At 37.3% G+C, this 60,948-nt stretch overlaps 4 protein-coding genes and 1 pseudogene across 4 annotated transcripts; 4 read left to right on the top strand and 1 right to left on the bottom strand.

Moving 5' to 3' along the window:
- Window positions 1–1,377: 1,377 nt before the first annotated feature.
- LOC122743874 (olfactory receptor 4S2-like) lies at window positions 1,378–2,313 on the top strand. Its single transcript, XM_043989083.1, has one exon. The coding sequence runs from the start codon at window positions 1,378–1,380 to the stop codon at window positions 2,311–2,313; it is 936 nt and encodes a 311-aa protein (XP_043845018.1).
- A 22,496-nt stretch (window positions 2,314–24,809) lies between these two features.
- On the top strand, window positions 24,810–25,751 carry LOC122743429 (olfactory receptor 4M1). The gene has a single exon (XM_043988375.1). It carries the CDS (start codon window positions 24,810–24,812, stop codon window positions 25,749–25,751), a length of 942 nt encoding a protein of 313 aa, XP_043844310.1.
- Window positions 25,752–35,665: 9,914 nt separating this feature from the next.
- LOC122743293 (olfactory receptor 4N5-like) lies at window positions 35,666–36,598 on the top strand. Its single transcript, XM_043988147.1, has one exon. It carries the CDS (start codon window positions 35,666–35,668, stop codon window positions 36,596–36,598), a length of 933 nt encoding a protein of 310 aa, XP_043844082.1.
- A 15,454-nt stretch (window positions 36,599–52,052) lies between these two features.
- LOC122738516 lies at window positions 52,053–52,475 on the bottom strand (annotated as a pseudogene).
- Window positions 52,476–56,087: 3,612 nt separating this feature from the next.
- LOC122743152 (olfactory receptor 4N5-like) lies at window positions 56,088–57,020 on the top strand. The gene has a single exon (XM_043987915.1). It carries the CDS (start codon window positions 56,088–56,090, stop codon window positions 57,018–57,020), a length of 933 nt encoding a protein of 310 aa, XP_043843850.1.
- Window positions 57,021–60,948: the final 3,928 nt, after the last annotated feature.

Here is a 60,948-nt window from a genome sequence, read left to right on the forward strand (position 1 = left end):
CTGACAGTATATCCTGCTTGGCACCTCATCAACTCTTTGTTGTGATATTTAAAAATATTATTCTTAACTATACATATGCAAAAAGGTTTAATTTATCTTTTTTCTTTTTGTATGGGCTACATTCATACTTTTAAATTTATTTTCATTCTCAACCTGGTACAGTGGAAAGAACACTGCCCCTGTATTTGAAGGACAGGGGTTCAAATCCTGTCTCTCGTGTAGACAACCTGTGTGACCTTGGACAACTTTCTTAACCTCTCTGGGTCTCAGTTTCCTCAATTGTAAAATGAAGTGGTTGGACTGGATGGCCTCTGTGCATCTTCTTGCTCTAGCTCTAGAATCTTCTTATCTTGCTCAAAAGTAGGGAAGCTGGGTTGTTCTCACTTGGTGAGTATCTCCAACAGATAGAGAGTTGGGCTAGGAGTTAGGAAGACCTGAGTTTGAATTCAGCCTCAGACACTTGCTAACTGTGTGACCCTAGGTAAGTCATTCAAGTTTTGTCTCTCTCAGTTTCTTCAACTATAAAATGGGGATAACAATAACACCTAACTTATAGGGTCATTGTGAGGATTAAATGAGATAGTATCTGTAAATTACTTAATGCCCACTATGTGTCAGACAGAGTGCCTGGCACATAGTAGGTACCTAATTAGTACTTTTTCCCTTACTTTTTTCCTCTCCTTGATTCCGCTAACCACCAAAACTAGAATCTTTAAATTGAACATTGCTGACTCTTAGTTTTCAGTATTTCTCTGAAACTCTCAGAACAACCCTATGATTATCCCTATTTCACATAGAAAGAAACTTAGGCTGACAAAGGTACCTAGCATCTGAGACAGGATTTGAATTCAGATCTTTCTGACTCCAAGCCCAGCACTTCATCCACTATTCATTCCAGTATGTTATCAAGATGGAATATAACAGACAAGCTCCAGGGAGGAAGATCTCCATTGAAGAGGGACCCACTGCCTCCCAAAGCAGCCCCTTTTACGTTTTTGTTTTTGTTTTGTTTTGTTTTTTTGGTGGGGCAATGGGGTTTAAGTGACTTGGCCAGGGTCACACAGCTAGTAATTGTCAAGTGTCTGAAGCGGATTTGAACTCGGTCCTCCTGAATCCAGGGCTGGTGCTTTATCCACTGCACCACCTAGCTGCTCCCTCTTTTACTTTTAGATAGCTTTAATAGTTAAGTGGTTAATAAGAATGATTTTTATACTGCTCTTAGTCTATGATTTCCCCAACTTCCCTGCAATTTTCAACATTGCTTAGGCATTTATATCAGATTTGTTATCTAGTTTGTTATTTACAACAATGCTTATTGTTGTCTGTGACATTTATGAATCTCTGCAGGGAGCTGGAGTTTTCCCACGTGGGTCCCCTATGGAAGTAGCCAACAATATTACTGAGTTTGTGTTCCTGGGGCTGTCTCAGGATCCTAAGATGCAGCTGATGTTTTTCGCCCTGTTCCTCCTATTCTATACTGTGATTTTAGTGGGAAACCTGCTTATCCTACTCACAGTATGCTTTGAGTCTAAGCTCCATACCCCTATGTATTTTTTCTTAAGTAACCTCTCCTTTGTGGACATTGCCTATTCATCAGCCACAGCCCCCAAAATGATCGCAGACTTTATCTCAGAGCACAAGACCATCTCGTACTGGGGCTGTGTTACACAAATGTTTACCTTCCATTTCTTTGGCTGTGCTGAGATTTTTGTCCTGACAGTAATGGCATTTGATCGCTACGCTGCCATCTGCCAGCCGCTACGCTACACAACTATCATGAGTGCTAATACCTGTGCTGTGCTGGCCTTATTGTCCTGGGCAGGCGCCCTGGGGCACTCCTTTGTGCAGACCCTTCTGACTTTCCAGCTTCCCTTCTGTAGTGCTCAAGTCATTGATCATTATTTCTGTGATGTTCATCCTGTCTTGAAACTTGCCTGTGCAGATACCTCCTTGGTGAACTTGCTGGTAGTGGCCAATAGTGGCCTCATCTCCCTGGGCTGTTTCCTCATTTTATTAGCCTCATACACAGTAATTCTACTTAGCCTCCGGAAGCGCTCTGAAGAGAGCCGACGGAAAGCTCTTTCCACCTGTGGCTCTCACTTGATGGTAGTGACCTTCTTTTTTGTCCCATGCATTTTTATCTACCTTCGCCCATCTACTACCTTCCCACTGGACAAGGCAGTCTCTGTATTCTACACCACCATTACTCCAATGCTGAATCCCCTCATTTATACCCTGAGGAATGAGGATGTGAAGAATGCCATGAAGCATTTATGGACCCACAACATTTTGGGAGAAGAAAAGAAAGGATGAAATATATCAGAATTACAGAAACATACAGAGACCCTTGGAGGCCAAATCATTCCACAGTGAAGTGAATCTATTGGGTTCAAAATTTCTAAATTATTTTATTTACACTCATAACAAATTTCATTGTCCAAGAGCCTTCTTTTTTGATCTACCATGGATGGTTGTATTTTGAGGTAGGGTAAGACCTTTGAGAAGAAAGGAATAAGGCAGCAAACCCCAAGAATTCTCATTTCCTTGGGGACTATATTTTTATCTAATTTCATTGATAATGATACATTTTTATGAATAATTGATTCAGAAATAGAGAGCTTAAGGGAATGATATATTCTTTTTTCCACAGCATATTAAAAATAAAAATATTAAAAGTGACAGTACAATGATTGTAATGATCAAGAAATGGAACTTGAATTACCTTTATTATGTAATTCTGTGTGATCATGTGGAGTTTTTATTTCTGTTTAAAATTTTAAACACTGAAACTAAAGTGTGAATTACAAGGTATTTTTTATTTAGTAAATGAAAATTTTAGTTCTTACATAAAATATTTTACTGAACTTGAATATCTTTGAAATTGAAATTTATTTTTAAAAATTGTTAATTGTTTTAAAACTAAAAAATAAATCAAGAAAACAAAACATTAGATCACTGGCACTACTTAGTAGTTACCTAAATTGCACCTCTTATAGATGTTTCAGTTTTATTAAAATTCACTTGAGAAATGTGGTTTTTTTACAAATCTCTGCTAAGCTTATTCTTATGTTTAAAACTTTTTCTAATTACTTGTATATCTGTTGCTTCATGTTAAAGAAACTATTTGAAGTTGAAATTAATATGGCATATGCTTTGACCAAAGATAAACCAATGGACAAATATGTCTACTGAACAGAAATATGTAAAGATAAATTATGATGAAGTTATTGACAAATTTGTAGAAGTTAAGGCTTGAAAACAGAAATTATAACATAATTATTCACTAAGGTGACAGACTAATGTGTATTTATAAATTTTCTCCTATTCTAAAAAATAGAGTAATACAATTTGCAATTACTTTTTTCTTTTCATAAGGTAATATTTATTTTAGTTTTTATTATGATTTTTACTTACATTATTACATTTACAAAGTTTGCTAGGAAAAAATTCTGTGTTTCTTTTCTAGTTATTATTTTTAATTCCATTATTATTATGAAAAAATAACTTTCTTATATAGAGAAAGGTATTAAAAAATGATTCACTGTGGGTGTCAGACACAATAAGTATACCAATGGACCCAGTTGACTTGAATTCATCAAGGGCATTTACTCTTTTACTATCTTTACTTATCTGGTATATCAACTTGCTATTAATAATTTTTGTGTAGGGCAGCTAGGTGGCACAGTGGCCCTGGATTCAGGGGGACCTGAGTTCAAATCCGGCCTCAGGCACTTGACACTAGTGTGACTCTGGGCAAGTCACTTAACACCCATTACCCCACCAAAAAAATTGTTCTTCCATTTTTATTGTGAAGGTCATTCTCCTTTGCAAAGAAAACAGAAGCAAAATATGAATTCAAAAACTTTTCCTTTTTGTTGGTTTTCATCATCCCATCCATCCCAAGTAAAGTTTCTATTACTTCTTTGATCCTCATTTCCTCTCAATATAGCTGAAAACATACCCCATAAGTCAAACAATGCCCCTTTTGGTTGTCTTTAGCTTTTTCCACCATCTTTAGATCATTCTGAACTCTAACAATCTTGACATTACTTTTATGGGACTATGCTATTCCTTTAAAATTCATTGCTAGGTATCTTCAGCATATTTGTTTTTAATATCTAAAGTTATTGATGAGTTCCCTGTTCATCTACATTGATCTTTTTAGATAAATCTTATCCCTACAAATTGGAATTGTCTCACTTGTATTCTCAGAATTTCATCCTTGAGCATATCCCATACCTCCTTGACCGGCTTCTCCTGTAGAATTTTAATACATGGGATCTCACTTATATTCTCTCTGCGCTCCTTGAAAACAACTTTACCAAAAACCTAGGGCTCACATTAAACCATGTCCATATTTCCTCTGTTCTATTATAAACTCTAGGAGGGAGTGATCACTTCTCCTCACCTATCCCCAGGGTTTCTAGCATTTTCACTATAGCAACAATTTCTTTCCCATTAGTGAGAGATAGATGCAGAATAGACTATCCCATTGTGTGTTCCTCTATCTTCTAAAGGATGAAAATACCACTAAAGCAAGTTGGGAGCTCCAGAAGATGCCTAGATAATTGAAATCTTCCATCACTACTGTATCATGTATTTGTGACAATCTTGAAATCTGTTTCTCAAATCCATTTCTTTCCTCTTTTTGGCTGGGTGGTCTGTAGTATACTTCAGTGATAAAATCAATTGTTTTCCCCTCTGTTATCCTTTACTCAAATATTTCTCTCTGTTCCATGGTTATCCTTTACTCAAATGCTCTCTACAATGCTTTGCCATTCTGGTTTCTCAATTTTCTCACATTAATATTCCATCTTAATATGCACTACTCCCCACCTCCACCTCCTTGAACATTCCACTCTCCTGCATCTCTCAATCTCTGCCTGGACTCATTCTTCAGTGCTTACTGTATTACTATCCTATCAGGCTCTCCTGCTACAGTGACTCTGAATCCATGACTATTACTATGCATACACCATTCCCTATCTCTTATTCTTATTCCCTTCAATTTTACCCTCTCAATATTGCACTACAGATCTACCCATCCCTTGTATTCTGGACTCTGGAGTGCTTTCTTCACAACTAACAAACTTGCTTTCATCTTAAATGGTTTATTTTTTCTTTTGTTTTCCCTCTATTTTATGTCTCTAAAACTTGGCTCCCTCCTATTGACACTCAATTCCTGTCCATACTTTCTAGTACTAGTTGCACTTTCACTCGTATATTCCAATTCCCTGGAGAGTTGAATACTCCTTATTTCTCTTTGCTATTTTCAGATTCTCCACTGTTCCTCTACCACCTTTACTCAGTAACTTCTTATTTTTGAGGTCCATTCATTCCAAAATTATAATCAAATCAAGATTCTGGTAGCTAATATCTACTGACCCACAGGATATTCTCTTTCTTTCCTCAATTAATTAGTTCAGTGCCTGCCCCACAGTCTTCCTTTTATGCCCAACTGTTTCTTTTATATTCACATAATTCAATATACACATTGATATGTCCTCCAATACTCTAACTTCCCATTTCCTCAATGTCCTTAATTCAATTAATCCACCCCAGGCATATAGGTATCTCATACTCTTGCCATCACATAGATGCATCGCATTTCTTTGTCAATGAATGCTAAAATTCCTTTATGTTATCATAATATTGCATTATTCCATTTTTCTCTGCCTTACAACCCCCAATCCTATAATTTAAAAGTTTTTTAAAAAATATTTTATTTTTAACTTAAGGAATAAAAGAAGCATTTTCATAATATAGTATAATAAAAATGCTTACACATGAAACTGCAAATCTATTAATGCAACCTGCTATTCCTTTTAAATATATAATAAAGTTATGTAAAATTCTTTTTTCTTTTTTCCCCCTTTTTACTTTTCCTCCTTGTGCCCTAGAGATGGCTACCATTAGATACACACAGATATACATACATACCTATATATATATATACATATAAATAAATATATATTCATGTTTGAAATCATTCTATACATACTTCTGTTTTTCAATTCTTTCTCTGGATATAGCTAGCATCTTCCTTCATATGTTCTTTGTAGTTCATTTGGGTATTTATAATAGTCATGATGATTTAGTCTCTCAAAGTTGTTCTTCAAACAATATCAATGTTACTCTATGAAACATTCTCTTGGTTCTACTCATTTCATTCATTATTTTGTGCAAGTTTATCTGTGTTTTTCTAAAATCATTGAGCTCATAATTTCTTATAGCAAAATAATATACCACAATTTGTTTATCCATTCCTCAATTGATGGACATCCCCAGGATTTCCAGTTTTTGTTACCACAAAGAAAGCTGCTATAAATATTTTAGAAATATAGGTTCTTTTCCTTTTTCCCTAATAATTTTGGGAAACAGACCTAATAGAGGTATTGTTGGGTCAAAGAGTATAGACAATTTAATAGCTTTTGGGGTCTACTTCCAGATTATTTTTTTGTTGTTAGTGTTGTTGTTGTTGTTGGTTTTTTGTTGGTTTTTTGTTTTGCTTTGGGTTTTTTTTTGGTGGGGCAATGGGGGTTAAGTGACTTGCCCAGGGTCACACAGCTAGTAAGTGCCAAGTGTCCAAGGCCAGATTTGAACTCAGGTACTCCTGAATCCAGGGCTAGTGCTTTATCCACTGTGCCATCTAGCTGCCCCTACTTCCAGATTATTCTCCAAAATGATTGGAGTGAATTAGTTTCCAAATTTTTTCACTTCCCTTCAACATTTGTTGCTTTCCTCTTCTATCATTTTAGCCAATATGATAGGCATAAAATAATATCTTAAGGTTCTTTTATTTTACATTTCTCTAATCAATAATGATTTACAGCATTTTAATATGACTTAAAATTGTCAGTTTCTTTATCTGAAAAGAGGAATGCCCTGGGAAAAGGTGGAAAGGAGAACAGGGGAAATTATCTCACATAAAGGAAGAGCTTTTACAGTGGAAGGGAAAATGTTGGGGGTAGACTTGAATCTCACTCACATCTTAATTGGTTAAAAAAGAATATACACGTATGTGTGCATGTGTGTGCATGTGTGTGTGTATTATACACACATACATACTCAATTGGTAATAGAAATCTATCTTTCCCAATGGGGAGGTAAAAGAATAAGGGGATAAGAGAAAGGGAAGGGATGGTAAAAGACAATAATAAAAACAAAACAGAATTGAGAGGAGGGACAGCTTCTGAATTTCCCCATCATTTTTATCAAACCAATCTTCATGATTGTAAGTCTTCTGGCCCAGCTGAGTAAATGCAGTGCTGTACAGCAAATCTCTGAAAGCTTTCCACTTTCTTTTCCACACCATTTTGCTGTGTGCTGACTCAGTTTCCTTCCAGGTCAGTAATGAACTGTTTACTCAAGGAGGAGGGCTCTAATCTCTTGACATTGAGTCTTTTGACAGTTGTCTTGCTTTGGGGATGATGATTTTGTAAATATGAACATGTAGTTTAGAAAGGATAAGTCTATTATTGGTTCAACATTCTGTGCCACACATTGCTTTTGTTACTCTTACATCCTGCCTATCTCTTCCTCTTACAATGACATAGTCTATTAAATACCAGTGTTTGCAGCAAGTGTACATCCACAGTTTTATTGCACTTAGGTAAATGGAAGACAGTGTTGGTGATGAGAAAGTCATAAAATGCAGAAGTCTTCAGTAGCAAGTCACTGTTGCTGTTTCTGACTCAGTGACAGTATGTGCCTACTCTGGCATTAAAGTCACCCATAATTACAAGGTTGTTCTCTTTTGGAACATTGATGAGGGTCTTTAGGTCTTCATAGAATTATTCTGTGATTTCATCAGAGTTTGTTATATGCACATTCCATGCACCTATGGTGAGTAGAGTCATCTTTGCAAAAATTTTTTTCATATTTTTGTGTTTTGACCACAGGGTAGGATCCTTTCTTGCCATGGTAAGCACGCCAGGGTTTGGTGAAACAGACAGTTTTTAGGGTATCTTTTCTAGCCCCTTCCTCATGCCAGAAGATGAGTCATGCAGCATTTACAAAAAATTTCTCAGACACACAGGAGGGTGTCAAGTCCTACTGCTGCTTCAGTCCAGTGAGAAGACAACACTATGCTGCCTGTGTGCAGTATTGTGACTACAATTCCCAGTGTATCCACACACCTGCTGCTTCGTCACTCACCCATTACCACAGGACTTCAAGTTAAGTAAAATAGTAAAATTATAGCATAGTAAAATAATAAGATAGTAAAATAATGGATGATATGTGATTTCTTGACTTGAGCGTGAACTGGATTTAAATGAGGCAGAGTGTCATAAAGTCATCAGTCTCCCTCTCTCTGAGTCATCATAGTCCAGTGGAAAGATAAAAGTCAAGGTGATTGGCAGTGGCTTTGGATACAGTGATCACCTTGGCTTCTTCAATCTTTGACCAAGCTCTGAGCACTCCACAGTGATTGCTTTAGTTTCCTTCATGGCTTTTGGAACAAATTGTTCTCATCTACTCATTCTCCTGGGAAAAGTCTTTACATGCTTAGGGTAGACATCCCCCTAATTCACCAATATGTTTGAAGTCTGTTTGTTACTCTCAACCTGGTTTAGCCTGTCTGCTAAGACAATTTTACTAGGGAATGGCCATTGCACATGCTATAACTACTTGGAGCCAGAGGTAAGAGTTGGGTGACAGGCGGTTATCAAAGGTGGATAGACAGCCCTTAAAAGGGCTCAGGAAGCCCTCATACCAGAGGCACCATTTCTCCTTGAATACCCCAAAGCTCCATTATCAGCATAATTTATCATATCCATAACAATAGAAAAAACATGTGATTAAATCAATAGATGTAGAAAAATCCTTTGACAAAATATAACATCCATTCCTATGAAAAACACTGAAAAACAGGAATCAATGGAAACTTTCTTAAATTGATAAGTAACATCTAAAACAAAGTACAAGCATTATCTAGAATGGGGATAAACTTGAAGTTTTCTCAATAGGATCAGGAGTAAAGTAAGATGTTCATTATAACAATTATCATTCAATATTGTATTATAAATGCTAGTTATAGCAATATGACAAATAGAAGGAATTTAAGGAATAAAAATAGGCAGTGAGGAAACAAAACTATCACTCTTTGTAGTTAGTGGTATATTTAGAAAACCCTAGAGAATCAACTAAAAAGCTATTTGAAACAATCAACTTGAAACAATTAGCAAAGTTGTAGGATATAAAATAAGCCCACATAAATAGTAAGCATTCCTATACACTACTGACAAAACCTAGCATCAAGAGATATAAGAAGAAATTCCAGTTAAAATAATTGTAGACAATATAAAATTTGGAGGTGTCTGCCTGCCAAGATAAATCCAGGTATTTTATGAACACAATTACTAAACACTTTTCACGCAAATAAAGACAGATCTAAACAATTGGAGAAACATTACTTGCTCATGGACAGGCTGAGCCAATATATTAAAAATGGCTATTCTACCTAAATTAATTTACTTATTCAGTGCCATACCAAACTACCAAATTATAGAGGAAGAAAAAAATGGCAACAAAATTCATCTGGAAGAACAAAAGGTTAAGGATGCCAATGGAATCAATGAAAAAACTCTTTTAAGAAGGTAGCCTAGCAGTTTGAGATTTCAAACTATACTATGAAGTAGTAATCATCAAAGCAATCTGTTACTGCCTAAGAAATAGAGTAGTGGATCAATGGAATAGCTTGAATACACAACAAACTGTAGTAAATGATGATAATAATTTAGTGTTTGATAGACCTAAAGATCAAAGCTTTGAGGGTAGGAACTCAACATTTTACAAAAATTACTGGGAAACCTAAAAAAACATAGATGAAATCTTACACTATATACAAAGATAAGGTCAAAATGGGTGCATGATTTACAAATAAAGGGTGTTAGCATAAGCATATTAGGGGAGCATGGAATACTTTACCTGTCAGATCTATATAAAAAGGAAGAACATATGAAGAAACAAAAGTTAGAGAGCATTACAGGATGTAAAATGGATAATTTTGACTACATGAAATTAAAAAGTTTATTCATAAACAAAATCAGTGCAACCAGGATTAGAAGGAAAACAAGAAACTCAGGAAATATTTTAGCAATGAGTGGGAGGAAGACAGTTTGGAACTCAATTTTTTTTAATTGTCAAAAAAAGTTACATGTAATTTGGAAATATTTAATAAAATAAAAAATAACTTTTAAAATGTATCATGTTATTTCACAGAATAGTGTAGACATTTACACAAAGGCAGACACCAGACCTTAGATAGGGTTCAGCCAAAAGTAGAGGAGGAAGGAGGGCATTTCAGGTGAGGGCATTATTCTGTACAAATAAATAGAGAACAAAACTGATCAACCAACCTTTGAGTGCCTACTATGTTTAAGACACTGTGCAAAGTACTGACAATGCACTAGATGTGTTCAGTGTGTATAGTGGAGAGACAAGTCTGACCAGAGCAAAGTATTTGAGTTGTAGGGAAAATATTGGGTGGATATCTTTTAAAACCACTTGGTCCAGATAAACATGATTAGCAATTCTGCTGTCCTGGATAGGCAGTACAAAAGGTATACTCGAATCAATTTTTTAATCTAGGACTCCTTCAGAATACTGCTGAAAGGCTAGTGAAAGGAGCAGGACAGGGCCAAACTGAGATGAACATCTCCTGAATTATGGAAAGTGGGCAGGAAGCTGGTATTACATTAATATCTAAAGTAACTCTCCCATCACAAGACCAGGAAGCACCCAATTGCTCTACCCACCTCCTTTTTTTTGGTGGTGGTGGGGGGTGATTGTCATGGTATTTCTGTATTCAAGGGCTATGAAGCTAGGTTTCTGAACTTGCTCTGGGAAGCACACATCAACTTGTTAAATTATTCCTTGGGGTAACTTGTTCCTCCCTGACTGGCTCCAGGTCCCTGAAGAATAAACTTTCTTGGTAACAACCAATGGCACTAGTTAGTTCATTGTTACACAAGAGAAGTTTCTATATATTAAGTGGTAGGGGACAGCAATCCTCTGCTGCAGATGGGGAAGGCTGGGTGTCTACTGTCTGCCTTCCCCACAGCCCACAGCTTCTCCAGGACCTGCACAGCAATCAATAGGTGGGAGAAATGATATTCCTTTATCAACATAGAGGGGCTACTGGATATGTGAAGCAAAGGGTTGATTATGCTTTTAATAATAGTTATATAAAATGCCTAGATGATAGCAAGGGAAACCTTGATCCAGGAATTTCTTGGAGAAGGAGACAAGAAGGAAGAGTCAGAGAGAAGGATTATTTTGCATGTGTGTGTGTGTGTGTGTGTGTGTGTGTGTGTGTGTGTGTGTATTTTGAGACAGAGACAGAAAGACAAAGGAAGAAAAAAGAGAGAGAAGAAGCCTGCAGAATTGGATAGAGAGTTGGCCTTGAAGTCTAGAGGATTTGGAGTCAAGCCCCTTCTCTGACAGATCCTGGATGTGTAAAACTGGGCAAATAAGTTAATGTCTTAGTGCTCCTAGGCAATTCTTTAAGATTGTAACTTTCAGATCAATTGATGACTGTATTAGTAGAGGGAATTTCCTTACCAGGGGCTCCTTAAACCACGGAAATAATAAAAAAAAATATGTACACACATATCCTATACATGCTTATGTACACATACATGCACACATATTATATTTATTTACATACATATGCATCTAAATCAACAAATTATTTCATACCTAGAAGGAATTCTGCACATGTGTGTGTATATATATATATATACATACATAGATATGTACAGGTACACATATATGCAAACATGTACATACATATGTCTATAAGTTATATATGAAACTGCTAGGTAGGTAGATACATGGATACGAATCTAATTTAATGTTCCCAGACCCTTAGGTGAGTCAAATCAATTTCAATGGCTCTCTGAAAATTTGAATTTCCATTAATTCTGATGTAGGATCTGGAGACACTCAAATTTCTCAGGATGCTAAATTTGGCCTAAGGAAATGAGATACACCATTTTGAAGGAATAGGAGGAAGCACTAGCAATTATTTGAAATATGAAGGGGGGAAAAGTCATAGGCAGATAAGGGAACTATGTCTAGAATGTAAGAGGTTGTAGAAGTAGACAGAGGTGAGGGGATGTGGATAGGCATGAGAGATAAAAGGAGGCCCAGGGAAACTCATCCACCTGAAGGAATGGATTTTGAGATGCAGTGACTCAGTGACTTGAGGAATTTGTAGTGACTGAGGAATTAAATTTGGAGCGATTTGATAAATATTCCCTCTGAGCCATTCTTAGGGATGTCCCAAGAACTACTTGAAGTCTTTGGAGAAGGCAGATTGCCAGAGTTCCTGATGAGTTGATTCAAAACCAGAACTGGGATAGAAAACTACATGAGAATGATGAGAATGAGATCAAAAGGGACAGGTGTTAATGCTTGATGACCCTCAACTCACCAGCCTAACTGTTGCCTTTGACAGCTAATCTGTTCTCCCTCCCTAAATTTCAGGCAGAATGATCACTGATAAAAGGCTCTGTGTAGTTAGGTATTAAGGGGGTCTAAAAGTCCATATTATGATGATATCTCTCCCTTTCCATGTGATAATTCCATTTATAAGGGGAATATTGATCTTGTCTAGGTCTAACTCAGCCCAGTTCTTATGACTGAGTCTGGGTACTATTGAAGCACCTATTCATTTTACAACAATCCCTGAGAATTGGATGAGACTATCGAGGTAGGCTTCCCAGCCCTTTTCAATGTTAACAGTTTTTTGTGTCATTGCCCTGCTGTAAAGAGTCCTTATTGGGAGGCAGGAATAGAGAAGCAATGCAGCCACATTGAAACATATAGAGTCCAAATAATTGTAGGCTGGCATATCCATCACTGAGTCACTGTCCCTAACATTCCCAGGGGTCTCAATATCCCCATCTATAAACCAGGGACAATTTTGTAATCTCATGGGATCTTAAAACTAAGAAGAACCTGTGTTCAAATACCACCTCAGACATTTAATAGTTCTGTGACACTGGTCCAGTTTACCCTTTCTGGACCTCAGTTTCTTCAAATGAAAATGAAAGTGTTGATGACCTCAAAGGTCATTAGATCTTCCAACTTTAAAGCTGTTTGATCTTGTGCTCATTATTTTACTGGTGAGGAAACTGAGCTATGGAGAAGTGAAAAGATTTACCCAAGTAATAAGCAGCAGAGAAGGTATTCAAATCTAGGTTTTCTGATATAAAATTTAGCGCCTCTTTAATGGCACCTCAGAGATTTCACAGGATGATATTAATTAAATTATCATAGGGAAATGCTTTATTTCCTAGAAATAAGAAAAAATCAGTTCAAGTCACTTCTCAAGCCCTATTATTTTTTCTTTGTTTGAATTATGGACCCATGGGTATATATCTATTGTTTTCTCCTGTTCTCTTTTTTCCACATCTCTTGATTCTTCTCAGTGATTGTGCCTTGCCATCACTTCTATTTTCACAGATTAGAATTGTTGAATTGGAAAGTATCTTGTTCCTTCAATTCAATTCAGTTCAATTCAAATAAAATTTATTCAATAAACATTTATTCATTTTATAGTTGTCAAATAAGGCCCAAGAGGTTGTGTCTTGCCTAAAGTCACATAGCTAATTAGTGGTAGAAGCAAGAGTAGAACCCAGATCTCTTGGGTCATTATCTAATAGTATCATAGAGTTAGTGCTAGAAGAAACTTTGAAAGCTATCTAGTATATTCCACCTACCTTATTTTACAGGTGAGGAAACTGAGGAACAAAGAGTCTAAGTGATGATCTCAAAGCCACACCACTAGTAGATGACAGAGTAAGAATTTTAACTCAGGTTCTCTTTCCTTTTTTCATGACACCAAATTGTCTCTTTTATCTATTTTTTCTTCTGTTCTTTTGATCTACTTGACACCAAATTTATTTATTTTAATGTGTGTCTCCTCCTTTTTAAACCTCCTTTTCTCATTTTGAAGAGGGATACGAGGTTAGAGCTGAATGGAATAAGGAGCTGGAAAGAATACTGAACATACAATCAGGAATTGCATTCAGTTTTGTCACTAACTGTGTGACATTGGCCAAATTTCTTAATCTCTCTGCACCTCGGTTTCTGAATCTGCAAAATATCTTAGTCATAGGATTGTTGTGAGGATCAAATGTGATAGAGAATGCAATGTTCTTTGTGTACTATACTTTTTTTGTTGTTGTTTTTGTTTTTTTGTTTGCAAGGCAATGAGGGTTAAGTGACTTGCCCAGAGTCACACAGCTAGTAAGTGTCAAGTGTCTGAGGTGAGATTAGAACTCAGGTCCTCCTGAATCCAGGGCTAGTGCTTTATCCACTGTGCCACCTAGCTGCCCCCATACTATACATTTTTTATGTAAATGTAACCTACACTTAACTGAATCAAAATTAGTAATCGTGTCTATTAGCTGATATTCTTAGGTAGCACAATCCTGGTGTGATCTAACTCAAAGACTCACAGCCTGCTAGAGCTGGAAGGACTATTGGAAATCATTTGGGTGAATCTCTTAATTTTACAGATGAGGAAATCTTTCTTCTGCTCGTATTTTCTTTTTCCATGTGTCATGGCTTAAAATCCCCCAAATATGGTAATTTCCTTCAACCTTATTCTCTGAAAAATATTTAGTCCCATCTTCCTCAATATTAGACACTTGATAAAATCTTACACTGAAAGAAAGCTGGAGGATACGACAATGTATCTTTTGAGACCACTTGGTAGGAATAGAAACTGACAAGCAAGGAAGTGCCAAGTTTTCATTTCATTTCAGTAGGAGTAAAAATAATCTTTTAGATCAAATCTTTTCAGAACAATTTGAGTAAGTGTTTTTTTCCCCTTAAATGAACTGAAAGTCTCATTGCCAACACCATGGCCCCTAGAGACCAACTATTTTTTGTTCATTCCCAGAAGAGGTACAGGGTTGATGCCTCCTTCCTTCTTTGGTAGTCACCTTTCTCTCTGCTAACAAAGCATATTTTCCCCTTTCTTCTATTTTTCCTAGAGACCAAATCACATGGTTCATCCAACAATCTCACCTTCCCTATATTATTCCCAAAGAAGATGCTCTTAGAATTTCCTTCAATGGGACCCTACAGTCTTGGCCATGGAGAGGGGCCAGATTGAATGCTACTTCTATGACTTCCATAGACTGTCTGAGGGCTTCTGGCCTCTTCATTAATGTCTTCATCTGGGAGAGGGGAAAGTGGAAATTTCTTAGGTATATGACTACTAATTAAAAAACAACCATTATTAGCATAAAGTACAATGTCTTAGTTTATTTGGTCTAACATAGGTATCCAGAGGCAGACTGTGATTGACTTTCTGGGCTGTTGAGACTGCTAGCATAACCTTTGTCTAGGCAAACACCAAAAGCCCAGCCAGTTCCACTGTTGCACAGCTGGAATGTAGGTAAGGATACATCTCAACATGCTATTTGCAGGTTTCCCCCAGTGCAATGATTCCCTAAGAGTATGGAGGTGGGGAGTTCACAATTATCACACTTACAAGCTTGGCATGGTCTCAGAGCTTGAAGTGCTCTCCACTATTGACTTCCAAATGCCATATTTGGGAAGCTTAAATAGAATTTGAACTATCTTGTTGCTCACATTGCTTCCCATGCAGAAATTGGAGTTTGATTTTGTAATGAAGCAAAAATTCATTTCCTTATTGCATCATTTACTTCCAAGATCAAAATAAGTGGTTGGTTTTTGTTTTTGTTCCCTAACAGCATGTGTTGGTTTGTTTGGTTTTTTTTGAAGCCTCAGGGGAGGCATGGAGACCTCAATAAAGTCATCTTCTATGAATGGTTTACTAGCCTGTTCTCCTCCAAGAAGGAGGAAAACATTCCACAAGGAATACGAGTGAAGCTAGGATTGTCCATTTCGTCTTTCTTGTTTATCCTAGCCCCTTTAGATGGAAGTGGTTACTAAAATTGACCAAATGCCAAAGGAACCCTTGTACCTAAGTTAGATTCTTTGAAAGCAAATGAGGCTTTCAGTGAAATGTTTTTGTTTTTTTTTAACAACAAAATTCTAGACTCAGGTTTAACACTAAAGACCAAGTGCTGTCCAAGATAGAAGAAAGTGTCAATGGAGCTGAAACTTCATGTTTTAATCTGGAGCTCATTTTTCCTTTAATACTCTAAACGATCTGTAATCTTATCAGGGTGAGATCTCCCTTGACTAAAGCATGAAATGTCTCTTTGTATTTTAATAGCTGTTCTTCATGAGTTGCTATAGACAAAGAAAAAAATCATTACTCAATGACCAAGTTTCTGTTGTGTATGGGGAAGAGGAGCTTTGAATTAAGATTAGACATATTGAAGTTTTTTTTCTCCTTTCTTGGGACCAAGTTACCTGCTATTTGCTTGTGTGTTGCCTGAAAGAGAATAAGCTCTTTTGGGTCAGGTAGAGCCTGTTGGGAGGCAGAGGGAATATTATTGGGAGTGGAAGTTGGAAGGTGCTAGGGACTAAGGCCTAGACCAAGGTTTAACATGTCAGAAAAAAAAGTAAGGCTATTTTCAGCTTAAGAGGAAAATATCTATTTTATTTATAATTTATTTATTTATGTACTGTATTCCTTCAAAGGGGAGTTGGGTTTTAAGACTGTGTCCTTAGAATGGTGAAATACCATTGAAATTAAAATAAAAAAGTTAAAATGACATTACATTGGTATCTGCATACCATTAGCAAATGAAAACGTTGTAGGGTGTTAGAGTTAGAAGGATGTTCAGAGATCGAGTCCAAACTCTTCATTTTATAGATGAAGATACCTGATACCCAGAGAAGTGAAGAGAATTGTCTGAATTCATGTTTGGAACCCTCACTAAGATTCTTTCACTCATTTATCACTTGTTAAGTGTCTGTTAGATTGTTGTTGTTGTTGTTGTTTGTCCATCGTGTTCAAAGAGAACCATGACATCAATTGACGTCATGACTTGTACTGAATTGGACTTAAGGGAAGGAGGGCTGTGCAAGATCACTAGCCTCACTCTTTCCTCCAGAGCTATATGGATCCAGTGGCAAGATAGATATCAGGACAACTGGAGATGGCACTGGATTTTTTTTTTAAAGCAATTGGAGTTAAGTGACTTGCCCAGGGTCACATAGCTAGTAAGTGCCTGAGGTGAGATTTGAAGTCAGGTCCTTCTGACTTTAGGGTCAGTGCTCCACTCACTGTGCCACCTAGCTGCCATTTAGTTGCACCCTACTATATTAAAGAACAAGAACAACAACAGCACTGTTTTGTTGTTGCCTTTTGAAGGGGGTAAAGGGAAAGAGAAGAAAAAATATAAAATTATTACATGGTCCCTTTCCTCATGGAGTTGATAATCTAGCAGGAAAGGCATGCCACATATACAAATATGTAGTGAAATAATTTTATCATAATACATAATATTATATATTTGCATTATAATAATTATAATGCTGAATATAAGAACATCAGGCAGACAAGTTCTGTGTGTAGTCAGAGGAAAAAAAGAACATTCCTGATGATGGAAATCAGGAAAAGCTCATGGAGGAAGTAGCACTTGATATGCATCTGGAAGGAGGAAAAATACTTTAAAAGGAAGAGTTAAAGGAGGACAGAATTCCAGACATTGGGAAGAGCATGAACAGAGAGATGGAGGTGAGAAGTACTGAATTTGTAGAAGAGACCCTAAATAGGGCAACTTAGCTAGAGCAGAACACAAGGGGAGTATTGTAAAAGAAGCCCAGAAAGGTGCAAGCCTATAGTGCTTCTTTTAAATCCTATAGGCCAGTGGCCTTCAAAGTGTGGGCTGTAGCCTCCTAGTGTGCCATGGCATGATCCCAAAGGGTCTGTAATGAACTAATTAGAAGATAGAAAAATTCCCTATGATTATAAATCTTAGCACTTGTTTCTCAAACAATTTCCTCTACCCTATCCTATAGTATTTCCCCTACTTTGCCTTTTTCTCTTAAGCTCTCAGACTTCCCATTTCTGAGCCCACTTAGTCCCTTAGGTCAGTTATAAACCTAACTGCTACCCAGGCACTCAGAGCAGCAGCTACTCGGGTGCCATTGGCACTCTACTTACACAACAAACCACTCTAGTTTATAACTTCACCATCTCTTCTTGGATTTTTGTAATGACCTCCTGGTTGGTCTCCTGTACTTGAGTCTCTTCAATCTGTCCTCCAATTTCATGCCAAAGTGATTTTCCTAAAATTTAAGTCTGATCATGTCATTCTCCTATTTGGTATACTCCAGTGGCTCTCCATTGACTCTACCATCAGACATTATTATCTCTTCATTTTAAAGCTTATTTTTGGTAAAGTTTATAATGTATATAATTACCAGTACAATAGTATGCACATATAACTTATAAACGAATAAATATAAACATGTTGGAAATATGCTCAAAAATTCTTAGTGATGGAATGAATGGATTTGGAGACCATCACTGGATCATTCTGAATGAAGGACTGACTTAGGTAGACCTATGCTTCAGGATTAAAGGAGGGAAGGAAAGGGGACAGGAAGGAAGGAGGGGAAAAGGAGTGGAGAAAGTAGGAAGGGGAGATCAAAGGTAGGAGTAGAGGAAAGGGGTAGAGAAAGAGATGAAAGTGGAGAGGAATGAAAGGGAATGGGAATAGAGGGAGAGGAGAGAAGGGAAGGAAAGAAGGGAGAGAGACAAAGAAAGAGGTCCAAGGAAGGGTCTATGAAGAAAACTTTGAGGAGCATCCATCCTAAGGAGTCAGGAAGAGACTAACAAATCAGCAAAGGACACAGAAAAAAGAAAGCACGGTAAAAGAGGTAGGTGCAGAATTGTAGTAATAATGGATTTATATGTCATACTTTAAAGTTTGCAAAGCACATATGTTTATATATATTTAAATATATAAATAATATATATTTATAATATAACACATTGATTTATATATTATAAAACATAAAAGTAAACATATAAATATATAATATATGAAATATGTTTAAAATATAGATTGTATACATATGTATACATATGTATACATATGTATACATATGCATACCTATATACATACATACAATCCATATTTCTGATGAGCTTGATTCAAACGGGGAAGACAAAAAGTCCATATAGAAGTATTCTCAGAAAGGACTTGCCAGCTATGGAAATCCTTCTCTTCTTTTAAGGCCCAGCATAGGTACAATCTCTTTCATGAAGTCTTCTTTAAACCCCTCTTCCCCAACCCACAGCTAAAAGTCTTCTCTTCCTGTTCACAATTTTTATAGCACTTTGAACTTCTTCAACCTTTTATGAAAAGAAAAGTATGTAGGGACTATAGGATCAAAGATGTTGAACTGAAAGGGACCTTATAGTCCATCTGGTACAAAGCTCTCATTTTACAGATGGGAAAACAGGTCCAAGATGGTTAAGGGTTTTGGGGTTTTTTTTTTGGTAGGGTTTCGCAAGTAGAGACCTTTGCTTGCAGGGCAATTCAATCCAGGTCCTCCTATTCCAGGGTCTGTCATCTTTGTTCTGTATAGCAAACAACTGGATTCTGAGGGAAAGCAAAGGATATCAACTTCTCTAGCTTCAGTTGGTCCTTTTCAGTCTTTATCTGGAGTGCATTTGTACAGACAAGGGGACCTGATATCATCAAAAGGGATCTTCTCACCACAGTGTCATCCAGATATTTTGCAGTTTTATTAAGCGGAATTATTTGTCAGTGCCATAGTCTAGGAACTAATCAGTGTGTTAAGTACTAGGAATATTTTTCTCAAAGAAGTAGAAGCAGTGGAGCATATTGGATAAAAGACTGTTTTTGGAGCCAGGAAGATCTTGGGCTCAAGCCTTGACTCTGATATACTCACTGTGTGACCATGATCAGTTACCTCTCCATGCCCCCAGGCAATTTTCTAAGTTTATAATGAATGCATGGAAAAGCCCATATTAAGCACCTCTTGTTGGTCAGGAACTGAACTAGGGGGTGGGTAAACAAATACAAAACTGAGATAGTCCCTGTTCTCAAGGAACCTACCTTCTCCTTGGGAAAGACAACATATGTAGGTGAACAGTAGAGAAAGAAGGCAGTTTTGGTCCAGGAAGGTAGAAGCATTGTGAAAGGAACCATAGGATAAGTGACATGACATGTCTTTCCAGTACCAATGGTAGTATTTATATGTTGGCAGGGCAAATGCCTAGATGCCTCCAGTAGGCTCTGGTCTCCTGGTGGATTGGTGCAGATAGATGTAAAGTCAACCTTGTGGCTGGCTGGATACTGTGGGTAAAATAACTTTGCACTCATTCATGCACTAAACAGGACAGCTCAGTTCTAGAGTGAAAAGTTACAAAGCTGAGTAGATTAATTGACCCAGAAAGTTGGGTTGAGGTAGGTTTGAAGGGATGATGGTGTTTAGTGGTCAAGTCCTGAGGCTGGCTATTGCAGGTGGGGAGAAGAAAGCTAGCATCAAGGCTAATGGCAAGTTGCCCCAGTAGGCCCTAATTTCCCGAACTATTGCTGTATGGGATGTGAATCATGACATAGATCCTAGTTACACAAGAGTTGCTGATCTACAAATTTATGCCAGTGGAAAGACATTGGACATTCTTCACTTTACCTCATTATTGAAATCACAGACAAAACAAAACAAACCCCTGAAAAACAAGTCAATTAACTATTTAGGCTGGGTTGAGTACAGCTGATTAGGGTTTTAAATCCTAAAAGAACTAAAGAGTTCCCGGGGCTATATTTTAAAAGATGTGAACCACTCAGAAAGTGAAGACCAGCAGATGGCAGCAAAGAGAAACTCAGCAGATATGTACATTGGAAGGGATCTTCAAGGGAGCCCTACCTGTTGTTATCTAGGAAGGCTCTCCCACGAGAAAGGTTCATTCAATTTAAAATAAATGGCCTGTGTGCCACCTGTTTAGGCTTTTCAGATGCCTTATTTGAATAATCTTTTTTGGTTCTTATATCTTTTTGTTTGAGAACTTAGTTAAGGATAGACAAATAAAAAAGTTTCATTAATAGAATGGAAAGGACCTTCTGATCTTTCTGTTCTGGTCATTGAAACTAAGGTTACAAAAACATTAACTTTTATAAAAGAGATAATTTTATGCTCTGATCCTTCTCATATAGCATGACTAATACAGAAATGTGTTTGATGTTATTATGTATATTTAACCTATATCAGATTGCCTGCTGTCTAGGGAAGAGGGGGAGAGAGGGGAGGGAGGGAGAAAAATTTGAAATTTGAAATCTTATATAAGCAAATCTTGAAAACTATTTCTACATGTAACTGGAAAATAATAAAATACTTTTATTTAAATTTTTTTAAAAGAGATGATTTTATATTATACGAAAATAAGTTGTTTTGAGTGACCATTACAAAAGCATTTTTTTTTAATAAAATTTGAGAAAATGTTTATTTAGGTGCTGGCAGAAGGGAGCCCTGGCTTTTAAAATTTTGATTTATCAAAATCAGTTAATCAAGTATTTTTAAAGTGCCTAGTATTCCCTAGATTGAAGCCAGATTGTAAAGGGCTTTATATGCAAAACAGAAAAGTTTGCATTGATCCTAGAAGCATCAGGAAACTCATGGCATTTATTAAATGGCTGGGGTGGGAGCAGGGGGGGCGGGCACCACAGCATAGTCAGAGGTGCACTTTTGGAGAATCGCTTTAGCAACTATGTGAAATTAATTGGAGAGGAGGGAGAGTTATGGTGGGAAAAACAATTAGGAAGCTACTGCAATAGACCCAACAAGCAGTCATGAGGATTTCAACTTGGGCAGTAGCAACATAAATGTAGAGAAGGGATTCATTCAAGAGATACCATAGAAGCAAAATAAAAAAGACTTGGAAATTGATTCTAAATTCAGGGTGAAGGAGAATGAGGAGCTGAGGACAACTCTTAGGTTATAAACTTGGGCAACTGGGTGAATGTTGTCCTCAATGGAAATAGGGATGTTTGGAAGAGGCATCAGTTTGGGAAACAAGAGAATGTGAGTTCATTTTTTGGATACAGGATTGACATGCTCTTCAAATATCCAGTTTGGGATAACCCATTAGGCACATGTGAAATTAGAGCTTAGGAAATTAGGAGAGGAAGGAATAGTTTACCCCTTAGATCTATGGAGAGAAGAATTTATGACCAAACAAGAGATAGAGTATATCTGAAATACAAAAAGGATCATTTTGATTACATTAAATTAAAAAGGTTTTGTACAAACAAAAGCAATGCAGCCGTGATTAGAAGGAAAGCAGGAAGCTGGGAAATAATTTTTGCAGCCAATGTTACTGACAAAGGCCTCATTTCTAAAATTCTAAAACTTATAAGAATGCAAGTCATTCCCCAATTGAGAAATGGTCAAAGGATATGAACAGAGTTTTCATATAAAGCAATCAAATCTATTGCCATATGAAAAAATGTTCTAAATCACTATTGATTAGAGAAATGCAAATTAAAACAACTCTGAGATACCACTTCACCTATCAGATTGGCTAATATGACAAAAAAGGAAAATAATAAATGTTGGAGAAGATATGGAAAAATTGGAACACTAATGCATTGTTGGTGGAGTTCTGAACTGATCCAACCACTCTGGAGAATAATTTGGAACTATGCTCAAAGGGCTAAAGGGCTATGCATATACTTTGATCCAGTAAAACCACTGCTAGATCTGTATCCCAAAGAGATCATAAAAAAGGGAAAAGGACCCACATGTACAAAAATATTTTGGCAGCTCTCTTTGTGGCAAAGAATTGGAAATTAAGGAAATGCCCATCAACTGGAAAATGGCTGAACAAGTTGTGATATATGGATGTAATGGAATACTACTGTGCTATAAGAAATGATTAGCAGGCAAATTTCAGAAAAATCTGGAAAGACTTGAGTAGACTGATGCTGAGTGAAGTGAGCAGAACCAGGAGAACATTGTACACAGTAACAGCAATATTGTGTGATGATCAACTGTGATATACTTAGTTCTTCTTAGCAATACAATGATTCAAGACAATTCTAAAGTAATCATGGTAGAAAATGCTTTCCACATGCAGAAAAAGAACTGTGGAATTTGAATGCGGATTGAACCATACTATTTTTACTTTTTTATTTTTGTTTTTGTTTTTCTTCTTGAGGGTTTTCCCTTTTGTTCTAACTCATCTTTCACATGACTAAAATAGAAATATGGGGGAGGGAAGAAATTAGATCTTAGGAGAGAGATGGGGCTGGACAAATCTGGGTCATCTGTGTAGAAACTGGAAAGAGAAAGATATTTTCCCTTAATATAGTGCCTCCTACTCTACTAAGTGTTTTGTTTCATTTTGTTTTTTGCAGGGCAATGAGGGTTAAGTGACTTTCCCACAGTCACACAGCTAGTAAGTGTCAAGTGTCTGAGATGAGATTTGAATTCAGGTCCTCCTGAATCCAGGGCTGGTGCTTTATCTACTGCGCTACCTATCTGCCTCCCTATGCTAAGTGTTTTTACAAGTATTATCTCACCTGAATCTCAAAGCAACCCTATGAAGTAGGTGCTAATATTACCTATTTTATAGTTAAAGAAACTGAGGCAAAGAAAAGTTAAGTAACTTACCCAAGGAGTCATATAGCTAGTAAATATCTGAATCTGGACTTGAACTCAGGACTTATAAATGATAACTGAAGCAATTGGAACTGATGAAACCACCTAGAGGATATATAGAGAGAAGGGGACCCAGGACATTCATAGTTAGGGGCACAAGATATAGAATGGATTAGAAAAAAACCCAAACATTTATTTAGCTCTTACTACATGCCAAACACTGAGCTAAGTAACAGGGATAGAAATAAGAAAGTGAGATGGTGTTTGCTCTCAGAGTTTTCACATGCTAATTAGCAGAGTAGCATGCAGTGCAGTTCAGCTTGAGAAATGCCATATGAGAGGTTCAGTCAAAATACTGTAGGAGTTTTATGACATAAAAGATTGTTTCCTACTGGGGAGGATGAGGTCAACATAGTGCGAATTATGAGCTGGAATTTACAGGCATACATGCCTCCTTAATAGTCTTTGGTAACTAATAGTTAGCTTTTGCATTTTTCTGTTGTGCTTATACATGAGTGACTATATTTTTCCTGATGATGATAATTGCAATTTCCTTGAGTACAGGTGAACCTAATATATAATTGGCCAGTCAGTGTGTGAAGGAGTTTATATCATTTGTTAGCATATTAACATAAATTAGTTTTCTGCCATGGCTTGGGGTAGAGAAAAAGTCACAAGAAGTCCCAATAGTAAAATTGTTCTACATAAAATCATATATAAATTAGAAAAACAATTTTCCAAGCAACTTCAGTTTAGGGCCAAACTAACTCTGTGGAACAGACTAGGCCAAGGCAATTCCTATTACATTATAAATGGCAAAATAGAAATATAAATAAGATATGAAAAAGCAAGTTACTCCATAGGCTACTGGGCAAATGTCAAACTTCCTTTTGAAGTTGTTTATCTCTGACATTTATCTAAGCTTCCTAAAATGGAGATGGGAGGGAGACATATGTAAATTCACTGGTTAGTTTGGTAGAAAGGGGTATATTAAATTAAAAAAATGAGTGCTCATCTGTGACTGGCAATATTACTAATTCCATTATTAGGATGGCTCTCAGATTGACCATTTGCCCTCTTCCTGCCTTAACTTATCTTTCTATAAAATGGGGCCAGTCAAAACCGTTTTCCTGTAATCTTATAATGGTAGTATAGATTTGGTATTTCTGGGGAAAGAAGTAAGAAAGCAACAAGCTGCTCCAATTTGATATTATAAGTCATTTTGATTTCTTTGTTTTCCTTAGTTGTGCTATGAAAACTAAAGTGAAGAAATGGAGCCTGAGAATTATACCAGAGTGACGGAATTTGTCCTTACAGGGCTGTCCCAGACCCGGGAGGTGCAACTGATTTTATTTGTTGTATTTCTCTCTTTCTATTTGATAATCCTACCAGGAAATGTTCTTATTATTTTCACCATCAGGTTTGATGTCCACCTGACTTCACCTATGTACTTCCTATTGGCAAATCTGGCCTTCCTTGACATCTGGTATTCCTCTATCACAGCCCCTAAAATGCTTGTGGACTTCTTTGCTGAAAGGAAGATCATCTCTTTTGGGGGCTGCATCGCTCAACTCTTCTTCCTGCACTTTGTTGGGGCTTCTGAGATGTTCCTGCTCACAGTGATGGCTTTTGATCGTTATGCTGCCATCTGCCGACCCTTGCATTATGCTACCATCATGAACCGGCGCCTCTGTTGTGTGCTGGTGGCCTGCTCTTGGTTGGGTGGTTTTGTCCACTCCATAATCCAGGTGGCGCTCATCATCCGCCTGCCATTCTGTGGACCCAACGAGTTGGACAGCTACTTCTGTGACATCACACAGGTGGTCCGTATTGCCTGTGCCAACACTTTCCCAGAGGAGTTGGTGATGATCTTCAGTAGCGGGTTGATCTCTGTAGTGTGTTTCATTGCGTTACTCATGTCCTATGCCTTCCTCCTGGTCATGCTCAAGAAACATTCAGGCTCAGGTGAAAGTACCAGCCGGGCTGTGTCCACCTGTTATTCCCACATAACCATTGTAGTCTTAATGTTTGGTCCATCCATCTATATTTATGCACGTCCTTTTGATTCTTTTTCCTTAGATAAGATAGTATCCGTATTTCACACTGTGATCTTCCCCTTACTAAATCCCATCATCTACACATTACGTAACAAGGAAGTAAAAACTGCCATGAGGAAGATGACCAACAAATACATCTTATGTAAAGAGAAGTGAACAGTCATGCACATCCTGCCACTCAGTCCCAGTGAGATTCCTATTCCCAGTCTAGACAGCCCTTGTTGTGCTGGTACCTCTTTTTGCCTTTTAACTAGTTTCCTTGATTTAAGGCATGAAACTTATACTTTTTTCTTCAGTTTCTAAAAGAAAAGCAGAGGCATAGAGATAGAAAGGGTCTTACCACTCAAAATGACCAGGGAGGTTGTTTACAAAATCTGTCACAGGATAAGACACCCACAAAATGAGATCCTGTGGTACATACAAAGAATGAAACTAATTGCTAGAGTTTTTCTTGAAAACTTTCACTCTTCCCAGGGTGGGATAGAAACTGAAAGCATACCTGTTGTGAGCCAACTCAAAATAAAGTCATTTAGAAAAAATTGAGTAACTTCTTTTAGATATGGTCTCCACATTCTATCATATTGGAAACAGGACTTGAAATTCTGTTGCTTTTTAGTCATGTGTGACTCTTTGTAAGCCTATTTAGGGTTTTCTTGGTAAAGATACTAGAGTGGTTTGACATTTCCTTTTCCAGCTCATTTTATGGATAAGGAAACTGAGGTAAACAGGGTTAAGTGATTTTCCTAGGGTTACACAACTAGCAAGTGTCTGAGGTCAAATTGAAACTCAGGTCTTCTTGACTTCATGCCTGACACTCTATCTACTGTGCCACATAGTTACCCCCAAAACTGTCTACATAACTATATAATAATGAGAATGATACCATTACTTCTCATCCTCCTTTCCTTTTCCATCTCCTTCACTAACTAAATGCCACAACCAATATTATTTACAAGAAAGTCGAAATAGACCTGGAGAAAGGACCCTGAGAGTAGATTCCTGTCTTACAGACCTTCAGCATTCTTCAAGAGATTTTGCACTAGATCGCACTAATTTTCCCCCATACCTTGCAATGTAAAAATGATGAAAACATATTTTGTATTTTCTACTCCTTGCTTCCAAGTGAAAAGAGCTGAATGCTGATGTTGAAGCCATTAGGATACTTTTCCATACAGTTAATTTTTCAGTGGATATGCGAAAGACCTTAAAGTATGGATTCCCATGTCCCAGTGAATCACCCCACTTCCCAAGACAGTTATGCTAAGCAAGACTCAGAATATGAAATGTAGGTTAGAAGTCTTGGGTCTTTGGATGTGTCTGTTCACAAAAGCTGACTGGTCAGTTAAATGGAACAAATAGACTGCAACTAATCAGTTACTCAAGATGACTGGACTAGCCTATGTACATAGATATAGCCTTAGTATTCTGGAAAGAAGTTGTTGGGGCCAAATTTGATATAGGGAGAGTTAACTGAGTGGCTTGCCATAATATTGGGGTCCCAGAAATAATGAGGGACCTCTAGGCCCAAAGCTCCCTCCCCTTTTTAGATCTTTCTCCCAGGCCAATAAGAAAGGAGCCTAACAGCCTCTTTTCCACAAACGAATCAGGTTTTATTAATAGGAATAAAATAAACAGTAAAGGTGAAATTGTTGTTGTTGTTGTTTTGTGAGGCAATTGGGGTTAAGTGACTTGCCTAGGGTCACACAGCTAGTAAGTGTTAAGTGACCAAGGCTGGATTTGAACTGAGGTCCTCCTGAATCCAGGGCTGCTGCTCTATCCAATGTGCCACCTAGCTGCCCCAGCAAAGGTGAAATTAATAAAATCAAAGACAAGGGAGTAGGGAAAAAGAAAAATGGATAATCCCCCTAACTCTAACCCAAATCTATACAATCCCTAAACTCCCTTCCAGCTCAGCTAATTCAAAAGAGCAGGGCTCGTATTTTAACTCACCACCTGGGGTCCGTAGTTTCAATGGCAAACAGCTTTGTAGTCAGGGCCCACAGGACAAACTGACAGGAAAAAATCTCTTTCTGCCCACTCCTGCAGCTCACACCACTGGAAGGAAAGTGACTCTGGAAAGAGTGTTTACTCTTCCTCCCCCAAAAGGGGAGGTCCTTCAAGCTGCCTGTGGAGAGTGGAGAGTTTTGTCCCACAGCTAGTCTGTTGCTCTGTCATGAATACAGTGCAATAGAAATTATCAGGATCTCTGGGACTTCATTTTGTTGACCATAGGTTTTATGTTACCTCGGGGACCCATAAATGAGTCAGATTGAAATGATGATGAATACTGTCTCATCTTTGTTATGGGAATTGTCTACTATAAAGATCTGCTACCTTCCTAAGGTCCAAGTAGGTTAGTACAATGATGCAATTCCAAGGAGACTTTTCTCCTAGGAACTGAGTGGCATAATTTGAAGCTTTATGACCAAATCTAAACTTCTCCTAATCTGAAAATGAAGCAATTTTCCCCCTTTTTAAACAGAATGGATTTTTAAAAGATGTGCTTACTGAAGACAGAAATGATAACCTATGTCTTTGAATTTTAATTCCTACTATATTGTTAGAAAAGCTCTAGTTCAGAAATAATAATGCCTATACTTGGATAGCTAGGTGACACAGTAGATAGAGGGCCAGGCCTAGAGTCAGAAAGACTCATCTTCCTGAGTTCAAATCTGGCCTCAGACATAGTAGCTATGTGACCCTGGGTAAGTCATTTAACCCTGTTTGCCTCAGTTTCCTCATCTATAAAAATGAGCTGGAGAAAAAAAAAGGCAAACCACTTTAGTATCTTTGCCAAGAAAACCCCAACTGGGGGAACACTAGGTGGTGCAATGGATAGAGCACCAGTACTGGAGTCAGAACCTGAGTTCAAATCTGGCCTCAAACATTACATGTGTGATCCTGGGCAAGTCACTTAACCCTGATTGTCTCAAAAAAAAAAAAAAAGAAAAGAAAAGAAAGAAAGAAAGAAAGAAAGAAAGAAAGAAAGAAAGAAAGAAAGAAAGAAAGAAAGAAAGAAAGAAACCCCCAAATGGGGTCACAAAGAGTTGGACATAACTGAAACAACTGAACAACTTTTTTTTTTTTAGTGAGGCAATTGGGGTTAAGTGACTTGCCCAGGGTCACACAGCTAGTAAGTGGTAAGTGTCTGAGGCCGGATTTGAACTCAGGTACTCCTGACTCCAGGGCCGGTGCTCTATCCACTGCACCACCTAGCTGCCCCAACTGAACAACTTCTTGACTTCAGATCCAACACTCTATCCAATGTTCCAGTTAGCTTTTGTCTTTTGTTTTCCTTTTGTCACCCATATTTTATCTAATTTTGGTAAAAACTGCTGAGATACCATTGATTATGTAGATTCTTTGAACCTTTGTATCACTGTAAACTGATAGATGATATTTTGCTTAATTTCTCTCAGATAAGGACTAAACACAGTGGTATGATGAGCTTTGGTTCAAGGGAAAAAACACAAATTCAAGGAACTGAAATAGGCAGAGGAAAAAGTACACATGTGGTTTAGTGGTTAGAGACAATTTTTAAAAGAATACAAGTAGGTACAGACAGATGATACCAGTACTGTCACTTCAATATCAACACTGTCAATTCAAAGTTTTCATGTTGATTCTCAGTTTGCTGTTACTGCTGATAATGCTATTTCCATTTTCCCCTAGATTAGTATTAGACTAAGATTCACTGACTAACCTTGGCATTAGCTACAGTTTATACTTTGGAAACATGTGCTTTAGAAGGCAAATCATTTTTGTATTCATATAGGTATATATTTTTGTATTTTGTATACATAATTAGTATACATATTTTGTATACATATATGCATAGGTATAGTCTCTGTCATTGAATTAGCTAAAATAGTAATCATAATAACTACAACAATCCCATAAAATTCTCATAGGAGGTCTTTACAAGGAGAAGGCATTTGTTGTTCAATGATGTCTAACTCTTCATGACCCCATGGACCATCATAGCAGGCCAATATTGTCCCTGGGGTTTTCTTAGCAAAAATACTGGAATGGTTTGCCATTTCCTTCTCCAATGGATTAAGGCAAATGGAAGTTAAGCGACTTGCCTAGGGTCACACAGCTAGTAAGTGTCTGAGGCTGAAATTTGAACTTTGGTCCTCTTGACTCCAGGCCCAGTGCTCTATCCACTGAGCCACCTAGCTGATGAGAGAAGACAAAAAAGTAAAAATGAGTATTACTACTGCTACATATTCTTCTTACTCATGTTTGGGAAAATGTCCTATTGAACCTAGAAGGAAACTCTACCTTGACAAGGCTCCTCCTGTCTCAGATACTGTTTGTCTTTGCCTCTATCTGGGGTGCATATGTTGCTCACTACCACTCCAACCAAATGGCTCTATATTACCCATAATTCACTGTCACTTTGTTTTGTTTCTGATGATAAAGGACTGCCTTTTCAGGATAATGATGGTAGCTCATATTTATGTAGCATTGAATGGTGGCAAACCATTTAATATATTATTTAATTTTCTTAAATTTATCACCTTCATTTGCAGTGACTTACTTATCTTTGAAGAATTCAAGAACTTAACTAATTGTCTTCTCAAAGTTGAGTAAGTATCCTTGCCATACAATTATTCTAGTCACTGATGAAATATCAAACCAGAAAAGATGAGCTGGCCTTGTAGGATACCACCAGGCATTTCAATAAATATGTATTCCCTACAAAGGTCTGGCCTGGGTCTTTGTCTAATGGAGTTCCAATTATCATTCTAATAACTCCCAATGCAAGCATTCTTCAGGGTTGAATTATTCCCAGATGACCACAGCACTTTTTCCATCACGTCACAAGAAAGCATGGGGGAGGCACTAAAGGAGAATGGATATTTGAAAGCAAACTTGTAGGAAATCAATTAAGTGTGAGAACACAACAATATCTTCAGAGCAGAGCTGATTACTTTTATAAGAGGGCAAGAGGGGACAAATGGAGGGGTGATATTGCTGGTCATCTATTATATTTACTAGAAATACAGTTGCAGGAAAAAGATAGTAAGTAGCAGAAATGGTTGAAATAGGAAGGGTTCTATGTGTGAGGGTATGTCTTCTGATTTAGGATGCTTTGGGATGGAGGTCAGAGTTACTGTAGAGAATGTCATATGTGGGGACATAGGCTAAGTAAGTGATTGAGGTATGATTTCTGAGGTCTTTTCTAGATGCTGTTATTACTGTCAACTGTTATCCTAATATCTCCTGGTGCTCAGAATTTCTTTTATAGAATTTTCTATCACAATCAGAGATAAGACATCGCATATAAAAACTGAAAACACTGAGGCTTAGAGAAATGGGACTTGCCCATGCTAACATAGTTAAGAAATATTTGATTTAAGACTTTTAGACCTAGGTCTTTTGGCTCCAACTCCACTGTTTCTTCCATTACATAAAGTGTACTTAACATTTTTTGTGTTGTGTACCACTTTGGCTGTGTGAAACTCTTGGACCCCATTTCAGAACAATATTTTAAAATGCACCAAATTTAAAAAAACACACACAACACCTGGAATCAGGAGAATCTGAGTTCTAATCCTGCCTCAGATACTTACTAGCTTGTGACCCTGGGTAAGTCACTTAACCCCAATTGCCTCCTCCCCCACAAAATAAAATGTACCAAATAAAATAAATTGAACCAATTATTGAAGTACAGTTATCAAAATAATAATAATAAATAAGTTCACAGTGCCCAGGTTAAGAACCTCTGCAATACAGCAAAAAAAAAATACAGGTAGCAAAAGTGGTACCAGTTGTAGCAGCAGCAGCAGCAACAGATTTGTAAGTTTTCTCCTGTAACTACTGAAACCCCCACCTCCCCAACTGAGCCAGGGCAGAAGGGCAGCCTTCACATGGGAAGCAGACCTGGGGATAGGGGAGTTTGAGCTTGTCTCATCACCCTTGGGAACACATTGCAAGGACCAGTTCCAGTTAATAACTAAGTGTTTGCATGTTTGTCTATGTGTGTAACATAACTGTCTATAAACATACTTATTCTTGCTTTTGGAATGGATGGAGAGCTCTGTTGGCCATTCTGTAAGACCTACAGTCACAGAATAAGGTAAAGATATATGAATGGAAGAAGACAAGCAAGTAGAGTGAATCGAAATTAAGAGTGGACAGGAAAATAGGGGTGGATAGAGTGGCAAGATAGAGTGGCAAGATAGAGTGGCAGGAATTACAGTATTCATTCCCATAATACTTTGGTTTCCACCCCTTTTTTGTTTTTTGTTTGTTTGTTTTCATCCTCTTCAGAGACATTCAATTTCAGTTTCTTTATAAGTAAAATAGTAGAGTTAACCAGATATATTCAGGGTCTGATATTCTGTAGTTCAATAACATATCATGAAGTTGAAATGTTCTGGTTTTCCTCCCTCCCTTTTTCTTTTTTTCCTTTCTCTCTTTTTTCTTTCTTCCTTCCTCCCTCCCTCCACCCCTCTCTCTTTTTCTCATGGACTTGGCCATTTCAATTACACTCCTTCCTCATCAGTAAAACAAAGGGGTTGTAATAATTCTAGAGGCAATGTGGTGAAGTGGAAAGCATGTCAGTTGTGTCAGTAGAGGACCTGGTTTCAAATCTCAGTTCTGATACTTCATGCCTATGAAATCATGGCAACATCATCTGACCTCTCTGGATCTTATTTTTTGGTCCTACAAAATGAGGCTATTATAAGAGAGAACATAAAGTTCTTTTCCAACTCTAAATCTTATGATCCCTTTCAGTTTTAGGTCTATGATGCTTATAGCGGGAGAACTCCCAATGTGGAAACTCCTTCCACCAATGTATATCATCAACTTCTTTTTGGCTTATAGTCTAAAAAAGTTCCCTGGGGCAATGAAAGGCTTAGTAACTTGGTCACACAGTTAGTTTGTGTCAGAAACAGGACTTGAAAATGTCTTTTTAGTTTATAGTCTTTAAAAATTCTCCAGGACAATGAAAGGTTTAGTAACTTGGTCATATAATTATTATGTGTCAGAAATGGGACTTCAAAATGTCTACCTCCAAAGCCAGTATTAATTCACTGTGTCATGCTGCCTCACAAAAGTAGGTTATCTTTATTATTTTTAAAGATTTCACAACTATTATGTTCTGGAATTCAAGTGTTTTCTGAAGATTTCCCAGGAATTGTTTTTAATTTCTCTCTCGTTTTTCCATACTCCATTGCCATTTTCCAACTTTGACCTTTGGGGGTTCTAATCCTTTTTTTTTTCTTTTCCATGCTCTATAGTACATTTAAAGCTACAACTATGTCATGGAATAGAATAGTATGAGTAGTACTTTTGTCTGTTAAAGACTTGTTGGAACATATGTCAAGACCATAACCAAAGTCTGGCTGTTCCCACAATGACATGGGTTCTTTTTGTTTTGGAAAAGTTATTTTCTAAACCATGAATAGAAACTTTATGAACAACAACACTATTTCTACTTCATCTATATGAAAGATTAACCATTAATTAGAACAGTAGCTAAGGTTATTGTGATCAATTTAAACTGAGACATCTGTCTCCATAGTCTTAGCCTCTGACCATCTCCACCCCACTAAAACTAGGATTACATTTCTGTGTCCTCTGGTTCTCAAAGGCGACCTTTCACCTTAACTTGAGGTATCCAGGTCTCCAAGATACTTAGAGACCCTTTCTTCACCATGGTCCTAAGCAGGTTTTCTCCTTCCTCATTGTTCCTCAATCTTTCCTTAAAGAACTCCTTTATGTGTTATTTTCCTCCATAAGAATGTAAACTCCTTCACATCAAGAATTGTAATGTTTGTTTGTGTTTTTATCTTTAGCACTTTGATTAGTGCCTGGCACATAGCCAGTGCTTAATAAGTGCTCTCTTCATCTATCTTTCTATTGTCAGTCTGTCTGTCTTTTGTTTTATGAAGCCACTTGTTTTATGAAACTGAAAAATCTTAACGCTAGAAGGGTAGAGCGGCAGAGTTTGTATCCTTCATCCTGAGAAATGTTCAGAAGGGGGAATGAAGACACACAAATTTGACTTCCAATGACTAATCTGCATGTATTCATCTACTCATTTGACCCTCAAAATAACTCTATGAAGTATAATGTATTTGTATTTTATAGATCTTCATTTTATAGATGAAGAAATTCATGCCAAGAGAGATTAAGCATGGGATAGGATACTTGAGAAGAAGATATAGGGTAGAGCAATACATATATTTTAATGAAGCTATAGACCATTCATCTGGGAGCAGAAGAGTCTTTGAGCTAACGGGGCTTAATCAAAGTCACATTACCATGGTAGAGGTATGATAATTGTGTAGGTAAATCTTAGACTCATAGCTCCTAGGTGTTTTGCCCAATATTATACATTATTATTAAAATAGGACTCAAGAAAATAGAATTTAGAGATAGAAGAACCCTTTAAGATCTAACAGTTTAGCCATTTTATTTTATATATAAGGAAACAAACTTCAGTCCACAGACTTCTCCAAGGCCATACGAATAAAATATAGAAGTGGAAGTTGAAACTATATCTTCTTACTCAGTATAAAAATCCAGGCAGATGCTTAGGATTCAAGGATTCTGGACATATACTAAAAAGTAGGCCAAGACAAGGAGTCAGGGACCTAAACATAAAATTTAGGAATCTAAGGCTGGGAAGGGAATCAGAATCTAGCTGTGCTCTATAAGCAGTAAACAAAAGGCAACACTAAAAATTGACCTTAATAACTGAAGCCAAATTTAGAATTTACCAGGAACCTTTTCCCCTGTAGATGTCAACGCCAGAGTATGGGCTTCCCAAAGTCCAAGGTTGAGAAAGGTGAGGAAATATTCACAGCACATAGAAAGGGGAGAGATGGACATAGAGAAGGGAAGCTTCAGACAAGATGTTTGGTAGTGGTGGTAGGTACAATCAATGAATCGTAGTTTGAAGAGGTCTTAGAAGCCATCTATTCTAATTGGTACTCCATAAGAAGTCCCTTCTACTACATTTCTAAAATATGGGTATTCAGCTATTGCTACAAGACTTCCAGGTAAAAGAAAGACATTGACTCCTGAGAAAACAAAACAAATTTTTAAAAACCTATTCCATTGTTGGACAATTGTAACTGTTATGTACAGTAGGGGATACAGTGGATAGTGTCCAACTTGGAGTCAGGAAAATGTTAGTACAAAATCTGCCTCACACTGTGTGACCCTAGAGAAATCACTTAAACATTCTCTCTGCCTATTCCTTTATCTATAAAATAGAGATAAGTAAAATCCTACCTCCCAGTGTTGTATTTTGTAAAGCATTTTGCAAGTCTTAAAATCACTATATAAATCCTAGTTATTGTTATTGTTAAGAAAACAAAAACAACAGTAATTAATAATAATAAAAACTGTTCCTTTGGTTGAAAATCCTTTGGCTTTTAAAGTCCTTACCATGGCCATTTCTTACCTTTCCAGAGTTCTTACTCCTTATATTCTCCTATGTACTTTTCAAACTGGTGCCACTGGCCTCCTTGCTATTCTTCACACTGGATTTTCCATCTCCCTGCTCTGGGCATTTTCACTTATTATCTGTCCATGCCTAGAACTCTCTCCCTCTTAATCCTAGATTTGCTGGGTTTCAAGTCTCAGCCAAAAGCCCCCTTTCTGCAAGATGCCTCTCCTGATCTCTTTTAATGTCAATGTCTTCCTTCTGCTGATTACCTCCAATTTATTACGTGTATATCTTGTTTGTACAAATTTGTTTACATGTTATCTCTTCCATTAGATTGTAAGCTTCTTAAGACCAAAACTGTATTTACCTTTTTTATATCTCCTGTGCTTAGTACAGGGCCTGGTAAATATAGGTGTCTAATAAATGCTTGTTGATTGACTGCCTCTACAAATTCACACATTGCTTCTAGTTCTGTCTTCTGAGAAATAAAGAGCAGGAATTTACCAAAGAGTTAGAACCAGCATGGTAAAACAGGCTTCCTATCTGATTAGTGCCATTAAAATACTATTTATTATTAGAAAAAAGCTATAGTATGGGAGAAAGCATTTGAATTAACTATAATAACTTTTCATCCCTCAATATTTCCCAGGTTGGGTAGATGGAGCAAGAGAACAACACAGTGACTGAATTCATTCTCCTGGGTTTAACTCAATCTCAAGAGATACAGCTTTTGGTGTTTGTACTGATCTTCTCATTCTACATGGTCATCCTTCCTGGCAATCTTCTTATTATCATCACCATCAGATCAGATCCTGCTCTCACAGCACCTCTATATTTCTTCCTGGGAAACCTGGCTTTCTTGGATGCTTCTTATTCTTTTATTGTAGCCCCCAAGATGTTGGTAGATTTCTTGTATGAGAAGAAGACCATCTCTTATCAAGGGTGTATCACCCAACTCTTCTTCTTGCATTTCCTTGGAGTTGGTGAGATGTTCCTCCTTGTGGTGATGGCTTTTGACCGCTATATTGCAATCTGCCAACCCTTACGCTATGCAGCCATCATGCGCCGCCAGGTATGCTATGTGCTGTTGCTAGCTCTGTGGGTTGGTGGTTTTGCTCATTCTATTGTGCAGGTAGCTCTCATTGTCTGCCTGCCCTTCTGTGGCCCAAACCAGCTGGACAACTTCTTCTGTGATGTCCCACAGATCATCAAGCTGGCATGCACTGACACCTTTGTAGTAGAGCTCCTGATGGTGTCCAACAGTGGACTGCTCACCCTGTTATGCTTCCTAGGTTTGCTGACATCCTATGCAGTCATCCTTTTTCGGGTTAGGGGATCTTCTTCTGAGGGGAAGAGTAAAGCTTTGTCCACTTGTACCACCCATGTTATTATCGTGTTTCTAATGTTTGGACCTGCCATCTTTATTTATACCCGCCCTTTCAAGACCTTCCCAGCAGACAAAATAGTTGCCCTCTTTCACACTGTCATCTTTCCTTTGCTGAATCCTGTGATTTATACCCTGAGAAACCAGGAAGTAAAAGCCTCTATGAGGAAGTTAGTGAATAGGCAGGTCATTTGCAGAGTAGAATGAAGAATGGAAATCTCAGGATACCTTCAGTTGGGATTCATTCACTACCACTTTGCCCTCTATTAATTTAGTGCAGAAAGTCTATTTATCCAGGGGAAGGACACAGGGTTGTAAAAGCTGGAGCATATTGTGATAATGCCATATTCATGGCTTGACCTGTTATAATATAGAATAAAGTTAATGGGTACAAGGACTTGGAGAGGTGAAGGAGAGTGGAAATTGGTCAGTTTGCTTGATAAGTATGACAAGCACTCAACTATATGTTTTGGAGAAGACTGTGGCAATTCTTAAGGAGACTTTTAAAATCCTAGCTAAGAGTTTTACTTTATCTGTCACAGGATAACATAGTAGCATGGCATGATGGTAGACTTGATATCAAGAAAACCTGTGATCAAATTCCATTTCTGATGGTTATTATCTATGTGACCGTGAACATGTTATTTACCTGCTTTAAATCTTAATTTCCCCTTCTAGAAGATAAGGATAAAACCATCAGCATCTGTCTCACATAGTTGTTCTGAGGATCAAATGAAACAATCTCTGCAAAGCAATTTGAAAACTTAAAAAAACACCTACATGCCACTTGTCCTCCTTCTCTTCCTTTTCCTTATCCTCATCACCATTATAACCATCTTGCTGCCATCATATGTAAGATGGTGCCAGTTAGTTGCTAACATAGGGCCTAAGTTCTTGAAACTGCAAATTTGGATAAACTGGACATTATGAGATCACAAATATCATACAATAAATCTGATTTATAATCAAGAGGGGAATTATAAAGATAAATAGAATTACACTCACTGTGGTTAGACATCAGTGTCTTACCTTGGAAAGAGTGATGTCCCTGGAATCAGAAGATTCAAATTTGAACTTTCTAGCCATGTGGCAAAGTAGGCCAAGTCAGGCACTTGACTTGCAGCCACTCTAGGTCTCAGGTTCTTCATCTGTAAAATGATGGGGTTAGCCTAGATTCAACAAATATTTGTTAAGTTGTATGTAGCAGGGTTATTAATGTTTTACTGATGCTTTTTTTATACCACAGTTGTTTCTTAATAAAATTCACTCATTGAATGTTGTAACAAAAAAAACCCCAGTAAAACTGATGGACAATCAATCGACATTTATTACGCATCTCCAATGTGCCAGGAAGTGTGTTAAATGCTTGTCTGATGATGTAGTCAATATCTTACTTTTATCCTGCACTCCAAATTCCTTTATGGAGAGAAGGGAAGGGTATTTTATTATCTGAACATTTAGTAAATACCTATTATATGTCTTTTCCCTCTCAAATCCGTGTCTCCACTGCCTAGTTCCTAGCAAGTTCTGGATGCCAAGTCCTAGCTAGATGCTGATCTCACCATCCCCATCCCGACTATGAAAAGAGGCAACCCAGATCTCTGCTTAGTTATGAATAGCAGGGCTCTACCCAGCAAGCAAGTGACTTCACACTGCTTGAATGAACAGGGAGTCACTATCATATCTCTGGGAAGATGGTAGAATATTGGGCCTTCCGATCTATATTGCCACAAACATAGCCTACTTTACCTGTTACTATGATCACTGGACTCAGGGGCATTGCCATCTTCCCTGATAGTACACCCTAAAGACCACCTAGCCTTTATCTCTGCCCTACAGATAAAACTCTTAGATGAATTGTCTTGCCTAATTGGAAAGTGAGCTCCTTGAGAACAAGGACTGCCATGTTTTTTCCCCTGGTATCCCTAGTGCTTCACTTATACTAAGTGCTTTAAAATGCTTTTCTATTCCATTCCATTAAGTTAGAGGTCCTTCCCAAACACACATACACACACACTCACACACACACACACACACACACACACAGACACACACGCACACACGCAGAAATTTCTAAAACTCTGTTCTAGGTATTAGATGCCCCCTTATATCCAGTCCTGCTTGGTGTAGTGTACAAAGCCTTGGACTTGGAATCAGGAAGACCTGAATTTTTTGAATTCTGTCTCAGACACTGTGTGATCCCAGGCAAATTACTAGGCAAATTACTTAATCTCTCTAAGTCTCAGATTTTTTTACCTGTAAAATAAGGGCAATAATGGAACTTATTTGAAAAGGTTGTTGTGAAGATTAAAAAGAATACATACAAAAAAAAAAGAATACATACAAAACAGTTAAAAAAAAAAACAAACCTTAACATGCCATAAAATTTTAACTAGTTTGGTGGTTCTAAGGTTTTGACCCTGAAATGAATTCAGTGAGTATTACAAAGTAGAGAAAAGATATAACAATACTTAGCTCTCAAAGAAGACTTGCATTTATTTATTCTATTTTTCATATTTCTGAGCAGCTTTAACAGACTTATATATAGTTTATTCTGTCAGGATTGTTACAGTTTATAATGAGCTCTGCCATACTTACAGAATCACAGAGTACTAGAGCTAAGGTACCTTATAAATCAACTAATCCAATCACCTTATGTTATAGGTAATTTTAAAAAAATATAAGGCTTAAAGAGAGTTAAAAGGGTTACTGAGGGTCTCTGTTTTCTTCAGCGTCAGAAGCAGGACTAGTCCCTTATGCTCAACCTTCAGCTTTTCCCACCACTGTACACTGGTTCTATAGTTTCCCCCCCCCCAGGGGATAGAGGGTTAAGTGACTTGCCAAGGGTCACACAGCTAGTAAGTGTCAAGTGTCTGAGACTGGATTTAAACTTAGGTCCTCCTGAATCCAGGGCTGCTACTTTATCTACTACATCACCAAGCTGCCCCCTATAGTTATTTTTTTTTTGGTTGGGCAATGAGGGTTAAGTGATGTGCCCATGGTCACATAGTTAGTAAGTGTCAAGTGTCTGAGGTCATATTTGAACTCAGGTCCTCCTGAATCCAGGGCCGGTGCCTTTTCCACTACGCCACCTAGCTGCCCCTATAGTTATTTTTAACACAATAAACATTTACTAATGTTGACATGCTAGGTTATGAGGATACAAACAAATGACTAATAACAACAACATAGCACCTGCCTTTAAGAGCCCTGCTTTTGTAGAAGTTTTATATAAAATATAATGTGGTAAAAGAAAAGATGTACAGAGAACATACACTGAGAAAATTTGAGGAGAAGCCACTTGGAGGTGGAGAATCCTTCATTAACAGAGGTGACTCTTGAAGTAACTTAGTTACTTGACCCTATTATTTTCTTCATTTAAAGGGCACAATTCTATAATTAGTCAGAAATATGTCACCACCACCTAAAACTTGCCTAATAAGTTTTTAGGATGATTTCTTTAGGCTTCAGATTGATTGATTGATTGATTGATTTTTGTGAGGCAACTGGGGTTAAGTGACTTGCCCAGGGTCATACAGCTAGTAAGTGTTAAGTATCTGAGGCCAGATTTGAACTCAGGTCCTCCTGACTCCAGAGCCAGTGCTCTATCCACTGCGCCAGCTAGCTGCTCCTAGATTTATTTTTAACACAGATCCTAATAGAACAATCCCTATTTACAAAATCTCAATAACTTCAACATTCTTTCCCAGATTCATGCTTGTATTTCCTGCTTTTAATTACCCATCATACTATATGTGCTCATATTTAAGTCAACAATTAAAAAAAAATTAAACACAGAATGGTGCGATCTAATAGGATTGAGCCTTCTCCTTCAGAGTCCTTGAAACTGATAGGACCTGAGATGGTGAGGAAAGGGAGTTGAATTGAAGAATTTGTCTTCGTTCAGATATTTTTATTTCATACATAACTTTAGTTGTCTATAGTAATGCAACAAAAGTATTGGAGGCTGAAAGAGAGAGCATTTCTATTTTCAAAGCTTTCCAAAGGAGAAGTATCCAATGTTGGCCTGAGTAGTCAATTTCAGGACATCACAACTATTGAAACCAATAAAATTAGACATTCATTTTTATACCCAACTTCAGTCATTCCTGTTTGAGTAAAATTCCCTTTCCTCCTGATTTCACCTTCATGAAAAGAAAATATGTACATATATTAGTGAAAAGGAGAGTCAGTTTCTCTAGTGCATATCAAGGTAGATCACTTCAAAACCCTTGGACATGAACAGTTTTACATTAAAAAAAAAACAAAAAAAAATTCCCCAAACCTCAAATTGTACTTGGGAAATGTGTTAGTAAGAGAGAGGGACCAAGGAAACATTCCTTTCTACTGTACATTGAGAGGGAAGAAAGGGGATTTGTAATTTATACATATTATGTCCAGTCATAACCACCTCCACTGAAATTCTCAGGAGCTGTATCATAAACCTGATATGCTACAGATGAAGAAAATGAGGTCTGGTGAAATAAAACCTCTTACCTAAAGCTATACCTGTGGTGAGTAACAGAGCTAGAACTTAAAGTTCGGTCTTAAGAGTTCATATCTAATCTTGTTTAGTCATTTTCAGTCATGTCTGACTCTTTGTGGCTCCTTTTGAGGTACTCTTGGCAAATATACAGGAGTGGTTTGCCATTTCCTTCTCCAGTTCATTTTACAGATGAGGAAACTGAGGCAAAGAGAGTTCAGTGAATTGCCCAGGGTGACAGAGCTAGTGTCTGAGGTTAGATTTGAACTCAGGTCTTCCTGACACCAGGCCCAGATCTCTATCCACTGCACCAACTAGCTGCCCAGAGTGGTTGGTAATTTCTTTCTCCAGTAGAATAAGGCAAACAGAGGTTAAGTGATGTCCAGGGTAATAAAAAGTGAGTGCCTGAGACTGAATTTGAATTCAGGTTTTCCTGACTCCAGGCCCATGTTCTATCTACTGAGCCTAGCTGCCTCCATATCTCGAACTTATTTCCAATTCATTATGTCTCAGCAACCTTTCCACTGAAAGCCATGCTATCATTCCACTTTGTTGGGTTTGAGGTGAATCTTCAAAAATGTTTTAATTTGCAATTCTTTTATTGGCATGGGTTTAAGTCTGGCCTCTGCCACATGCTAGATGTGTGACCCTAGACCAAGTCTTATATCTCTCAGGGCTTTAGGCAATTCTCTGAGACCAGAAGTCATAGAGAAGCAGCTGAGCAGCATTGAGTAAGGGAATTTCTTCAGCTGGGAATCTCCTATATTATTGAAACCACATGTTGAGCCCCCAACTGTGTCTTAAACTCCATATTAGTGATTTGGAACAATATTTCATTTGATTGTTATAGAGAACTTGAGAACTCTTTTGAGCACTCATCCATCAGGAAATGATTTTTAGTCTTACATGTTTATGTTTTTCTATATGTTTTGGATGTTGCCTTAGAAGAAAATTTGACAAAAAAAAAATTTCCCTATCTACAATTTTTTTAAATCTTGGTTTCATTAATCTTTTTCATGTAAAAACCTTTCTCAATTTCATTGTCTATTTTCTCTGTTGAAGAATTTTCTCACTCCATAAAGTTATGAAAGAACATCATTCATTTTCCTCTAATTTTATGCAGACTTTTTTTGGTCCAGATTAAAACGAGACTATCAGCTATGTTATCCTAAGCATTAAGCCTCTTTTCAGCCTCTGTTTGAATTAGCTTTTTTCAGCTGCTATAGCAAGCTTTTGATTCAAGTTTTACATTTGGTTATATTAAAATTTAAATTTAAATATTTAAAATTTGGCTCAAGTTTCTAGACTCCCAATATTTTTGAATGTTGAGGTCTTCCAATATAATAGTTAAGACACCTACAGCATCATCACCAACATCACCAAATGTGACAAGTATACCATCTATATTTTTATTAAAGCCATGAATAAAAATATTAAACAACACATGGTCAAGGATAGCTCTCTAGGGCACTCCACTATGGACTTCTTTCCAAGTGGACATTGAGCCATGACTTTGGGTATAGCCACTTGAACATATCCCCATATAAGTTCTATGATATATCCCGTATCTCCAAATCCTTTTGCACAGGAATAGCATATTCTAGATTTACAGTAAATACTACTTCAGTAGGAAATTCTAGAGCTTTGCTAGGAAAGAAATACAGTTCACTGAGCTAGATAGAAACTCCACTCCCTTTGCTTTAAAAAAAAATAATAAACTTTTTTATTTAAAGTTTTGAGTTTCAAATTTTATCCTTCCTTCCATCCCTCCCCTCGCCCATCCCTGAGCCAGTAAGCAATCAGATATAGGGTATACATGTGCAATTATGTAAAACATTACCATATTAGTCATTTTGTAAAAGAACACTTGAATAAAAGAAAAAAATTAAAGAAAGTGAAAAATAGCATGCTTCAGTCTGTGTTCAATCAATATCAGTTCTTTCTTTGGAGGTGGATAGTATACTTCATCATTGGTCCTTTGGGACTGTCTTGGATCATTGTATTGCTGAAATGCATTCACAGTTCCTCATCCAACAATATTTCTGTCACTGTGCACAACGTTCTCCTGGTTCTTCTTATTTTACTATATATCAGTTCATATAAGTCTTTCCAGACTTTTCTGAAATCATCCTGATTGTCATTTCTTATAACACAATAATACTCCATAACAATCATCTATCATAGCTTTTTCAGACATTCTCCAATTGATGGGCATTCCTTTGATTTCCAATTCTTAGCCACCCCCAAAAAGAGCTGCTATAAATATTTTTGTATGAATAAGTCTTTCTTTCTTTTGGGGGTATCTTTGGGACATATACTTAGCAGTGGTATTGCTGGATCAAAGCGTATACAGTTTTACAGCCCTTTGGGCATAATTTCAAATTGCTTTCCAGAATGTTTGGATCTTTTCACAACTCAGCCAACAATGGATTAATGTTCCAGTTTTCCCATGTCCCCTCCAACATCCGATGTTTTCCTTTTTTGTTATATTTGTCACTCTGATAGGTGTGAGATGGTACCTCAGAGTTGTTTTAATTCACATTTCTCTGATCAGTAGTGATCTAGAGCATTTTTTCATATGACTATAGATAGCTTTGATTTCTTTATCTGAAAATTGCCTGTTCATGTCCTTTGACCATTTGTCAATTGAGGAATAACTTGTATTTTTACAAATTTGACTCAGTTCTCTGTATATTTGAGAAATGAGGCCTTTTTCAGAAATACTTGTTTCAAAACTTCTTTCCCAGTTTTCTGCTTTCCTTATAATCTTGGTTATATCAGTTTTGTTTGTGCAAAAGCTTTTTAATTTTATAGAATCAAAATTATTTATTTTACATTTTGTACTGTTCTCTATATCTTTTTTGGTCCTAACTTCTTCCTCTGTCCATAAATATGACAGATAAATTATTCCATGCTCTCTTAATTTGCTTTATGTGTAAATCATGTACCCATTTTGACCTAAGTATAACATCATATCATCTTCAAAGAGTGATAGTTTTGTTTCCTCATGTTGCTTTTTGAAAATCAGGGTATTTGCCTTTCTCGAACCTTGTACTAAATCGATTCTCAACCATATTTCAAAGATCCTGACAGTGGCTCAGCCATCACATTTGCTAGTTATTTCAGTAATATTAGTAAGTAGTTGGTTGAGATTGATATTAGCAAGAACTCTGAATTCTCCCTCTGATATTTACTAGCTATGTTACCATGGGCAAGTCATTTAAACTCTGTGATACTCAGTTTCCTCATCTATAAAATGGGAATAATAGTAATCCCTGTAGTATTTTATCTTAGAGACAGCATGGTAGAATGGATAAAGAGCTGACATCTCAGTTGGGAAGACCAAAGTGCAAGTTCTGCTTTTGACATAGTTATTTTGTGACCTAGGGAAAGTAATTTAACCACTTACTATCCTTAATTGACTCTTTAAGATCATATTTTGGAGAGCAGGTGGTAATCTTTATTAGCATGAATCCACAGATTTGATATCCCCACCCCTCCCTCAAAAAATAGGCTTCACAAAAGTATGGTATGGCTCAAATGAGATAATGTATATCAAGGGCTTTGGAAACTTATTTTTTTAGCTTTACCAAGTTTGGATTCCTTTTTAGTTTGAAGAATAAACATTTACTAGGCTATAACAATTTGTGATTTTCCCTTTTTCCAAACTGGAAAGCTAAGAAATGTTGTTTATATTGGTCTCAGAAATCTTGTGACATTTCTTTATCTTGATCTTTCAATATATTTTTTATTTATTTAGAATTTATTTTTCCTCAGTTACATATAAAAACAATTGTAACATCAATGTTTAAAACTTTGTGTTCAAAATTCTCTTCCTTCTTCCCTTCCCACACTCACCTCTCTTTTAAGAAGGCAAGCAATTCAATATAAGTTATACATGTGTAGTCATGCAAAACATTTCCATATTAGGCTGTGAAAGAAAACAGACAAAAAGTACCTCAAGAAAAATAAAGTTAAAAAAGTATGCTTCAATCTGTATTCAGACACCATCAGTTCTTTCTCTGGAGATGGATCACATTTTTTCATCATATTTCCTTCAGAGTTGTCTTGTATCATTGTATTGCTGAAAATAGCCAAGTCATTCATTGCTCATCATCTTACAATCTTGCTGTTATTTTGTACACAGTACATTTAACTTTGCATTAGCTCATGTAAGTCTTTCCAAGTTTTTTCTGAGAGCATCCTGCTAATCATTTCTTATAGCACAATAGTGTTTTATCATAATCACATATCACAATTTGTTCAGCCATTCCCCAATTGATTGACCTCCCCTCAATTTCAAATTCTTTGGCACTAGAAAAGAGTTGCTATAAATATTTTCGTACATATGGGTCCTTTAATTTTTAGAAAAACTCTTTTTGGATACCGAACTAGTAGTGCTATTGCTAGGTCAAAGTGTATGCATGGTTTTATAGCCCTTTGGCCATGGTTTCTAATTGCTCCACAGAATGGCTGAATCAGTTTACAAGTCCAACAGTGCATTAATATCTCATTTTCCCCACATTCTCCACAAAATTTGTCACTTTCCTATGCTGTCCTATTATCCAATCCAATAGGAATGAGGTAGTATCCCAGAATTGTTTTGACTTGTGTCTTTGTAATCAATATTGATAGCATTTTTATATGGCTATAGATAGTTTCATTTCATCTGAAAATTGTTCATATCTTTCAGTAATATTAGTAAGTAGTTGGTGGAGATTGATATTAACAAGAACTCTAAATTCTCCCTCTGACATTTACTAGCTATGTTGCCATGGGCAAGTCATTTATCAATTGGGAACTGGCTCTTATTTATTTATTTATTTATTTATTTGTTTGTTTGTTTGTTTGTTTGTTTATTTATTGTGGGGTAATGGGAGTTAAGTGACTTGCCCAGGGTCACACAGCTAGTGTCAAGTGTCTGAGGCTGGATTTGAACTCAGGTACTTCTGAATCCAGGGCTGGTGCTTTATCCACTGTGCCACCCAGCTGCCCCAGGAAACTGGCTCTTATTTTAATAAATTTGATTCAGTTCTATATGTGTTTGAGAAATTAGGCCTTTATCAGACAAACTTGGTTCAAAATTTTTTTCAGTTACTATTCCTAACCACATTTCCCTCCATCCTATTCCCTCCCCACACCATTTACTCTATTCTTTATCTCCTTTCACCCTGTCCCTCCTCAAAAGTATTTTGTTTATGACTGCCCCCTCGGCCAATCTTCCCTACCTTGTATCATCACCCTTTTATCCCATTCCCCTCTAACTTTCCTGCAGAGCAAGATAGGCTTTTATACAGAATTGAATATGTGTATTATTCCCTCTTTGAGCCAATTCTGATGAGAATAAGGTTCAGTTACTCTCTGGCACCTCCCCCATGTTCTTCTCCATCATGTAAGTTTTTTCTTGCTTCTTTTATGAGAGATACTTTACCCCATTCCACCTCTCCCTTTCCTTTTTTCCCAGTGCATTCCTCTCTCACCCCTTAATTTTATTTTTTAAAGATATCATTCCTTCATATTCAACTTCTATCTAAATATACTCCATCCAACTTCCCTAATAATGAGAAAGTTCTTATGAGTTACAAGTATAATCATCCTATGTAGGAATGTAAGCAGTTTAACCTTTTAATATCCCTTATGATTTCTTTTCCCTGTTTACCTTTTTATGTTTCTCTAGGGTCTTGTATTTGAAAGTCAAATTTTCTATTCAGCTCATGTCTTTTTGTCAAGGATTCCTGAAAGTCCTCTCTGTCAAGGACTGTCCATTTTTCCCCCTGAAGGATTATATTTAGTTTTTTCTTGGTAGGTGATTCTTGGTTGTAATCCCAGTTCCTTTGCCCTCCAGATTATCATTTTCCAAGCCCTCTGATTCTTTAATGTAGAAGTTGATAAATCTTGTGTTATCCTGAGTGTGGCTCCACAACACTTGAATTGTTTCTTCATGGCTACTTGCAATATTTTCTCCTTGACCTGGGAGCTCTGGAATTTGGCTATAATATTCCTGGGAGTTTCCATTTTAGGATCAATTTCAGGTGGTGATGGGTAGATTCTTTTAATTTCTTTTCTTTTCTTTTCTTTTTTTTTTGGAGGGCAATGAGGGTTAAGTGACTTGCCCAGGGTCACACAGCTGGTAAGTGTCAAGTGTCTGAGGCCGGATTTGAATTCAGTTCCTCCTGAATCCAGTGCCGGTGTTTTATCCAATGTACCACCTAGCTCCCAAATTCTTTCTATTTCTATATTATCTTCTGATTGTAGAATATCAGCACAATTTTCCCTGAGAATTTCTTGGAAGGTAATTAATATTTAGGCTCTATTTTTGGTCATGGCTTTCAGGTAGTACAATAATTTTCAAATTATCTCTCTTGGATCTATTTTCCAGATCTGTTGTTTTTCCAATGAGATGTTTCAAATTGCCTTCTATTTTTCATTCTTTTGGTTTTGTTTTATTATTTCTTGATTTCTCATACATTCATTAGCTTCTCTTTGTTCAATCTTAATTTTTAAGGAGTTATTTTCTTCAGAGAGCTTTTGTACCTCCTTTTTCTATTTGGCCAATTTGGCTTTTCCAGAGATTCTTTTCCTCATTGGCTTTTTGTACCTCTTTTACCATTTGGCCTAGTCTGTTTTTTTCAGATGTTATTTTCTTCAGTATTTTTGTGTCTCCTTTACCAAGCTATTGACTTTTTTTTCATAATTTTCTTATATTACTCTCATTTATATTTCCATTTTTCCTCTCTCTCTCTTATTTTGTTATCAAAATCCTTTGTGAGCACTTCTATGGCCTAAGAGCAATTCATATTTATTGGAATCTTTGGATATAGGAGCTTTGACATTGTTTTCTTCTGAGAGTGCATTTTGATCTTCCTTGTCACCATAGAAACTTTCTATGGTCAGGATTTTTTTCTGTTTGCTCATTTTCCCAGGCTATTTCTTGACTTTTAACTCTTTGTTAAAGTGGACCACGGCTTCCAGGGTGGAGAGTGCATTGACCCAAGTTTCACAGGGTTTGTGCAACTGTTCCAAGACATACTTCTAGGGATTTGTAAATTTTCAGTTCTTTCAAGGTCATATTATTTAAGACAGGCATGTTTACTACTCTCCTGGCCTGTGCTCTGGTCTGAAAGCAACCACTAGCCTAATTTTCTTCCCTGGAACTATAAACAAAGTCCAACTTCACTGTGGCTGCAAGCTCTGGTGTGCTAGTACTCTTCCCCAGCCTGAGACTACCACTCAAGACCATGATCTAGATCCAAGTATAGGCAAAACAACATAGTTCTGCCTCAGTGCTAGTAAAAAGACCCCTGTAATCTTCTTGGAGCAATCGTGTTTTGAGTTTGAGAGCTTACTCCCTGTAATCTTCTTCTGGGTAATTGATCAACCTCCTTACTTTCTGTGGGCTGGGTTCCAGAAGCAGTTCCTGCTGCTCCTGCTATTTTGGAAACTTTAAAATGACTTGCAAGTGCACTTTATTTAGCTAGGCTGATTCTCAGGAAGCAGATGTAGGGTATCATGGAGACTGCATTAGAAGCTTTCTGGATTTCTAGCTTGCTATGAATTACCTTGGCTTGCAATACACTGGAATGATCTTTCAAAACTCAAAGTCACTTCCAAGAAAGAATGAGGCATCAGAGCAATAGTTTTGGGGAGAATGTCCCTGCTAGTGAAGAAAAGCAAGACATCAATCAAAAACTTCATTTCTGATCACCTTGATCCTCACAGCCCTTAAATCTTTGATTCTGATCTCTATTCTGAGCCTTAAATACACATGTTCAGGTGCATTTGGCTATCTCTATCTGGATGTCTATTCTATCATCATTTCAAAGTCCAATGGCTGGTCTTCATTCTGCCAATTTAGTGATACAATTTATAATGTTATATATACATAGAAGATATAAATGTTAACTATTACTACTATTATTAACATTGAAAATTTTGTTTTTCCTGTATTTAACATTGGACTAAGATTAGCTACCTAATCTTGACATTGGATGGGATTTGGATTTCAACAGCAAAAGTTATTTTTATAAACAGGACATGGTATAGTCTCAGATATTTAATTGGAAAATAATCACCTTAATATCCCCAATGTGACACAATTGGAAAAAATCAATAATTTTCAACGAGCTTTCAGATACATTGTCATATTTGACCATCCCATAAATTGATTAAGGCAGATATCATTATCCATATTTTATAGATGAAGAATTTGAAACTCAGAAAGATGAAAGGACTTGTCCAAGATCACATATCTATTTTTCTGTCTTTTTCTATCCCTGATTTCATAATAGTATTATGTCACGCTATTAGGGACTATTATTTCTAAGTATATTTTCATTTTTATAATCTTCAAAGAATTTGGGGACTTAACTCATTGTCATTTCTAAGTTGAGTAAGTATGCTTTCCATATCATTATTCTAGTCACTGATGAAATATTAAATGTGAAAAAAAAGTTGACCCAGTGGGATACCATAAGGCATTTCAATAAGTATATATTCCTTACAAAGATCTGGCTTAGGTCTTTGTCTAATGGAGCTCAAACTGCCATTCTAATAACTCCCATTGCAAGTATTCTTCAGGGTTGAGTTATCCCCAGATACCCAAAGGACAATTTCCATTATGTCACAAGTAAGTAGGATGGATTTAGGAATCTAAGGGGAGGCACAAAAGGAAAACAAATATTTAAAAGCAAACTCATAGGCCATCAGTGTGGGACCACTGCCATGTCTTCAGAGCAAAGCTGATAATCTCTATATGAAGAGACCAGGAGACTCAGGTGCGAAATTTCTGATTATCCATATGAAAACATAACTGGGAAATAGGAATAGTAAGTAACAAATATTATTGAATTAGAAAGGGCTGTATGAGGGGATATTTGCTGATAGCATGCATTAGAATGGAGGTCAGAGTTATTGCAAGGAATAAGTCTGTGTGTAAGGTGTAATTTTAGAGGTCCTTTCCAGATATCCTTACCTCTGTCAACTATCTACATCACATCTTATCCAGGTGTTTAGTATTTCTTTTACAGGGGTCAAAACCTTTCATTCTATAACATAGATGAGACACCTAATGTAAATTCTTTGAAGAGAGGTAACGTGCCAATTAATGTTAAAGAATATATTATTAACATAAGATACTAACCTTTAGTATCTTTTGATAGGAAGAAGAAGGTGAAAAAAACAAACACACCGCTGAAGATCACTTGAATTTATAAGATAAAAACGGAGGGGAGAGGCTCCAGGGGCAGGGAGAGGACAACACGCAAAAAAAATGAGACTTTGCATTTTTTTTTAACCATTTAGACATATTATCTTATTTGAGCCTCCCAACAGCCATTTGTAAAAAGTAGTACATGTATTTTATAGATTCCCATTTTACTTATGAGGGAAAAAAACTGAGATTAAAAAAAATTAAGAATGGGATACCTTGAAGAAAAAGTATAGTAGGGTATTTCTTAAACTGGTTGAGTCTCTAGACCTTTGTACTAGGGCAAAATTTTCTTTGATCCACCTACTATACTTGACAAAGACTGGGAAACAAAAACAAGAAATAAGACTCATTTAAAAGTGAATAAGAAAAAAAGTGGAAAGGAATTAAGATAAGACTTTTATTGAGAACCAGTGAGAAAGAGTTATTAAAAAAGGATGGAGAAAAGTGATAGAAAGTTTAGGAATGAAGAATGAAGTGAAAAGTAAGAGATCTAGAGATAAAGGGAAGGAGGAAGTAAATGGACAGAAGCATAGAGTGATGGTAGTTGTAGAAAAAAAAATCTATGTCATATTTATATAGAGCTTGAATGTTTACAAAGCAATTTCCTTACGAAAACTTTGTATAGTTTCCCTCATTTTACATATTAGAAACTGAGGCTCAGAGGGATGTGACTTGCCCATGCTGAAATAGCTACTCAGTATTTGAATTCAGATTTAAACTGGTCTTATTACTCCAACTCCAGGGCTTGTTCCACAACAACGATAATAACAACAACAAAAGAAAATAAAACAAACAAAAAACAATGGTAGCAATAGTGCATCAATGGTAGCTGCAGCAGTAGATCTGTAGGGTTTTTTTTTTCTCTACGGTTATCATCATCACCTTTCTGCTCTGATTTAGCCACAGTAGAAGAACAGCTTTTGTATGTGAATCAGACCTAGGGATCGTGGACTTGGAGTTTGTTTAAACACCCTTAAGACCAAATTACAGGGACCAGTTCTATTTGATCTATAGGGGCTTACACACCTGTCCCTGCATATACTAACACATCTGTTTCCATAAAAATGTAAAGAGTGATGAGGGAAGGGAGACAAGAATTGAGTCAAAGGGACAGTAGAATGAAAGGAATGTAACTGAGGAGGCACAACAAAATAGGAATAGAGGAGAGAAGACACATTCAGATTTCAGGAGCTGAGACTGTAGCTTTGCATCCTTAGAAAAAGGCCAGTTTCCATTAGGTCATTGTCCTCTTCAGAGATGTCCTGTTCAACATCACTCTCCTCATTTGTGAAATGGAAAAGTGGACAAGTTGATCTCTGAAATTTCTTCTTGTTATGACCTTCTCAAACTCCCTGGTGTAGCAGGAGACACCTAACAAAAATTTCTGAACCTTGGGAACCATGCTTGTGGTTGCAATTCCTCTCTTGTGATTTCAGACTACCACTGTTGGCAGCTGGTAACAAATTTCAGTTCCCTTTGAACCATATGCTTGGTAACAGAAGGGGAGAGACATAAATAACAGAGGTAATGAACAAGGAGGTGATGTAGTATAGTGTGCTCCATCTGTAGCCAGGAGACCTATTTTGCTTTCCAATTTAAATACTTATTAGCTATGTGACTAAGAAAAGTAAGTCCCTTAAACTTCTTTTTTTTTAATCCAGTCTAACAGAAATAAAAGAATATTTGTCTCAGAGCTCTAAGATGTTGTTTGTCATATAACTTACTTCCAGTTCTTGGATACATTGTAGAAAAAATGTAAGATTTCAAAAGTGAAAATACCATGCCATTCTGAGTCTATACATGTGGAATGTTCACTAAGTACAACATCAGCTCTTTAAAAAGGAAAAGCACAATGTTCTGTCTTATCTCCCCAACAAAAAAATTACATTTTTTAGTTAACAAGAATATCATGTATTGAATTTCTTCACAATCTTGCTTCATCTTCAGATTACTTTACACAGAATTCCTGTTCAGAGTCCTAATTTGTGGCTGAGAACAGTCTTAGTATTATGCCTTGGAAGAATCACTTTCCTCACAGCCTGGAAGTACAGGTTCACACATACACATCATAATAATAGAAAATAAGATAAAGTAAATTAGATTTTTAAATTTCAGTTCCAAATTTCCTTGTGGGTATCAACAGATAAATATGTAGGTAATGCTACTCAAGGTAAAACAAACAGAAAAACAACAACAACACATACAGCCACAAACACATATATTCAGTGGTTTGGGAGGTTGTTGAGGGAACACAAAAGCACTTATCTGTTACCAGAATCTGCAAGGATGTCAAGCTGCCATCAATTAAGTTAATGATATGATCCCTTGCTGAAGTTTCTACAAAGAGGTCTGTTGTCCAGGCCACTGGTGGTCCTTGGGATAAAATTCTCCATATTTCCCTTTTTGTGCTCCTTTAAAAAAGCAGCTGTTTCTTCAATCCAACCAGCTCTGCAAACACTCATCTGTCTCCAGTTGCCTTTACTCCCATCATACAGAGTGCTTGCCTATGTAAGGTATGCATTGCTGGGTAACTATTGATTAGAAATGAGAATGGCTATTAAGGTGGATGCTCAATGATAGGGACAGAGCTCTTTCCCCATCTTTAGAATACTTCTTTATGGTGAAATACTGTGGCAGGAAAGTGGGAAGATAACAACCCATATGGTCAACAGGTCCCCTGGAAAAAGTTGTCCTGAAAGGTACTACCATTTCAACAACCCTGCCCTGCCCTCCCACTACAAACCCTACCACCAACAACGTGGGATGGACTTTTGGGCCTTGGTCCCTAGCTCTCCTCCCTTCACTGAAAGGGCTTCTCTTTCTGGAAACCCAAGAATAAGTTATCAAGTCATCTTTCTCTTGCTGTCCCAATGTCCCCAGGAAACCTGAGTCTTTGGAGTTGAGATAGAGGGAAGAAAAGGATGACCAGGTACAGGAAAGATGTCCCCAACCCTGACCCAGTATTTTAGATTGAGTCTTTCAAAAGCATCAAATACCACTGAGCTTTCTAAAAACATCAAATCCTTCCACATCAAAACAAAAGTTGTGAGAATGCCTCCTTCCCCTTCTATGCTATTTCCAGGCTGGGCCTCAGTAAGTGAGCTATTTATAATGCACTGAAGCCAATGTTTTGCAGGGCTTTCAATGTGAGCAAATTAAAATCAAAGGGGCAGCCTTGCCCAATAAAATTTCATTCTCTCTGGAGTTGCATCCAAGGCCCTTTCCTTACCTAGCAACTGGTGTGTTTCTGAGCCAATATGAGATCTTTTCTAGTCACATATCTGTCCTGAGACCAGCAGCCTAGGGAAGTAAGAGGAATATAATCCCTTCTTCAATACTTCAGAGATTGATTTGTCTTTTAAAGGGGAAAGACATAATCAGGCTGTAATAAAACTTGACCTCATGAGTCCAGAGCCCAAACCTGATCATTTTCTTCATCAAGGTAATGCTTGTTGTGAGCATCCAAACATGAAAAGTAGAGTAGGGATAATGGGAAAGAAGATAAACCTGTCCCCTCTCCCCATCCTGCCACCTTAGCCTCCTGAATTTCCATTCTGTCATCCATAAATTGGGCATGATAATTTATAGAACGAGAAGGAAGGAATCTTACTTTTTTTTTTTTAGTGAGGCAATTGGGGTTAAGTGACTTGCCCAGGGTCACACAGCTAGTAAGTGTTAAGTGTCTGAGGCCAGATTTGAACTCAGGTACTCCTGACTCCAGGGCTGGTGCTCTATCCACTGTGCCACCTAGCTGCCCCAAGGAAGGAATCTTAAATAGCATTTTGTCCAATGCTCTCATTTTGTTGTTGGGGAAAGTGAGAGTCAGAGAAATTAAATGACTTTCCCAAAGACATACAGGTAAATGGCAGAGGCAGGATTTGAATCAAGGTACTCCCCTGTATCACACTGCTTCCAAACTAACTCTTCCTTGGGGTTGTTATGAGGAAGGTGTCTTGTCAACCTTGAAGTGCTATTTGAAATGGCATGTTGAAAGGGGCAGCTAGGTGGTACAGTGGATAAAGCACCGGCCCTGGATTCAGGAGAACCTGATTTCAAATCCGGCCTCAGACACTTGATACTTACTAGCTATGTGACCCTGGGCAAATCATGTAACCCTCATTGCCCCACAACAAAACAAACCAAAACCAAAAAAAATTGGCACATTGAGAATAACTTTGTTTTCTGTTTTGTCTAGACTCGATTTTATTCATCACACTTCCACTCTTTACCACTTGTGTGCCTGAACAAGTCATGGGTTCCTTAGTTTCTTCATCTATAAAATGCAGGATTTCCCTAATTGGCTTCTGGTATCCCTTCCAGCTCAAGGTCTAAGATTCCTAGGTGACAGAACACAATAATGTGCAAACACTATTCACCAATGCAGATCAACAAGTCATCTTTAATGTAGTCTTATAGAGTTGACTGAGGATGAGTTAAGTGATTCAAAGAAGCAGAACTTGAAAAAAAAATCATCTTTTCATCATAGGCTATAATTCCAGGATTCCATTTCACCATTATTCACTACATCATGCTGCCTTCTAAATGTCTTTATTATAATTATTTATTAAGGTTTCTCAATTAATATATTCTAGAATGTCACTATTTTATGAAGATTTTCCAGATATGCTTTTACATAGCTTTATCCTTTGTTGACACTCCATTACTAGTTTCCATTTTTGACCTTTGGGGTCCCAATCACTTTTCTCTATTTCCATGAGCCATAGCACACTTAAAATCACATATGTGCTATGGAATGGAACTACACGAGAACATAAATTCTATCTACTAAAGGTTATTTGGCACATAAGTCATAAGGCATATAGAGTGTGAGACTATCCCACCAATAACTTGGGCTTTTCAAGCTTAGACTAAGTTATTTTCTAAACCCCCAAAAGAGGCTTTATAGAAGAAATATGATTTCAAATTCTAAACATACAAGATGAAAAAGAACCCATTGATTAGAGCAGCATTTAAGGATGTAGTTATTATTTTAAACAGAGACATGCCTACTTGCCTACTGCTATATTTTCCCTATATCACCTGTCTATAAAATCAAAGTTAACATGTGCTGGACTCAGGTCTTCTATTGTTAAATTCAACATTTTCCCTATTATTCTATGTTTCTTTTAAAAGACATTTTAAGAATATTGGATTTAGAAAAGGAAGAAACCTTCAAAATCATGCAATTGGATCACATTATTTTACATACAGTGAAACCTCAGACAAGAGAGGTTAAATAAATACCCCTAATCACATTGGTAGCAAGTAGGAAAAGTAGGATTTTAATCTATAACCTCTTGTTTAGTAAAAGGCAGATGGTCAGTGTCTGATTTATAGACATTAAAGTGTAGTCTAAGGCAAGAAGTAAAAGACCTAAATATACAATTATGGAACCTGAGGCTGAAGAGGACATCAGAATCTAGGTATGTCAACTGAGCGATAGAAAAAAGGCACCAGCAAAAACTAAAATTTGAAAAGGAAGCCAAATTTAGAATTGGCTGGGAGCTTTTACTCAGCAGGATTAAATGCCAGGACATGGGCATTCTAGGTATGAATTTCTTGGTTAGTGGATAAAGAAGTAACAGTGAGAGAGGACATATTCTGGAAAGGTATGTGTTAGGTGTGACCACAGAATCTTAGAGTTTGAATGAGCCTCAGAGGCCATCAAGGCTGACTTGTATCTAATGAGGAATCCTTTCTACATCTCCAATAAGTGTTTGCCCATCTTCTTCAAAGCTGTGAGTGAATGATATGTCATTATCTTCCAAGATACACTATTACACATTTGGGCAGTTCTGTTAGGGAATCACTCCTAAATAGGTCTCTTTCTAATGTGAACTCACTGTTTCTAACACTGGCTATTAGGAAATGAAGGACAGAGGAATTTACCAAGAGGTTGTGAACCAAGGTGGTGAAAAGGCTTGTTGAATAACTCTAGTATTATAGAAGGGGTCTGAAATAACTTTAATGGCTTTCTATTCTTCACTATTCCTAAGGTTGAGCAGATGGATCAGGAGAACAGCACAGTGACTGAATTCACCCTTTTGGGTCTAACACAATCTCCAGAAATTCAACTTTTAGTTTTTGTATTAGTCTTCTCATTCTACATTATTGTTCTTCCTGGGAATCTTCTCATTATCATCACCATCAGATCAGATCCTGCTCTCACAGCACCTCTGTATTTCTTCCTGGGCAACCTGGCTTTCTTGGATGCTTCTTATTCTTTCATTGTAGCTCCCAAGATGTTGGTAGATTTCTTGTATGAGAAGAAGACCATCTCTTATCAAGGATGCATCACCCAACTCTTCTTCTTGCACTTTCTTGGAGCAGGTGAGATGTTCCTCCTTGTGGTGATGGCTTTTGACCGCTACATTGCAATCTGCCAACCCTTACACTATGCAACTCTCATGAACCGCCAAGTCTGCTATGTGCTGTTGTTAGCTCTGTGGGTTGGAGGTTTTGCTCACTCCATTGTGCAGGTGGCTCTTATTGTCCGCCTGCCTTTCTGTGGCCCAAACCAGCTGGACAATTTCTTTTGTGATGTCCCACAGGTCATCAAGCTGGCATGCACTGACACCTTTGTAGTAGAGCTCCTGATGGTGTCCAACAGTGGACTGCTCACCCTGTTATGCTTCCTAGGTTTGCTGACATCCTATGCAGTCATCCTTTTTCGGGTTAGGGGATCTTCTTCTGAGGGGAAGAGTAAAGCTTTGTCCACTTGTACCACCCATGTTATTATCGTGTTTCTAATGTTTGGACCTGCCATCTTTATTTACACCCGCCCTTTCAGGACCTTCCCAGCAGATAAAGTAGTTGCCCTCTTTCACACTGTCATCTTTCCATTGCTGAATCCTGTGATTTATACCCTGAGAAACCAGGAAGTAAAAGCCTCTATGAGGAAGTTAGTGAATAGGCAGGTCATTTGTGGAGTAGAATAAAGAATGGACATCTCAGGATATCTTTAGCTGGGATTCATTCATAATCATTATGCCTTCTATTAATTTGGTGCAAAAAAACCTAATCATACAGTGCAAGGACACAGGGTTATAGAAATCAGAATACGGGGCAGCTAGGTGGCACAGTGGATAAAGCACCAGCCCTGGCTTCAGGAGGACCTGAGTTCAAATCCTGCCTCAGACACTTCACACTTACTAGCTATGTGACCCTGGGCAAGTCACTTAACCCCAACTTCCTCACCAAAAAAAAAAAAAAAGGAAAATAAAGAAATCTGAACATACTCTAAGGATGCTGTGTTCACGGCATCCACAAAGCCAAAGACAGGTTTGTCTTTAAAACAAAAAGTTAGTGGCTACAAAGACCTGGGAAAAGGGAAGAAAGTGGGGAACTGGTCAGTTTGCTATGTATAGCATTATCCTTATACTTTTGTTTGGGCTTTTGACAGCATCAAATTCTTTATGAGACTTTTAAAATCACAACTAGTAGTTTTGGTTACATTTGAAAATTAATGTAAACTGAGAGACAATGGTCTGAACATGATCAATTTATTAGTTAGGCTAACAGTAACCAATAAATTGGGTCAGTGATCTTCCTCAATAACCAAAGACCCTGAGGTAGAGCTCACCAGACTCAATATAGTTTTGAAGAGAACAGAGTTGGGTAGGTCTGGAAGACAATATGATTGGTTATAGGGTAGACGGCATCATGGGAGTAGGGACAACATGATGAAGTATTTTTAAAAAGTGGGCTAGTGTATTCACATGGGCTAGTGACAATTAAGGCATGTTAATTGTTTTATGGGACCCATCAACATCTTGCAGACATTGTTAGTAGATCTAAGTTAGCAGATTCCCTGGTGCCTAGGTTTGTTAGGGAGGAATAGAAGACCCTCCTTAATAGTATAAGGACAGGCAAAGGCAGACAATTTACTATTGGGGGGATGATAAAAAAAAAAAACTTGTCATTTTAAATTAACTCAGAGGAAAAGCCGACTCAATCATAAAATTAATACAGCATAAAATCGGTTAAACTCATAGAGTAGAAACTTGAGGTAATTTTGATATTTTCAGTAGCATGGCTTAATGGATGGACTTGGCACCAAGAAGAACCAGGTTCAAATCTCATCTCAGATAGTTAGTAGGTATGTGGGTGGTGATAGAGAAGTCACTTAACCTTTGAACCTTGGTATCCCTTTCATCTTTCAAATAGGATTATTTTCCCAGTAGCCTCACATAATTATCCAGGAGATCATACACTTGTTTGGGAGATCAAATGAGGAAAATACATGAAAAGCACTTTGAAAACCTTAAATATATTAAACAAAAATCAGTCATAATATTCCTGCCATCAAATATGAGCATCAAAAAATGTTCCTATTTAGTTGGTGACATTGATCCTAAGATTTGGCAGCTAGGTTTGGATGAACTGGACACTGAGATATCATAAATATTATTTTTATTAAATCTGATTTATACATGATATAAGCTAACGTGTCATCCCTTTTAAAAGACTGTCTTTAGTGAGTCTACTTTTTTGTGTGTCTATTTTATTAAAAACTAACAATAGGGGCATCCAGATGGTGCAGTGGATAGAGCCCTGGAGTCAGGAGGACCTGAGTTCAAATCCGGCCTCAGACACTTGACACTTACTAGCTGTGTGACCCTGGGCAAGTCACTTAACCCCAATTGCCTCACCAAAAAACCAAAAATCCAAAACCAAAAAACCCTAACAGTAATGAACTATGACTGGGTATGATTTCTGTACCTTCTACTAAGGTCTGACAACTTATCTCTGAACACATACTAGGTTCAGCCTTGGGAGATCTCAGCAACTAAAATGAAAGGTTAAGCTATCTTTTTCAAATTCTCTAGCTCTTTACACACTCTGCTCCAGAGCTGCAGGAAGAATCACTTAATGCTTAGATCTTCCTCATGTTTAGGGTCTCACCCAAAGGGGGAATAGAGATATACAATACAGATAAGGTGTATGAGAGTTATTTTTTTCCTCTCCCAGGAGGTTGAAATTTCATCAAACACAAAACCATTTGTGGGACTGTTCAATAATAATTTTAATTTCATTCCAATTCTATACTGTGCAAACAATTCCCTCCTCATCTGTGTCTTTTGGTAAACCCAGTCAAAGCCTGAAATTCTTCCTCCTCCCGTTCACAGTTATTTTCTTCAAGACGTTGTAGTTGCAGAATATTCCTCCTGCTACTAGGCAGCTCCAACCAAGGGACCCAGGATCTTTGCTCTTGAACTCACAAAGATACCTCCAGAATTAGAAATCACCATTTCATGATGACTGCTCAGTCACCTGTACTTAGGAAAAGACAGAAACCCTCAAAACCCCAAAGCAAAACAAAACAAACCAGAAGAGGCAACTCCTAGCCCAGGCTCAGGATGATCTAAGTAGGATATGTGTTTTAGATGCCATGTATTCACAGTTTCCAGGTTGAGAGGCAGGAGGGAGGAGAATCTACCCCCTCTCCATCTCTTCAAGTTGAGGCTTAAAGGGTTCTGAGTCTTATCATATAAGTAGAAAGGGATAAAGATCAGAAACATCCTTTTGTCAAGGTTCACTGAGTTGGAAGCTCCTTGGTCTCAGCGACTAAAAAGAGGATTGATTTGTCTATTCTAGACAACAATCTCTTTCAGTGTTGCTATATTTGTCCATGGAAGTTGGCTAGGAATCTCTCGTGCAAATTCCATGTAATGGCTCCTTCAGGCCATCTCTACATATGTCCCATGTGATGCAACCTAAGTAACACAAATTAAATTTGCCGATTTAAAAAAAAAAGTCTAACTCTAGATACCTTGTCCATAGGTAATAGAGAAAGAGACCTCAAGTTTATAGTTGGTAACGGTTTAAAATTTCCAAAGCACTTTCCATGTTATTTCATTTGATTCTCCCAACAACCCTTGGAAATAGGTGTCATTATTACTCTCATTTCATAGAAAAGGAAACTGAGGTGCAGAGAGGTTAACTGACATGTCCAGGGTCAAATAGCTAAAATATCTGAGGCGGGATTCAAACTCAGGTTTTCCTGACTCTATGTCTAGTGTTCTCTATGCATTTCACTCTGTGCACTATGTCACCAGGTCCCACACACAGGACACCATATCTGATTGCCTTAATGATATTTTATCTGATTGAAATCTGAAATTTTGATATAATAAAACAAGATTGCAAGTTTTTGGTATGCAATGCCAACCTAGTGGTTTAAAAAGGACCCACTGGATTTTCTTTTCTTTTTAATTGACCAGTTGTTTTGGAATCATATATACAGCCTTATTCTATTCACTTTCTGAAGGCAATCATTGGCCAAATTCACAAATATATGGTTTAGATGAGGTGTCTTTGGCATCTTTCTCTATCTGTTGCTGGGTGCCCTGTGTGCTCCAGTGGCCCCTTGGTTCCCCAGAGCTGCCTGCTTCCTCTTTCTCTCCAACCCCTATCCTCTTAAAAGGTACCTTTCCTTTTTCTTATTCTTAAGGACCTTCTTTGTGCTTTTTCAAGTCATAAGAATTTAACAGACAAACTAAATTGTACTCAGGACATAAAGGATGGACCCAAATTAGTACGATCCCTCAATAATGCATATTTTCCCCTCCATTCCCTCTCTCCTATACTCTAGATCCAGCTATTTGTCAAATCCTTTCAATTTTATTGACCACAATCTCTTGTAGGGAGTCATAATGGATAGAGTGATGTACTTGGAATTAGGAAGATGAGTTCGAATCCTGCTTTTGACACTTATTTGTATGACTGAACAAATTTGTCTCCACTAGCCTCAGTTTCTTCATCAGTAAAACAGTAATGACAATAACACTTCCCAAGATTGTCAAGAGGATCAAGTGAGATTGTATGTGTAAAGTGCTTTGCAACATTTAAAGTACCACATAAATG

The sequence above is a fragment of the Dromiciops gliroides genome, chromosome 2 (genome assembly GCF_019393635.1).
Source record: "Dromiciops gliroides isolate mDroGli1 chromosome 2, mDroGli1.pri, whole genome shotgun sequence".
In the NCBI taxonomy this organism is placed as follows: domain Eukaryota; kingdom Metazoa; phylum Chordata; class Mammalia; order Microbiotheria; family Microbiotheriidae; genus Dromiciops; species Dromiciops gliroides.

Coding starts and splice junctions, on each gene's coding strand:
- LOC122743874 (XM_043989083.1), top strand. CDS start 1,378: ATGGAAGTAGCCAACAATATTACTGAGTTTGTGTTCCTGGGGCTGTCT.
- LOC122743429 (XM_043988375.1), top strand. CDS start 24,810: ATGGAGCCTGAGAATTATACCAGAGTGACGGAATTTGTCCTTACAGGG.
- LOC122743293 (XM_043988147.1), top strand. CDS start 35,666: ATGGAGCAAGAGAACAACACAGTGACTGAATTCATTCTCCTGGGTTTA.
- LOC122743152 (XM_043987915.1), top strand. CDS start 56,088: ATGGATCAGGAGAACAGCACAGTGACTGAATTCACCCTTTTGGGTCTA.